Consider the following 65,108-nt stretch of genomic DNA (forward strand, 5'->3'; position numbering starts at 1 on the left):
CCGGAAAGACTGGTTCCCGAACACATTGCCAAACCTGCATACTATTTCGTCCGGAATTCTCAGAGTTCTGGCGAGGGAGAGCCGGAAATAAAGTCTAGCGAGCAGATTATGGGAATGAGACAAAGCTGTAAGCTTGCGGCAACTGTTTTGAATAATGCTTGTTCATTTGCAAAGGTTTGCATCTTTGCATGGTGTTATCATGCGATACCAATAATAATGTCTCGTTCATTTTCAGGTTGGAGTTTCTACTGATGATATCGATGGGTTCGTGCACGAAGAAACGATCAAGGCGAACGCATATCCTTCCCCTTTGCGCTATTTGGGTTTTCCCAAATCTGTATGCACGTCCGTAAACAATGTAGCGTGCCACGGGATACCGGATGACCGAAAATTGCACGATGGGGATATTATCAACATAGACATCACGGTATTTTTCAATGGATACCATGGAGACTGTTCGAAGACCGTACTGATAGGCGATGTGGATGATCGGGGAAGGTATCTAGTGGAAAGCACTGAACGATGCTTAGCCGAAGCAATTCTTTGTTGCGGTCCCGGTCAACCGCTCTGCGTGATAGGAAAATCGATAGAAAAATTTGCCAAGCGCAAGAAACTAACAGTAATGCCAGCGTTTGCTGGCCATGGCATAGGCAGTTACTTCCACGGACCACCAAATATTCTTCATTTCGGTAAGATGGTAGATAAATTTGTCATTTTTCTGATGCTAACGTTAAGTGTTTGGTATTTCAGATAACGATTACCCGGGTGTAATGATTCCTGGCATGACCTTTACCATTGAACCGGTGCTTACATTAGGAACGTGCGAGGCTGAAGTACTTGAGGATGCATGGACAGCTGTGTCCATTGATAATGCTCGTAGTGCTCAATTTGAACATACTGTTCTCATAACTAACGAAGGTTGTGAAGTGTTAACGGTGATCAGTTAATGACAAATAATAAAGTATGGTAGTGTCCAATAGGATAAGAATATTTTTAGAATATAAATTTTGTTTCATAAGATGTACTCACAGTTATTCGTTTATACTAACCTGTTCCTAATACCGTAACTTCGATTTTTGGACAACGATTTTGAAATAAAAATGCCATAAAACTGTAAGTTAATGGAATGTTTAGAATTTTTTTTCGTAGTAATACAATTTTTATATCCACTGTATAAAAAGTCTTCATAACAACAAGAACAATTAAACTAAAATGAACATTTTCATTTTCATGCCAACTACGGAAAATGTTAATTCCCATCGCCTTTATTTTCGCTCGTCTTTTCGCCTCAACATTCGGAGCTCGTTCGCATTTGACAGCTTCGCGAACGTACTCCATCTATCGTAAACAAACTCCCGTGCGGTACAAAAAAAAAACTCACTCCAATCAAAACAAGTGCCCGCCGTTTTCAGTAGTGCAGCCGCTGTTAGCCAAATTTTCGTGTACTTTTGGTGCCGATCGACTGAAAGATGTTTAAAAACACGTTTCAGTCTGGTTTTCTATCGATACTTTACAGTATCGGAAGCAAACCGCTCCAAATTTGGGACAAAAAGGTTCGCAATGGACACATCAAGCGCATCACCGATCAGGACATTCAATCGTTGGTGCTGGAAATCATTGGAACGAACGTTAGCACCACGTACATAACGTGTCCGGCAGATCCAAAAAAGACGCTTGGCATCAAACTGCCCTTCCTGGTGATGATTATTAAAAATCTTAAGAAATACTTTACCTTCGAGGTGCAGGTGAGTGAATGTAGCTTCATGTACCGGTAAAGGTAGTACAATAGCTCAATAGGCGTCTCACACTCAAAGGATTCCTTTTTGGCGACATTTGCCAAGGAAAGGGATAGGCCCATCCTAAGCCCAACCTCCCATCCTGCAGACATGTGAAAGTTCAATGATATTAACATAACAACGGGCAGTGTCGTTGGAATCCTTCAAGCAACGGCCGAAAGTGTCGCGACCGTTGCCAAAACAAACTAATCAGTTGACTGCAGGAGTGAGATTGTCCGTGTTCAGTATAGATAAAGCTGTTATTCATAACATATTTTCTGCATTCAAAGGTTTTAGTGTATATGCAACTAATGTCTTTTTAACCTAACGGTTAGATTATAAAGATTGATGCATAACGTAAAATATGTTGCAGACATTCAAATATCGATGTTTAGCAAGTTTAGCTAGGCAAGTTTAACGAATAGTTAGGTTCAAGAGTAACACTGCCCTCTTTCTGTCTGTTTCAGCACATTGGCAGCTATCAGTAGGGCATTCCAGAGGAGGGAAATTGGGGTTTCTATCCCTCAAGTCATTCATCATCTTTCCTAGTATACTTTCACTGCTTTAATTGATTTTGTTTTCGCTAAGCTTTTCAATTGAAATCTGTTCTATTTCGGTGTGGCATTGAATAGAATGTAACCGCTTTGCTACAGCGAACCGAAACCTAGTTTTTAAAACAGTTGTTGTGCTATTTATTCCTTCTGATGTGTGAACAGGTGTTGGACGATAAAAATGTCCGTCGTCGGTTTCGGGCCAGCAACTACCAGTCGACGACCCGCGTTAAACCCTTCATCTGTACCATGCCGATGAGGCTTGACGAGGGCTGGAATCAGATCCAGTTCAATCTGTCCGACTTCACGCGGCGTGCGTACGGTACCAACTACGTGGAAACGTTGCGCGTACAAATCCATGCCAACTGTCGAATACGGCGCGTATACTTCTCCGATCGACTCTACTCCGAGGACGAGCTGCCGGCAGAGTTCAAACTGTTCCTGCCTATTCAAAAACCGCAGTCGAAAGCTATCGCCCAACAGGCTTGCTAAATTAGTGAAGGGTGGAGTTAGATTTTAGCACAAATTTGGAATGTTTTTTAAAGGCAATATTAATATACAAAAGAACCAAATTTGCATGGTGCAATGTTTGCTGGTAAAATAACATGCCTATGTTTTATCTTGTAATTATTTTTTTGTTTTATTTAAATCAGCACACGAAACATTTTAAATAAAAACAAAATTTCAAAGTGACCTTTCAGAACGTTTGTAACCAAATGATATACTTTTAGAACGAAATTTTGAAGGGAGCTTTTTCTATAATCCTATTTGCGGGAAGCAAAACACGTTTTAAGAAAAAGTGAAGTTTCGCAGGAATTTAAGATTTGCACAAATTTGGAATATTATGATAGTTAATGTTCATTTAACATTAGTCGTGAGTCGTTTCCAAAGTACGGTGCTAATTAAATGGCTGAATACTCCTTAAGCTACGGATTAGTACCATTTATTTGAACCAAAATATTTTTGAAGAACTACTAATTGACGTTTGAAATAATGTGTTAATACTTCATCCTGGCAGTAAATGACTCACAAAATGTAAGTAAATAATAGTCTATTATAACCATTTGTAAACATTCGACTTACTTTAGGAACATCACTGCCATTCATTCTTAATGAGTAAACGAACCAAATAAACGATTGTATAATAAAAATTTAAACTGCGTAAAGTATGCTAATTCGACTTGTTTTTCGCCAACGTTTTAATTACATACAAATATTTCAATTAAACTCGATCTCGTGCATAAAAATACGTTGACTAATCACGAGAGCATGATACACCCAGTTGCACCATTTTCTCTGCTACTCGAGATTGGATTTGCCATCGAAGATTTTCATGAAAGTAGCATGAAACGACACACAGACAAATAATCCCAGAAAAAAAACCTCATCAGATTTGGAGCGTATCGGTGCGGTGTAAAGGGCCAGGCGATAGTTTGGCTAGCCAGGCGCCCCGCCGGTGGTAAAGCCGATGGTGCGAGGAAAATAAATTATCGCCCCCATTAACGGTGGGTGGAAATCCGTTTTGGCATGATTGGGGGATTATTAATGCCGATTGATCTTAATCTTTGGCAGGTTTGCGCTGCGCCGCACTGAAGTCATATTCGCGGGTTCTAGCCTGGGGTCGTAACCGATCGATGCGTACGCGTCGTAGCCCTTTTGGCGGTGAGAGCAAACACGATACGGTTCGGCCATCGTTTTCCCACCACCCCGTTCGACGCTCGTTTGCAGGTGTGAGCGATTAACCGTTTCGCATCAGTTTGGTGCAGTTGGTTGGTACGATTGCGGGCAAAACAGGTGTATTAAGGTTTTGGAGCAGCAAACGGGCGGGAAAATCTAGGCATACGGGGCCGCACGGTGGAACGACTCGTGTGAAAAGTCAAACGAGAGAGAGTGTGCAAGATTACGCGAAATCTGGTTTCTGCGGTGCGTTAGCATAAATTGACGAGAATTTCGGGCCGTCGAGTCAGTTTGACCTGCTTAGCTTATAGGGCGGATGGTAGCGAATGGAATGGGAATTTGAGTTCGAGTTTGGTTATAGCTACTAAACATATTTAAAAACTATCTGTTAAAACTAAAAGGGATACAGATAGTTTTAAATGAAAAATTACACATGTGAATGTTTGATTCTGTGAAAATTTCACATAAAAATTTAAGCGTAAATCAATTGCGATCGAAAATCGTTTCTAATCGTGATTGGCATTTTTCTCTCCATCCATCGACATCCATCAATTCAATGGAACCCTTATTTAAGTAAGCAGGTGGTCCTTTTTTTGAGTGCAGCTAACGGCACGGACCCGTTCGAATTGAGTTATTATTCTCACCTACAGCAAGCGTCATGCATGTTCCCGCTAGTGCCTGTCAATCGGGGCGCAATCGCGCGATGCGCCGTCGATGGACAAAACACTTTTCCCAAACACAATTACTTCCCCGTGCAAAAGGGGTGCACTAGTGGTCCACCCTTGGTTTCATGCACCGGCATAACCGGGCGTTTGCCTAATGAAACCGAACTGTACATAGCGTTACAGTTCTAGCAGAGTGTGGTGGCTTCTTCAAAAATTTATCTAAATTCGATCGGAAGAATGTTTTGCACCGTAGCGGAATCGGTTTCGATCGGTTACAGTTGGCTAGTGATGTTTGAATAGGGGTGTGCTGGAGCACGGCTGGCCGTACATACTTCCGATGGGTTTGTGGTTTCATCATTCATTGCACGCGGATGGTGGAAAATTAAAAATTTTCTGGATCACTTCCGCACACTCGGCCACCGTCCCCGATCTCAATCTCGGCAATCTCGGAAAAACGTTCTGGGAAAAATCTGGCAAAACAGAATGCTAGCAATGAGCAGCGGTGGTGGCAGGTGGCTCGCAAGCTTACGGGAGCATGGATAGCGCCGATTGTTGCCATAATTGCAATCACTGCTTTCATTTGCCATTGCAAAGTAAGAAGAATTTGATGGAAGATCTCTGACAGCAATTTGCGTGCAGCAATTTTAATGGATTAGTAATGAAATGAACACTGCAATATGAGGCAGCATTAAGACTTCTTTTGTCGTTTATGATAGAAAGTTGCTCTTGTAAATATAGAAGATACAGGAATCACTTGAATTCTTAATATTATATTTTAAATAAATCGTCCAAGAGTTGTTTACTTGTTGTATTATTAATTTTTTAGTTTTCCTTGGAATTTAACACACTTTTACTGCTAAAGTTCTGAGCACTTTTGAGAACTGGAATCCATGTCAGGGCAACGGTTATTCTAAAGTTTAGACTTCTGAGCTTCTGTATGCTAAGCAGCTTCGAAACATTAAATGCCTAAAATTCTGGAATGTTTGGGATTTCTCCGAACCTTTCTTCCTTCCTTACCGGCACAACAACTTCATAAGGTCATAAGGTGTCCATTTCTGGCTTCCTCTATTTACCTCTACTCTAATTTACCTCTAGTTGAATAATCAGTCCGGCGTATGGGAGATTGATCCGGATTGGATTTGGTCCCGGTTCTGCCGTGTGAAGAACGGCCCTGCTACTGAATACCAAAGCGTGCCGCACCGAACCTTAAATACAAGAATTCTAGCTATCCAAATTCTCGTTATTAGAGCTCTTTTCAGTCGAAAATCATTTGCTAGGTAGAGGAATTTGTTACTAGGAGATTGATTATCATTTTATTATCATTTTATCAAGGATATGTACAGGAACATCAAGTAACATTTGACTAAGCAAGATGAAAAATATCGTCAATTTTTTATGAACTTCGAAACATTCCTAGATAAAAATGGCACAATTATGCATTATAATAAAAGAAGGGAGAGAGATGGTATCCAGGTTGAATCCTTAAATCCTCTTCGAAGCATGTAATCCCAACAAGAACTTACGTGTATCAATATTCGACTCAGTAAAGGAAGAAACATTATAGTTCCAAACTTATTGCAGAAGAATATCTTTACATGGAAGCAAAATATATTAAACCAAATCATGCAAAATTACTGTAAAATAAGACACCGTTTGATGCTTCCTCAGCTCGGTTACACGATTTTTTTGTAAACATGTTTTCAAACGGTACACCACGCAGCCTGGATCCCAATCGGTTGGTGTAGCTAATTTTTTGATAGTGCGTGCAACTATTTCCTGAACATGGACTCGGCCAGAGGAGAGAAGAAAAAAACATAATTCAAAGTATCATCAACGCTGGAGCTTCATCGATCGGTTGCAGATCTTCTGATTTGAGAGGTCTTTGAGAATCGATCCGCGCTGAGATGATGTGATGATGATCTACCGGAATTTTCCCGCAAACGGTTCGATAGTGCACGGACACAGATTCCGTACGGATCAAACAGCATGTGTAGAAAAAAAAATAAATACATATAACATCACGCCAAAATCACGCCACGTTACCCCTATTTCGTAATTGGCAATTGCGGTCCATACTTGATCCGTTTCGATCTGGCTTAGACGGGACTTGAATCTTGGCTACCTTGGGATTAAGCTCCATGCGCTAGGTGCCTCCGGTATAGATCCATGTGATTTTCACCAGCAATTTTTGCCTTTCGTTCAAGTGTTCGAGTGGGGTTTTTTTTCCTTCTAAAAACCATCCGCGAAAGCTTTCGCATGTTTACTACACATCTTAAGCGATCGAAGCAGGACGCACGGGAAAACTTTTACATCTCTACGGCACTGTCCGCCAAAAGTGGGTATGTTTTTATTTTCATTGGCTATATGTATTGTTTCCTGCACCTTTTGCTTTGGTTTCACGTTGTTCTCACCTACTTTTCGTATCAAGAATCGTGGCTGGAAATTTTAATTAAATTTGTTCGTATGAAGCGAAGAAAAACAACAAACCCCCCAAAATGAACGGTAAATGCGCGCGCCGCACAAGTGCTGCAATGTGGAAGGAACTTACACGGTCGATTTCAGATTCGCCAGTTGACCATGAAAAGAGGAAGAACGCAAGGTAGCTAATTTTGATTACTGCTATTTACTATCGGTACCTTTCATATCGACCGATCGGCGGCTGTATGTTCGATGGATCTTCGCTTGGTACACAATATTGCAGCAATTATTTTTGTATCAAAATGCTGTAAACTACATGTTCTTGCAGTTAGCATAAATTGTTTGGTTGCTCGCATGGCTACAGATTGGATCATGAAAATAATTGTGTTAGCATCTTTAATTGTTCAACTTTGTGTTGTTTATGTTATACTAGCCAGAAGGCAATGTAATGTAACAGTTCATTTATTTTGTATCCTTCTTTATTATCCCATCATACATAACCAAACAACGACGCAGCCTTTTTAATTATTATGCCAAACTTGTAAAATAATCATATTCTGATTGTTACATTACGAAATTCAATTGATAAATTGAAAGGAATTAAAAAACTACTACCTAAATCTAAACTAAAAACTACGTTGCTCCGTTGCGTATTTCGGGGGAGATATACTGTTCAGCGGGTCGGTCCGGTTGTGTCCGCCTTGCTGGTAGCAGCGCCGGCCTTCACACGATAGGACCGATCCAAAATCCCATCCAGAGGGATCTTCCAATCTTCCGTACGCAGAACTACCTATCTCGTTACGGGTGAATAAAGTCAACGAAAGCCAGAAATGGCTGACCTAGACCTCTTGAGGTTGTGGGGCCGATAACGAAGAGACAGTCAAGATTGCATAAATATCTAGTAAATATTTCTAATCAACAAAGCGATATTAATTAAGCAACAGTGCAAAGACTGCCTGTTCTTTTAGCTGAAAATTACAAATGGATTTTCAGAATTCCTCGAAAATCTGAACACCGATCAACTTGACATTTTCGTCACCCGTTCATTCCACAAGCAGCAAGTACTTCAAAAAGGCTTTTTTAAATTAATATCAATGGTGATGTTCTTAAGTGCAAAAACGGAAGTAGTCTTGCAAGGCTTTTTCAGCTTATGTGTGGATATCTCTTCTAATTACTTATCGATTAAGTTACTATTTGATTAATATTTTTACATTATTTATTACTTCTATTACATATCGTTGGAATTGATATCATTGTTTTGATATTCCTTCTAAAACTGTGGGATATTCATTTTGAATTGTGCTGGTCGATCTTATCTCATCTATCGTACTCAAATAAGTAAAGGTACTATCATTCCAAGTTATCAAGTACTAGTCGATCTATGGAGATCGATGTATTATTGTTGCATGCTAAATTTTAAACTTTATTTTCTTGTAATTTTCTAATGTCTTAATGCATTCGTATGGTACTTCATATGGGGGTTTGCATACTTCCTCTAACACGGCATGATAACAGTCTTCAATTCCTTTTGATAAATTAGTTAAATAGTAACAGGAGTGAAAAAAAGATATAAACAATTCTATAACTTATGCTCTTGATTAGCATTTTAGCATTACGCTGTAATGCTAGACAATAAACTTTCGATCTAACACAACTAAGCGCATGGTAGACAACGTGCAATACCCTCTTTGCCAAGCCTCCGTAAGACGGAAGGAAATCGGTTCCCTGGCTCCCGTTTCTGGCATGGCACAGCAAACCAGCGAAAAGCTGCATAGATCCCCCTCCACTGTACCGGCTGCAGCATAAGCGGATCGATTGGAGAGGGCGCTCGCGCGCGCGCGCCGTACTTGTCGGTGTACCGGTGGATGAATGTTCAAAGTCAAGTTCATTCCACGTGAGGCGCGCGGCCAGTACAGACCTATAGCAGAGCGTCGTTCAAGAAACAAACGCGGGGTAAAGACGCTGATACGCACGTGAAGTGTTGTTAACGATCGTGATCGTGTTCGACAGTGGCGCCGTAGTGGTTGTGTTGTGTAAAAACGCTATAAAGTTCAACAGACAAAAATATTACCCAATTCGTCGTCCCCGTTGCGTGTGTGCTAGCGCGCGTGTGTGTGTGTGTATGATTGTGGGGAAGGAAAATTGTCACTAAAAAACTGCCGTTTACCAACGGTCGGAAAATTGTCCCCATTCCTGTGTGCGCTCGACGATTGCGTTCCAGTGCCAGTTTGCGTTCGGGTTGAGCTGCCGCAGTTGATGACTGCTGTTGAAGCTGCTGTGCTACCGTGCAGTGATTACGGTGCGTTGAATATGGAACAGCCGGGCCAGCCCCATTGGCTACAGTGGCGAGGAATTGGCCAGAATGATACCGTATAAATGGTGGTTTGCTGAATTGGAAGTTCTTATCATTTCTGTTTTGAACACATTTCTGGGGTGGTTTAATGTAAAGCTCTGATACGAATTGCGCTTACATTGATTGTCCACCAATCAAACCATGATCAAGATTATGATCAGGTGGTATAAATAAAGAGACACTTTCACATAAGTTCTGTGAGAAGCTGCACGAGGTTGCAAAAGTGCACGATCGTAAAACATTTATTGGACTCACCTCTAATGAGAGGCGTCTGGATGATTTTGTGCTTCTGACTGCTTCCTGCAGGTGTCAAACTTGCTGATGTAATGCTGATTGGCAATATGTTGTCCTCCCCCGACGAGCATCAAAGGGTGAACTGTTTAATGCAGCTCAAGCGTGGTAGTTTGTAGCTTTCAATGCACTTTCAAATGCAATTTTCTTTGTTTCAGGGGCTTATAAAGCTTGCATCTTCCGTTGTGAGAAGTAGGTCAGATATTGAAGACGTCTCCTTACCTACATAATCAAACGAGGCTTTTATTTTGCAAAGCAAACTATATATATTTTTTCAAAGAAAACCGTGTCAGCGACAAAGACCGGATTTCTCTGATTTGTTAATTCGTCCGATTCAAGCCGCAGACCGCCAAGGTTGGTGATGATTTTTCGTATTGAAATTTTCCATGCCGTCTATTTTATTGTACCGCGCTTTCCTTCACACCAACACGCCTTGCTAATGGATGCACACCTCTGTCTCAAACCAGTCTGAGGCTCCGCAATATTTAGGTGATTTGTAAACACGTTTCCACCACATCTATCGATCGCGGTGCAAACTGCGTGCGTTCCGCGATGATGCATTGGTAGCATTCTGTCTTCACCCTTCGCTAGTCACTCACTAGCACACCAGGGATGAGGAACTTGTCAAACTGGTCGGTCAGCATTGGGTTTTTGTCCAAACCGGTGGCGATGGATCGTTAGCCGACTCGATGCGCCCGCTATGGAAGCACGCGCTCAGTAAGCAACAGTAATTAATTAGCTCACCTTTCTCCGTGCTAACCTAAATCGCCGCCGATCGCCATCCGATCCGATGTGCGCCCGCATTGTGCGTCATCATTTTGGATTATGATCGCGCGATCATGCGACGTCTTGAGATCGGTTCACCCGCTCTTCCAGCAGGAGCAGGTTGGTTCCCGGCGAGCGTTTTTGTTTTTTGCTTTAGCCCAAACGAGAGCACTGGTTCGGTTTGGTGGGGCCAATAAAAAGGAAAACATGTCGAAAATGTGTGCCAATTGATTGCGCGATGGTTAATGTGTGAAGCAAAACAGTGCACGGTGGTTAATGTGGGCAATGTAGCAAACGATGAGTTCCTTAAGGTTTGAGGTCGGCATTCAGCATCGCAAACAGTGCCGGGACTATGGTTTACAATCCACGTACGGCATGTACCTTTAGTTTTGCAAAATGTTTTCTTCTGTGTTTTTTTTTCTATGCCTTTCTCGTGATCTATATTGCAGCACGCTTGATTAGTTCGTTAGGTTGGTTCAACACTGAAGCCAAATAACGATTTAATCCTTCTCGGGCGTGACAGATTCGTAATGTGCCGGTTTCGAGATCAAGGAGATCCGGAGTTGGCAATACTGAAAATGGGGCGAGATCAAGGTCGAGATGGAGTTAAAATTTTCACAGTACAATGAAAAATGAGTGAAAATAGCTAGCAAATCGACTCGCATCACTGGCACGGTGATCGCGGTAGCCAAAATTGGCTTCTCGTACCAGCCGGGTGTCGCTCCGTACACAAACAGGTGCCAAACTTTCGTGCCCAACCAAAGGTTCCGCCTAATTTTTCACGGGCGCTTTAAGCGTAATGCTTTGGATCGCATTGCGCTCGGCGTGGAGAGGGCGAGTTAGTTGAAAATATGCCAAATGTGCCCAACCACCAGCATGCAGCTATTCGGGTTGAATTGAGAGTGAAAGGAGTTTTGTCTTTTGCGCCGTTGTACTACGCCGAATTGCTTGGCCGCAGTAGATTGTGTTGCTAATGATGCCGATTGCAATGCTTTCGGGGGGTATTTTCGGGTAATTACAGATGGTGGAAATCGAGACCTTCCCTCCGAAACGGTGTCGCGGTGTCACGCTATGCGATTCGTGAAAACGATAGTACTTCGTCATTCGACAAGTACGGAGCTGTTCACGCCGATTCTGAGCCGAATCGTTGTTATTGTTTGTACCAGTGGCAGCCACACCTGGAAAAATGGGGTTTAAGATGCTGATCGCTATCGGTGGAATGTTTGAGAAACGCAAGGAATGGAAATTTTGGAGCGTGGAGCGTTTGAGACAAGCTTTCTTTTTTGGTAGTTTTTTTTTTGCGATCTGGACAGTGAATTACTTTCGGCGACATAGTACAAGAACATTGTGGGAAAACATGGCAACCCTATTAGCATGATCTCAACTCAAGGCTACGTTGTGCATCGTATTCCGCCAGGTAGCTTATCGGTGGAGGACGAGATTAATAAACTGGTTCTACGGGAAGAAGCTTGATTACTTTCTCCTACCTTCTAAACGAAAAACCAAACCAGCATCACTTTCCCTTCAATCAGGCCCAGAAGAAGTTTAATCACAACTTCCTATCGACGCTGCAGTATGTAAACGCCTGTGCAACACCTGCAAGCCATTTCCATTTTCCAACTTTCACGTGCGCTGCACATCCGCGGCTTGAAATCGAAAATAATTCCTTCCGAGCCTCGAAGGGTAATGAGATCCGCGAAGGGGTTACGATCGATACTTCCGACCGACTGGTGGCTAATGCTGGTGCATTTAACCTTATTTCTTGCTTGTTTGTAGGACAGCACTGAGCGCTCCTCTCGGAGGTTGTCACCGGTTGTTGAGCGTAGCGTTCGTTCGTTCCATCACATCTCGAAACCCCAGAGCCGGTTTCCCTATGCAACCGGGTTGCGTTGGTGCACCGGACCTGCATCAAACCGAGCCCCCATCGGTAGTTTGGATAGTGGGTAGATCGAAGTGAGGTTATAATCGGTGCTCACCTACATACGTATCACGCATCGCGGTGCGAACGGTGGTCTGTAACGAAAGGAAACGGTTCCTGCCCGGTCTGAACGGGAAAAATCCGCGGCGTAAATGAGGACAGAAATCGAAACTAGTTACGCGGATCGTGGTGACTTTCAGTCAGGTTTTTATTACTGTTTCTTCGACTTCGTTGCTGGATGAGACTCGTTTGAGTTTGCGCTCGGAAGGAAGGAAGCAGAATTAAATATTTCTTTTCATTCCAATCTTAAAGGAGTAATGCTGGCTTGTACCGAGGCCGCCATCGGCAGAGATCTTGGAAGTAGTAGCATAAGCTTATGCGCATTACATTCAGGAGAATTCAAGAATTCTTCAAACGATAACAATATATGTTTGATCTGGCGTTTTATGGCAACAAAAAATTAGGTTCAAAATTCAAGGCCTACTTTGGACAATTCTCTTCAATTGCATCGAAGAGTCATTTTATAATGTCAAAATTATAAAATATTACAGACTTTACACTACTATAAGGCTTCAAGTAAATCACGATTCAAGCGTTAAGAACGTCCTCGGAGCGCTATGCTCTACTCTACTACTTTGCTCTTTGGTCATTAGCTTCGGATAAACTATTATGGGATAGACTCTATAAAGACATGACAAACAATCTGTTTTTGGGTAGCTTGTGGTAAAGTGTACTACACCCCTATACCACTTAAATCGATCTAGGATGATGATCCCAATAGCTCCCACCCATTTCTTCAATCGGTCTTCCTTATGCTACACATTAAATACCATAGTTTGAGCCATTTGTGCCACTTTTTGCTATCTATCATTCCCAGCCATTAACATAAATACGCTAATCGCCAACGCGATTCTATCCGTGCTGCAAATTGTAACAGCTGCAAAAACAAACGCGCTGTAATTAATCCCATAAATAGACCTTAAACGCCCGTGATCGTCCGGAGTTTTTGGATTTTTGTTTTTTTGTTCCATCGGCAGCAATACGGTACCGTACGTTCAGTCCGGCCCGGCAGTTCCTTCTATTTTACTTTCCTTACCGAAAACGAAAACCATTAATTATTAGTACTGCATTTACATACTAGCATAAAGCCTTTCTTTGATTTTCTGTTTCGTTCTTCTTTCGTTTCTGCAGCCAATCGTTTGATCGAGTGCAAAGCGGGTGGTAAAATCGGCCTGTCGAATCATCAGCCACATTTACGCATCGGTCGGTGGTGGACGTCCGGTCGCAAGCTTTGAATGACGAAGGGTGTGCGATAAGGCACACGTTGCACGTTTCCTGCAGCATCCCCACGGAACAGCCAATGCTGACAACGAAAGCAAAGATGAAACTGTTGAGGTCAAGCTTGGTCGAGTGTAGCAGCGGTCACCTGGTGGCGGTACTCTTTACGGTGGTAAGTGCTACACAATTAGGAAGATGGTTGGTTGTGGTGTAATGTTTTTATATCGGTAAAGTGAGAGCTTTCTGAAACATTTTTTAAACATAACTAGCTTCCAATTAGACGTGTATAAAACATAAATATATTCTACTTAAAAAAAGCGCTCAAAACAATGTTTTTATTTGTACACAACGGAAAGGTTCGTTGGTACCGCTATCGTTGAAGTCTTTCGTACGCTTAACGAAGCGAAGTGTAGCCAATCGTTGGAAATGTTAACAGTATCATTCGGTGGCATGCAGAATTGTACACACTTCTCACGCTACTGACGTTCGCTGTTCCGCAACACTTCATTGTGTTTGCAAAAAAATAAAAATTACACACACAAAAACAACTGCCAACGGATGGTTATAATGAGAGTAAGAGTGCGCCTCGCATAAAGTATAGCGCGTTCCTTTTTTGATTTTTTTTCATCGTTAGCGTTCTTGCGCCGCTGGTGGATTATGGATAAATTTCTAAGATTTTTTTTCCCGATCATTCGCTTAAGCATCCGGGGTGGAGCTAGCTGCAAGCATTTTTATAATAACTATCATCATTCGCTAGGCACTCGGTATCACAATGTGCAACACACACCGGAAACCTTTCCGGAATAGTTTTTATGCGCATGTAAAGCTTCTTGTTAACGAAGTGCAAAACAAGCCGCAAGAATACACGGTAGAAATGCAAATAGAGCGAACGAAACACGTGCATTTGCATGCCCTTCTGGATGGTGAGTTAAATTAGCTAGTACTTCGACGGAGTGTTTTTTCCCTCCTCCGATCTTCGCTTCCATCAATGTTACGCGCAAAGATAACAAGCGTAAAGAAAGCAAAAGCCCTCGTCTCGATGTGTGTTGTATGCTGCTTTTTGGGATGGATTCGCGGAACCTTCCGTCAGCTACGCACGGTACTAATTTTGCCTAACGGAAGTTAACAAAAGGGAGCGAATTCTCGCGAAGCTCAACTCCGCGGTGAGGGCAGGTTATTATTATTGCGTTTAACGTTAAACTGTCAACCGAGCGGTTATGCTGTTATGCAGCGCATGGGAGCGCATCGCCGTACGCGTATGGTGGCGACATCCGATCCGTGGCGAGGCGAGCATCAATTGCGTTTGAGAATCGAATCGCACAAATTGATAAACTTCCCCTCCCACAACGGAGGGTGAGGTTTTAAAGTACCGCTACATCCATCGTGCAACGAAATTAAAAAACCACCAAGCGAATGATTGGCTGTGACGAAAACAATGATTAGCGAGTTGTTGGTAGCTTTTGCTTGGTTTTTTGTACGGGGTGGAAGCTTACAAGAAGAGGATGAGATGAACGAAAACAGTTTGAGGTAAATGTTTTAATTAATAATTGGCCATGTTTTTATTTCTTGTTTAGTAAAAAAATATCTACACCAGAAGCTCCAGACATGCAAACAAAACCTTCCTTAGAACGCTCGTAGTTCCCCTGGTTCGCTCCCCATTCTAATGCACCCTCTTGCAAAACGTCTGCTGGTGCGTGAAATTATTTAAAGCAATAAATCCACTGAATCGCAAGCAACGATCACGAGCAACGATCCCACCCGGTACAGTTAATCCCGCTTAAGTCGGCAAATCTTTGGCATTGATTTTGAAATAGTTATTTCATGCCTAACCCGCTTTTTCCCGACTGGATGTTTGATGGTGGGGCCGGGGGAAAATGCACTTTGAAAAGCTATCAAAATTCATGCACCAATTTCCCTGAACCGGGATGCACCTGGCAGTGGTGTGCTGAATTATGCTCGCTTCCAACCCAGTTCTGGCTGCGCGCAACTGGAACGGCATCGAGCCATGTGGACACAGCTGCCAGCAGTGTCACAGAACCTTCGCAAGCATATTCAAATCCAAGACACAGCGAAACGCGGTCAGCTGTGCAACGGCAATGTGCGGGGAGGAAGGCAACCCAAAGAAGGGGGAACCTCTTTTTAATGCTGGGATTCAATTTCATAAATTCGTATTTTCACGCTCAGTCACACACACGCTCGTTTCATGCGCAGTTCATGCGGTGTGCGCTGTCATCCCAGGCTCGTCCATTTCATGGCTCAGCTGAAGTACCGTACCAGGAGGTAGTAGACGTGTAGAGGAAAATCTTGGAAGCAGAGAGTACGCTGCAACAACTGGCATGAGCTGTGTTTTGTTTTATGACATAATTGTGTCATGATTAAGCCACCATAGTTAAGCCTTCAAGCCAAAGTTCAGCAATGTATGTGGTGAATTCTGGTGGAGTAAATCAAAAATTTGTCTACCGCCCGTTTTTGCACGCGTGAAGATGAACTGCAACCAGAGCATTAGCACACAATGCGGAACGTGGTGCGGTGGATTCATGGTCAATCTACCGCAGTGGACTTAGGATTTGATGGACAGGGCGTTTACCACGGCGACTCAATGTCGCACAAGCGCGCAGCATGTCGACACCATTTCGGTGCCAATCTTGATGTCCAAGTTCTGCCCTTCTTCGCGCTCGACGCGGGCCCGCGGGGAGGCCTTCGTAATCTCGCTGTCAGCTAGCGATATTATGCTGTCGTACCAGGCAAACACACTAGACAGCGTAAGTAGCGTATGATCTAGTTATGATCTTCTATGCAAATGTAATTCATAATGCAGCAATTTCCCGAAACCGAATGTTCCCGATTTCATTCTGCGCGGCTGGTGTCTTGCAAGCAGCGTCATCAACTTTAGAGCTGTATGCAGCGCCCAACCGACGGGGTTTGCGTTAACGAGCTGGTGCTAAACTTTCTCACAAGCGTTGTGACAAGGTTACTGAGTTCCCATGCACTTTGCCTCCGCCAGGTCGCATTGTGTCTGCATAAAATTAAACGAGAGCTTTTTTCTCGCTGGGTCTCCTGTCGTCAGTCGGTGTTTAGTCATTTATAGTGGAGTTGAGAGTCGCAATTGATAATGAAGCAGTTTGTCCGTATAGCATTACTTTACTTCGGTTTGTTTGGAATAAAGGCAGCTTTATGTCTGTTATTTTCCATCCCAAAGGGATATTGTGACGTCCCAAATGGAATTACCTTTTTAATGTTTTTTTTAATGCGCAGACACTTTTTACCTTTTTCATCGTGCAACAATTGAAATGTAGTTAAAAAAAAACAGTTAACACAGTAACACAATTAATTCTAGAACAACGAGAAAGTGGTGCCAGCGGTTGTTTTTTTGCTGCTTCCTTTTCTAGTCTGCTTCCTTTCTATTGAGCTGCACCGGATAAATATCCGTTAAATCTCACAACAGGTGCAGTTTTGTAGGCCCTTTTCCCTGTATGCCCATTCCGTTTGGAATCATCAATTCCACGAAACCAGCTTTATGCCACAGTTTCCCGCTGACCAAACCCCCCCCCCCCCCTCGCCCTCTGGGAGGTTGGGCTGGAACTTCTACGGTTCGGTTTGTTTTTATGGCTCATCCTGCGTGTTTGTTGTCAGTCATTTTCCCTTCACATTTTTCCCGCTATGATCAGCATGCGATTTCAGCTGGCTCGCCTAAACGCTGGGTAGCATCTTCGCAGGCTACCTTTATTGGATAATTGTACCATCCGTGCATCCATCCGCCCATTCATCCGACATGCCGTAATCGAACAGCACCACCGGGCGAACCATAAAGCCCTCGTGGCCGTTAAATGGCTGTCCGTAGTACAATTTTTCATTCGCACGCTCTTTTCCCTTTGCACACGTGTCGGGTAGCGAGAGTGCTAAAATCTTGCGCAAACAGCAAACTTTAATAGAGTGGAGAAGGAAAAAACAAACGTAACGATACCAATTGAAACTGGTTCGAATAGCTACGGCTGGGAGCAGCCCGGGAGAATACACACACACAGCCCTCGACATATTTGATGAACAACTGTTAACAAGACACTTGAGCGGTTGATCGTAACACATGGGCAACAAAAAAAGAAGCAAACACTGAATTGTGACGATCATCGGTGGGGCAAGATTGCATCGTAGGCTTCAACAGTTTTATTGGGTTTGTAGGGCAACGCACAACCGATCAAATGATTGCCGGTAAGTGGAGAGTTTATTTTATTGGCTCTTTATCTTATTAGTGTCAACATAGAGCTAATTAAAGAAACGAAGAAACACAATGCAATCCATTTATGGATGATTTATGTACGAAGAATATTGCAGGAAGTTTTTTCTATGAAATGCAGAGCTGGGTAGGAATTGAAATACATAAATTTTATATAAATTTAACCCTCCTCATTATCCTGATATAGAACGTTCAGAAATTGCTCTGATCAATTCTACCAGAGAGCCAAACGTTTAAGGTTGGGAAATGAAAATATTAATTTCGAAGAGCCTCTAAATGAGCATGTAGAAGACCCTCGTAAAAAGTGCTCTCCAAAACTTTATGAAGATATCGATGTCAAAGAAACAATTCCTACAGCAGAAGGTTTAACAAATCCTCAATCAACCACAGATATTCTGCGAAGATGTCGCGAAGAGCGATGGGATGTCGAAACTTTAACTGAAAGTTATCCTTTCCGGGGAAAATTCTGTGGTATCTGGGTGATCCTGAAGGATTTTTTGGCTGTTGATGCATTGTAACGATGAAAACCCCAGATTGCTTGGAGAATGTGTGGAGTAGTTTTGTGCTGTTGGGAAATTATATTTAGTATTTAATGTAAGCAAAGTTCTCTCAAGCGACAATATTGCAGTCCTCAATAACTATCCACTATCCACATCCAATTCTATCCACTTGATCTTGATCATTTTATCTTGAAAAACTTGATCATGCGGGATTTTAAGAAGATCTAAGTTGAAATCTTACCTCACTAGAAGAAACGTTCAATTGTAGAGTTGAACCTTAAGTAATTGGAAAATTCCTGAGGAAGACATCTATTTTGAGAAACTCAACACATCGCTAATTTGGAATTTCAAATTTGGGCTGATTTAGGACTTGGGACTTCAAGAGTTTACTTTATTTTAAGAACTCAAAAGATCGTCAGGAAAACATATAAACTTTTCCGTTTTCTTTTTAAGTTACAGGTGGTTTTCAATTGTTTTTGGGAAATAAACAGCATTCGGCACAATAACACCAATGCGAACGATCTGTCTGGGGATCAACACATTCTCAGTAACCCCAAATCGAGCCCCGATTGCCCGCGATAAGTCTCGTGGCTGATCTAGTGGTGTTCGCGATCCTCCAGTATCGACACCTGATCAGCGCGGCGAGATATACGACCCGGTACGCTATCCAAACAATAGCTCGCCCCCGCGGGGTGCGGACGCACCTATTACGGCAATTATGTGTCGGACTGGCAGCATCTTCTAAGCCGAGCGTACGGGTGTTCCGTTCCGGTTTTTGTTCGTGTTCTGCTCGCCGGCCCCGATCCGGGCGAGTTTTAAGCACATAGTTCCGGCAGCGGTTTCGGGCGTTAGTAGCCGAAAAGCTTCCGTTAAAAGCATTTACGCGATTTTTGCGTTTGTTTTCGTTTCTGCTGACGTTGCTTCTCGTGCTTTTCCATCATACTTCGCTGTTGGAGAGGTTACTGAATCGTCTGCGGTGTTCGCCAAAAAGAGCAAGAAGGTCAGTGGCATGCATATGGTGTACGATCGTGATGGCCCGTCGGGCATGATTTGCCCCGCCAGTGCCGCGTGAAGACGGGGGCAGATCATACATATGCTGTTGCCAATTGCAAGTTCTTGCTGCCCAACGATCATACCGTAATTGCATAATTAGGCCATTTTACGCCATATGGATGGGAGGCGTAGCGTGCACACTCGCCACGGGTACCTTTAGTGTTCGTTTTGATTATATTTTTATCATTACAAATCAATTCACTCTATTTTTAATCAATGCTCTCCCCAACTCTTTCCAGTTGCTGCCATTGGTTCGGGCGCAGGACTATGATGGTAAGTAATCGCTGGCGCTGGTGAGCTAGAATCCGGAAAAAAGAGCTTCAACGCTCACTAACATTGTTTCAACGCGCGATCGACGCGTGTGGTTCGGCACCAACCTTTCGGGCGGTAAACTAATTGCAGTGCCTTCCTTAACCTTTACAGTGACGGACATACAGTGTTCGTTTGCCTCGCAAGGCTCCAACCTGGGCGACATTATAACGGCGAAGCTGAAAAAACCGATCGGCTTCAAAGGTGCACCACTGTTCGCGGACGATCGTGGTGTGAATCCGGAAACGGATTTTGCCTGCTCCATCAAGCAAGATCGTAAAGATGTGAGCGAGCTTGCGTACGATTTGAAGATTACCGATTTCTCACGGTGCGGTGTGCTGAAAAGAAATGTAAGTTTTTACGACCGTGCGAAGGTAAGCGGGCAAAGGCAACGGGTGGCAGGCAGTGAGTGGAAAAGTGGATAGATTTTCCATCTAAAAAAAAAAAACAAAATACAAAACAAAATCCCCCACGAAACGAAGCCTTCTTGCCGCCTAAAGATTGGGGAGCAAAAAAAAAACTGAGGTGTGGAAAAAAGTATGAACAATTAACAGCAAAACCGCACCGCCGCACCCGCTCGAAATTCGAAGCGATGTTCCATTAATCCGGAACCGGGAAGAGCTTGAGCGGTGCAGGATCGATATGGGTTAGCGCATGAAAACGAGCTGTGGCCCCCGGCGGTATTTAGTAATAGGGTCACGAAACAGGGGTGTGATGCAATGGCCTAATGAAGAAATTGCTTTTGGTGTACGGGGCTTTATTTATGTTTTTCTTCTCACTCTCGCACATCTCCAGGGGTTCGTCCACGTCCGTATCTGGTTCCCGCAATTCCCGTCGGTGGTAATGCAATCCGATCAGGAACTGATCATCATGTGTAAGCCGCCGGAACCAACCGTTATCCAGAACAAGGCTGCAGGGTTCGCGGGAAGTTTGTGAGTATGCGGGGCGACCTTAATGCCGAACCCACCGAAAGACCCAACCCCCGGGCGGACAGGTTGATTTGATTTTGGGTATTGTTTTTTTTTGTGTGTGATCTTGATCCTAGCCCACACGGAGCACGTGTGTCCGGTGTGGTCGAAGAAACGCCCGGTAGGTTGGAGTACGAGGTGGCCCTCTACAAGGAAGCGCCCCCGATCGCGCGCATCAGCGGTAATCTGGCTGGGTTGAAAAACCACTCATCGTCGTCACTGCCGGCCTTAACGAACAACGAAGTTCCGGTCGATCAGGCGGTGCCGATCGGTACCAAGCTACAGCTGCGGGCCCGCATCAGCTCGCAAAGCGTGTGGAAGTACGTGAAGCTGATGGAGGTAACGGTTTCACCCGATCCGGACGATCCCCATGCGCAAGGATCGGTTTCGCTGGTGCGCGACGGTTGTCGGAACCGTGACTTTGCGTCGATCATACCGCACCAGCCGGCCCGGTATCGCGACAAGCCGAACGAAGTGTTTCTCGACTTTGAAGCGTTTCTGCTCAGCTCGATGAAGGAACGGAGCACGCTGTGGATTCACTCGCAAATTAAGGCGTGCATGGATGCGATGGACTGTCAGCCCGACTTCTGTCTGGATATGTATGAACCCTCCAAGCGTAAGCATCCGATTGTCAGATATCCAATTTTGATGTAAAATGATTCAATATTGTTATTTTCCTTGGGTATCTTTTTAGGGTTGGGAAGAAGACGGCGCGACGAACACTCCCGGAACCGTACGGAGTATACGAAGTTTAAGGAAAACATCGAATATACGGTCATTATGCCGGGCGAGTACGATGATGCAATGCGCTACCAGCAGAACCCGGAGCAGTGTAAGAACTTTGTCGTCATATCCGGTCTGCTCGCGGCACTGCTCGCCCTTTCCACGGTGATAGTAAGTATAGTACGCACGGGCACGTCCATCAACTGAACTGTTATTAAAACATGATTCTCGGTGTTCTCCACCACTCTTGACAGACATGTGGGTTAGCGTCGCGCATGCAGGGCAGCGGCAAAAAGAGCATCGATGAGCTCAATGCGAAGGGATACTCGGGGCGTGCGATCGTGCAGTAACGTTGCAACGCACCATTCACCACAGACGAATGCTTCTATTGCGCACCTGTAGGGTTGTAAACCTGTTACGCTCGGTAACAAGACGTCACCAAAACGAAAGCTTAATCAAAGATACGCATGGAACACGAGTTGCAATATTTAGTATCACTATTTTTGTTTCTTTTTTTTTTGTTTTGTTTTGCTTCCACTAACGAGCTAGTTACTTTCGCTGGTAGGTGTACTTAGTACTAAGATGAACGAAGGTTTTTTTTTTTGCTGTAATAATTAGCGTTAGCTGATAGGGAACGATGGAATGATTAAGCCTGATTTTTAAACCTACTACACCGGTTCCGGATAGGTAGCTGGTGACTTTTTTTTAAAGGTTAGGCTTACCATTCGTCGCAACAAAGTAGTATTACGACAATTTAGACTGCATTTCACGAATAGTATTAGAACCGTTTTACTGCTGACAGACCTGGTGGGGAGATATTTATTGTGCATTTAAGCGCGAAGCGGGTGGTTTAGTTCTATTGAACCATCTTGATAGGTATGATCGTCTCGATAACAAACAATTGTCGTTATTTGATAATAGTTCCGAACAATGTCGGTACAGTACGTACCGTTTTATGCTAAAAATAAAAGGAAACTCTATCTTGACTGGAAATGGTTGTTTTGAGTATAATTTTAATATAATTTTATTATATTTCTTCATTACTTATGTTTAATATTCGTATATTTTTCAATTTATTGTTCAATTGAAAACATTATTTACTTTTTTCATGAGTTTGAATTTGAATTTTGAATTTGTTTGAATTGAAAACTGAAGTGAATCGAATTGATTTATAAATTTTATCAAAGAAAAATCGTCGGAATGTTATTATTTTATGAGAGACAAGAGTCCCAAAGTAAGTGTTTATATGAAATTTTGAAGGAATAAAGTTATTAAACGCAGTTTTTCCCTCATTTGATTGTAAATCCGAAGATACCAAACGACAAATATTAGAACGGAAACAGCTTTCAAATGCCACAAGTAATGCAAATTGCATACCTTTTGGCGCGTTAATTTTACCACAGTTGAAATTTCGCAGCGTTGCGTTGTTTACGTTCATTGCATGATAATCCATGTTTTCTAATTTATACAGCTAACCACATTTTTATGTTTTGGCGAAACCAACAAATGATTTTTTTTACGTTTTTACAACAAAATTTAACCTACTTTTAATTTATGTTGTATTTGTGAATAAATGAAGATGACATTCCGTTTCAAGATGGCTGCCTCAATGTGTCAGTTCTCCAGCCTTGCTGTTTGTCATAATAGCGTTCGGTGAAGAATCAACAATAAACAAACGCTGTTGTTTTTGAGGCTGCTTGATAGCGATTGGTTAAATGCAGGATAATTTAATTGGAAGTTATTGCAACCTAGTTCAGAATCTAAGTAAGAATTATCAGAAGTGAATAAAGGTCTATCCTCATCTAAATGAGTGCCGTCAACCCAAACCATCTACGATTGTGTTAGATACCAGCATCGTTTGATTGTTCACAGCATAAAAAATATAGTGCAAAATAGACAAACGCTACAAAAATGTTAACCAGTTGGAAAACTTGGTGCCGCCTGTGCGCGAAAGAAAAAGCAGTACTAAAGCTAGAATCGGTTCACGATATAAATATGATAATATCAAGCTTGCTGGACGTGTCGGTAAGAATTTGTGTAGTCCGTTTTTGTAGAGCAATCATGGTTCCCAAATCCCGGCTACTGAACAATGTCTTTTGTTTTGCAGATTTTGGAAATTAAAGATGTGCCCTCGAACATATGCGAAGAATGTCTCAGTTTCGTCAACAAGCTCGAACATTTCAAAAACAAATGCAATCAAACGAATCGTTTGTTTGCATACCTGACGAAGTACTCCCGGATGGGAGTACAAAAATTCGACCTAAAGCAAATACGATCTACTTTTCTCGGGAAGCAGGATTTAGAAGACGAAACGAGTCAGTTATGTGAGGATTTGGATTCCGATACGAAACAGTTTTTGAGCATTGATCCCGAGCACGTTACTGAACACATTGAAGGTAAATACATTCGAATGAGTTTAAAATGATACAACATTTAATCACTGTTATCGCTTTGTAGGGCTCGATAAAGTTCAGGATGGAAATTCGGAGATTTTCTATCAAGTCGATTCACTGGCCATTTCCTCTTCCCAACATGAGTTTGATAACAATGCTGCCGACACGGAGCAATGGGAAATGCTAGAAGTGGAAATGGAAGACTACGGCAATCAAATGGAGGCTAACGATGAAAATATTGAAGATAAAATAGAAAAATATTCCGATTCCGAACAGTCCGAGGTCGTAAATCGCACAGCAATAAGAGCAAAAAGACGAAAACTCAGTAATCCACTGGACAACAATCCTTCGAACGACGAAAGCTTATCGCACAGCACACGCCATAACACACGCCTTTCCACTAACCAGAGTGCGTCTTTTCGGGAAGTGTTTCAATGTAAAATCTGCTTCAAAATCTGCAGCTCCAGCGCGAATCTGAAAAGGCACGAAATTAACCATTTGCCGGAAGATGAGCGGCATCGTTTTGCGTGTACAATGTGTGACAAAAAGTAAGAAGAGCGTGGTCGTTCATCGATGAATTACGCGTGTTATAACTTTATTATTTGTTTTTTTTTTGTCTGCCTTAGGTTCAACACGACTTTTAACCTGAAAGCTCATATGCAAATAGTACACGAAGGGGTGAAACCGTTCATTTGTGAAGAATGCGGCAAACCGTTCAATTCAAAGGGTGCTTTGAAGGAGCATTATATCGTACATACCGAGGAACGGCCTTTCCAGTGTGCGTACTGTACAAAACAGTTTAAAAATGCTGCCCATCTCAAGGTACCATATCTAATTGAAATATTTTCCTTAAAACGGGTTTGCGTAAATTTGCTTCATAATGCTTCCAGACTCACGAAGATACACATAATGACACCCTATACGTTTGTCCGCACTGTGGCCTGAAACTGAACACAAAGCGTACACTCAACATGCATATGGTTGTTCACTCGGATCAGAAGAAATTCAAATGCCAGGAGTGTGGTAACGAGTACAAGCGCTCGAAAGCACTCAAAGCACACCTAATCCTGCACACCGGCCTACGACCGTATCAATGCCCTTTTTGTGATAAAACGTTTGCCAATGGTTCTAATTGTCGCAGCCATAAGAAGAAATTTCATCCACGCGAGCTGGAGGCGCTGGAAGCATCGGGTGAACAAAAACCCACCTCCAATATTCCCAAGCTGGAGCATCTACAGCGCAAGTATGGTTTTTTTATGCACAACCTGTTCTAACCCGTATATACAATGTTTCATTTTATTTCGTTTAAAAAGCCTAAGCGATGGTAAAACCGTTGATTATACCAGGAAGCAGATGCGTTCGTCCATCAAGGCACCAAACAGTAACAAAACAAAACCAAGACTACAAGAAACGCTAACCGACGAGGATGATCAGATGCAGGAGGGCAATCAACTAAGGAGTTGAAAAACGAATGTGCCTATCACCCGACAGGATTGAAGCTTGTAAACATATGTGTAGTGCACCAGGAATAGCTGGCATACTATCTAGTTGGTCGTTACATCCATAAGAAGACGATCTGCTGGTGTGTTAAAAATAATAAAAATAATTTAAAAGAAAATAATTTCTAATGTAGCCAAGATATCATAATTAATTGTTAAGGATATATTTAAAAAATAAAAAAAGAAACAAATAAAATAAAACTGAAACTGTAAAAGATGATGTGGCAGTGACTTTATCCCTAGCGCCTAGCAATAGAATTCAAGATCGCGTGCGGTGCTACAGCCGCGATTAAATTACACGATGCAACTCTGTTAGTACTTCGATATAATTTACCAATCTTTAGGAAATGTGGGAGGATATCGGCACATTCTTACGGAAGATGGCCAGAACAATCCCAGAGCACTTTGCTACAGTATATTCCTAGTTGAAGAATTCATCCATTTCCTCTTCAATACCGCAGCCAAATAAATCCGCAGGGCTCTTCTAGTCATTAGAACAACTCCGAACGCTCAGCCCTTACAGAATGTTTAGATTGTCCAAAACGGATAAGAGAGAGGTAATGGTTGAATACCGAGATAGGAGGGTCTTTGACTCGTGATTAACAGTCGCTGAATTACAGGCTTATCGCCTTAGGTAATGACACAATACGGTTGTTACACCGAGAATACGTATATGAAGATGCCCAATGAAGAGCGTTAGTCATCAGGGAACAATAAGACGATAAACCCCTCTTGAACGCCATTTTGTAATGAATAGGTTTATCTTCAATCTTTGAGAATTACATATTATCCATTGATCAATAAACATTCCCTCCCTGATCGGTACGGTGAGCATGTTTAGCGTCCAATAGCTCCAAACATTGTCCCTGGCTACGCTACATAAGTTACAAGTACTTTTCTCTAAAATCTTCAATCTGTTTCATCGCAAACGTTGCCATCATGGTTGCCTTTTGCTGCGTTTCCTTATCACTCAGATCACGTATGCTGCCAAACGATCGCGTATTACCGACCCATTGGTTCGGAAGGTTTACCTGTAATATAGGGGAAAGGACAAAATGATGCATAATCGTGCATTGTTTATAGCACTACGGGAACAGTGCGTGCCCGTTCGCCCGTTGGTATACCTTATGTCGAGCGATGGAGCGTATGATCAGAATTGCTACGTAGAACGTAAAGTACAGCGTGAAGTACAGTGGCACATACCAGAGCGTACGACTCAGGTAGTAGTAGCTGTAATTTTTGAGCCTAGGCGTTTCCGGTGCCGGAGGTGGTGGCGGCGGTGGGGCAGGTGTAGTCATCGGTTCATCATGATGGTGGTGGTCGTGGTCGTGATCGAAAATTATATCCGGATAGTGATCATGGTCAAACCCGGATAAGTACGGAAAATCATGATCATGGTGATGATCCTGATGCTGATGATCGTAATCTGCACCCATTCCGGACGGTCCTGTAGGTGGCCCGGCCATCGCTTGCATCATCGCCATCGACATTGGAGGCATTTTGTTTGGCATCATTGCCATCGGTGCAGGAGGTGGCGGTGTTTGCATTGGTGGTCCATTATCTAAAGTGCGGTGTACAAAGGGTACCATGAGTCGAAGTCTTTGGGGGAATCACAGCAACAGATATTCACATCTGCAAGCCTCTGTACTCACCAGCATAGGGGGGCAAATACTGTGGCTTGCCGGGACCAACCGATATGGTGCCGATGGCATCGTCACCTGGAATGCCGGAAGCAGGAGGAAGATAGCTGGTCACAGCGTTGTTCTGTCTTGGGGGATTATTCATGGGAGGCAGGTATTGGGAATGCACATTCGGTGGAAAGTTATACAAATCCACCGGCGGCACGTACATATTGAGGGGAGTCATGGGGGGGCTCAAGTTGGCTGGTGAGTTCGGATTGCCCGAAGGTGGAGGTAGGTAACTGGTACCGGTTGCTTGGGGAGATTCCTTCCCCACCGGTGGAAGATAGTCAGAATGTATATTGGGTGGAAATTTGAAAGTACCGCCTGTAGTAGGACTGGTTGGTGGCAGGTTGGCCATTTGCAAAGGCTTCATATTGGTAGGTGCCTGTGGATCACCGGACGGTGGCGGAATATAGCTGGTGCCCGTGTACGTGGGCAACGTTTTGCCATCCGGAGGCAAATAGCTAGACAGCGTGTTGGGAGGAAATCTGTGAAGTATGTTCGGTTCAAGGGAGGTTGTCGGATTGAGTCCGTCGTTGGTAGCGACCGGTTTCAAATTCGAAGGTGCACTAGGATCGCCTGAAGGAGGCGCCCCGTAGCTCGTACCCGTGTGCTCGTCCGGGGATTCTTCGTCCACCGGCGGAAGATAGCCCGAATTTACATTGGGTGGAAATTTAAATAGCTCCGCAGAACCTTTATAATCCGTATGGTCGGGATTGGAATTCACCACGCGCCCGGTGATATCACCCGAAGGTGGTGGCAAATAGCTCGTTACCGGGTTTTTCGACCGTTCGGGTGAGGGAGGCGGAGAACTTGCGTTGCTGTTGGGTGGAAATTTGAACAAATCATTCGGCGGTTTGTAGACCGCTGGTTTGGAAGCACTTTCAACAGATGAGCTCTGAGCGGGACGTTTCATATCTTTTGCGCTGTTTGCCGGCGGTGGTAAATAGCCCGAGTGGGAGTTTGGTGGGAATAGGATAAGTTCGGAGGAATCCATCGTCGAATTCGTGTTCGGCGGGTCGGTAGAATCGGATGACGACGAATCCTCACCAGTGTCGGGTACGGGCGTAGGCATAAAGATTGGCGCACCTTGCATTCCAGGCGACGCTGGTGGTGACGGACCGCTGGCTGATGGGCTCGGTGGTGCCGGGACACTGACCGGGCTGTTATCGGAGGCGGCAGGCCGTAGGGCACCCGGTGAAGGAACACTAACCGGACTGTTAAATGACGCTGCCGCAATCGGTGAAAACGGTGCTGTTGGTGTAGGAACGATGAAGATTATAAGGTAAGCAGGGCAGCTAGGCAAGGTAGTAGTGTGGTTTCAAATGTTACCGGATTGGACGTTTTGTTTTTGCTTTTTTAGTTTGTAGATCGTACCACCGTACGCTTCTCCGGGCGCAAATCGGTCCATTGCTGTATAAATGGATTGGAAAACGGAAGCTATAAAAAGTTGTCTACACACAGCCGCACATGCTTCCCACAGACCGGAAACGGTTTCCAAGAAGCGAGCGTAAGAAAATTCCCACAGTGTTTATCTTACCTACTGGAGCGTTGTAGTATGGTACGCTGTTCGGGCTGTTTTGGGAATAGCTCGGATACACAATGTACTTGGGCGATTTGTAGCCGACATTGGGTCTTGGAACCTGCACCGGTTTCGACAGGAAATCGGGATGGATGGCGTATGGGAAGCTTGCACCTCCGCCGCCCGCACTGGAAAACCCTCTCCCGGTGCTATCGGAACGCCAGAGTGAACGAGACCACATGGAGAAACAAAGAAGAATGGGCATTGATGTAAGTATCAGAATAATTCCAGAGAATTGTCCCGAGTTTTAGACTATCTTACGATTCACTAGCATCCTGCTGGGTATCACTAGCAAATGGGTACTGGTGTGCGGCACCACGTTGCCGGCTTTCCGATGCGGAAGGATCGCTCGTGTATGAACTGTAAACGATCGTTTTCGGTTCGGAATGTCCGAACAGCTGTATAAACAGCACTAAAACCACGGACCGTCTGATGTATCCCATGGTGGTGGTCGGCAGGAATTGTCCTGTCTGCCGAACAGTAGCAGCTGGCTGTAATTTTCACTATTCTCTTAAGCACAGTACCGGCCCACAGCACAGGCCCACAGCTACGATCCACTACGATTGTCTTGAATTGTGTCTGTTAGCGCAACCGATGCACACCGTACAATGATTCTACGCACTCATTACATCCACCGTAACAAGGAACGTCTTATCGCGCAGTCATCTTGAGATGAAATGAACATGCACCGTCTGGTGTAAACACAGTAATCGTTCCTTGTACCGATCGAGGTTCGAATTATTCGTGAGCGTTTCCCTGGGACCCCAACACGCCCAGCCGCGTCCCACCGCTCCGATCGGAAACGTGACAAATATTTTCCGGCTCGTTGAATGTGGGCCATATCGCGCAGGATAGCTACTTTTCGTTCGCGGAGTGTGCGGAGATGTGGGCTGACCCGATTTTGAAGGTGAGAGGCGCTAATCGATGCTAAAGCAGCTACGTTCTTCTTCTAACCTGCTGTCGACGGGTGGGTTTGCATGCTCCAGTTCTTGTGCTCGACTCGCGACAGCACGTCTTGCCGTTAGCGAAAAAAGTGTGACCATCGGGATAATGGCGGTTTGGGTGGAAACGCTGAAGCCAATAGAAAGTTTGACTGGACACTGGTGATGGGCAAACGGAACCGTTCTTCATCTCCATCGCTAGGGAAGGAAGAAGAGGTATCTGACCCATATGGGTTCTGAGTCTGACCCACATGACTTCCGGCGGCGTAAGCGAAAGTGCACCCGTTTCTAATGCGATCCAATACGCTGACCAATGTACTGCTGCGTATGATGGAAATCACGAACATGATTTGGCTGGAAAGGAAGCGTAGTTTAGTTAGAAACTTATCACCATTCGTTTGTCAATCAGCTGCGCAAACATGGACGGTTAAAGAATCTAGCGTGAAATGAAGATGTAGTCATTGAATGAAAGTGTACTTGCGAGAAATATTGTAATGCAATAATGTAATTTATATAAATATGACTAAGTTGATTAAATTACAATGCTTGATAGTTTATTAAGCTATTAGACTCAGTACTATTCTACGGAGCACGGGGCATTTTTTATTTTTTGTTAATCAATTGTCTGGGAATTTTGTCCGAGAACTTTACAGAATTTGCCAACTCTACCCTATTAGCGACTGGCCTGCTCAGCCACATGCCAATGTTCAACTCCCTAAGCATACTTCAATCTTCGCTGTTGAAACTACTCTTCGGCGACAAAAGACACAAATCCCTCAAACTCAGCGAAAAATGTCATCTTCACCGACGGGCAAAGCGTACTGAAAGCACTGGAAAATCCACGAAAGCCAGATATTCAAAGGCTTGAAAGACTAGAAACTCCTGCAAATGCTGAGTGCCAAAGCCATACAGAAATCAATTGGATATTACCAATGGAATCAATCATAACACCCACTTATCAAAAAAGATCTGATAACTTGGGTTAAAGAAACAGTTAACAATATTTGGTACTAGTGCTGGCAACTCCATCGTAAGAGTTTTCCGAACCGCATCAAACCAATCACGAACGCTTGGGAAGATGTAAAATCGAGCTAGGACCAAAGTGTCCTCTTCCACCCACTGTTGAGTAACAATCCCAATAACCTACATATAAACAGACTGCTACGGTTCTGCAATGCAATAATCCAAATAAAATATTTCACCCAACATAGATTGTATCCTACCTGATGATCCTACTTCCTACTTCTTTTCTTATCTCATCTCAGATTTGAGTATTTTTTTTTTTTAGTTAATGAAAGAAAAGTACAACAGTTCAACATAATAATTATTGAAAAAATATATTTCATGTCAGATCGAATGACCAGGTCGTATATCTGGTACAAACAACGATTAAATTGTAAAATGACCCAGGAAAAAACCAACAGCACCGTTTCTAGCTGTCCGGATTAGTCGTTAAAGCACGGCAACCCCGTAACAGATCAATAGCGCATACATTAATTACAGTCTTGCAGTAAATAATTCTCTGAACGTTTATAAAAATTACAAGCTGTATTCATCACCATTTAATCAACAATCGTAATGACGCCATTAAAAGTTCGTTCAATGTCCGCTTTGCGATGGCTGTGCAAATACGTTCGTTAGAAATTGAATACTAGAGCGCGATTGCGAAACCGTTTGCTATGAATAAATTTGATCATATATCGATGCTATGACAAAAAAAGAAAGCACACAAAAGAGCGATATATACGAACATTTCCATTTAAATCAAACCGTACGCTTTCGATAACCCTTCTGGTTGTCTTCATTTACGTGCAGGGCGTATAAAAAAAAACCCCCAACAAACTATCGACAGCACGCGATTGATCTTTTGCAGTATTGCCTGTCAGCAAAGTGGTGATCACGAATTCGTGGAAAATGTGCACCCCACGCGTGTGCACGAGCTCGGGATGAAAATTATATCAATCAATGATTTTCTGTTTTTACATGACATTCGGCTTTATTTGCACCGATTTGTTTGCCTGGTGTCCGGTTTTTTTTGCCTGCTGCCCTTGCCTACGAGTTCATGATGGAAGTGATGTTTTGTGTGTCCATTTTTTTCGGGCCCAGGACTTTTCAACAAGGATAAGGGGCAGCCTGTGAGTCTGTGTCACACGCATATGTTTCACATCGTTGAATGATGCTGCTGTAGCTGGTTACAGTTGCGTGCGGTTTAGGACATGGAAGGAAAACGAATCTGAGTGTGACTGTTGGCGTATGTGGCGGGTTGTATCATTTTTCGATCTGTGCTATACCGTGATTTACCGCAAATTAGTGGCCAATGATTCCGTCGCACCGTTGAAAGAAGTATCCCAAAATGATGGACGGCGGCGGCTATGGTTTGATGCTTGTGTAACGTGCCTGAAAGCGTTTGATCAATAAAAGTTTTGAGAATTTGCCCGTGCCAATCTGGACCGTACTTAATGAATGCGAAAGGTTATCTGCTCACTGAATCGTTCCGGGCTAGTGTTGGGCACGTACGCTAGGTGCCAAAATTTGACAGCAACATGAATATATCGGTCAGGTTAGTTTGTTTTTCCTTTCACTCCCGGATCGGCGCCCTTTCGGCTCCGTTCTGGTACCAACACGAGCACGAACGTGATATTAGGCTGGCCGCGTGATTACACCGCTTCCGGCGTTAGAATTAGAATCGAAGGGCTTGATTTATGCCCGCATACCCGGCCGCACGCAGATGGACAAGGACAGTCAGGCGTGTACAATTGGATTAACAAATGTTACGTGCTTCCCATCACTGCGATGATGCGTGATTTTACTACCGACAAAACGTGACCCCTGGGTGTGCGTGTGACGGGTGGTCGAAGGGAAAAATTATCAATCTTTTCGGCTACTGTTACAATGTGCCAGTTGTACAGTGTAGTGCATTGATTATTTTGTTGCTTAATTTAAAAAAAAAATGGAATTATTCAATGAACTCAACACTGGAATTCACAAACCGAGGGTATCGAACGCGTTCCAGTGAAATTAATTCCAAAATGTTTAAAAAGCATGGAATTTTCCTGCTTTTGTCTGGCTTTGTGTGGTGAAGTTCGATCTAGACTACCTGTTCAAACCATTTCAATTGCTGGAAGATCCGGTCGGCGGAATAGAAATCAGTTTACGCCGGAAGCTGACACGTTTGGCACATCTGTTAGATTGGTTCTCGTAGCCAAACTCTGAACCATCCCAATCCAACTCCGATGCTCCCTATTCCGTTCGGACAGTTTTTCGGTTGTTCGGATGTATTGAGTGGTTTTGGTTGATGGGAGTCCATTCCGTCTGTCTGTCTGTGTGTCCCGTCCGGTCACACTACTCCGGTGCTTGTGGCGTACAGCAATGTTCCAAGAAAAACATGTTTCATTTTCTCTCCGATGACCAAATCGATTTACGAATCGTTTCGTGAAAATTGAGGAATCTTTCCTAATTGAACATCCTGGACGAGATCGTTCTGGTTGTCTGCTTTGTGTGTGTGTGTGTGTGTGTGTGTGTGTTTGAAATTGTTTGGGTGGTTTTGCATTCCATGGCACGAATGTGATTCGTCGAGACTGATTGAGAGGAGCATAATGTATGCATCGACGTTAGGGGTTGATAGGCACGGACCCTTACCTGGCAACGTTTCCTGGGCCAAACTCCACCTCCCTAGTAATGGGTTGCTGATTGAAGATTGAAGGGTTTCGGACCTCAAAATCACCAGTCTAGTCTTACGATCAGCATCGATTCGCCATCGTTGGTATGTTTCCCGTTCGCCATTTCGGTTGCGAACGTTTAGACCACGGCAAAAGTCGAAGCCGGAGAGGGAGCAAACACGTTGGCAATAAGCCAGAGGGTGGAGTTGGAATTATTTTATTAGCTCAGTGACGTTCATCAATCTAACGGTGAAGGATTGATACAAATAGCGAGATTGTCTGGGGACTGCGGACTAAAACTTCAATTTCGTACGTGTGTAAGAATCGATGGTGGGATGCCGGTAGCACCCAAGACAAGCTATAATAAACGAGCGGAAATCAACCCACAGTTGGCTGAAAGGCAGGAAATTGCACTGGCTCTGTCTAGACTGTAGTCGCGATAGAAGATAAATTAAGTTATCAAGAAATGTCTAGCTGTGCTGTGATTGAGAGCGCCCTTCAGACGTTACGTGTAGTTCCTTTTCTACCAACCACGGCACATTTCAACCATTGTTGGTGAAATTATTTCTCTATCAACGCATGGTTTAATCCTGTAATTCCGCTAATAGAAGTTGGGAGTTAGTTAAAAAATCATGAAATCATGATAAAAGAAAAACCATGTTCACGCAAACTTTCACGGCTCATCAGCACCCCTGACTGAAAGCCACGGACTGTGACGAAACGAAACGAGGAACGAACCTTGCTAACGTGTAACAAGTGACCACCGGTAAACTGGGTTAGGTGATCGCACTTCTTCTAAAACGGTGCCACAAACGCGGAACGCTTTCTGGTTCCCAGGTGTTAATTAGAACAGCATATTCTTGGTCTGCTTTCGTTGGTCTGTAAATTGCTACCCCGAATGCAGGACGATAACTTAGCGACGAGAGACTTTCAGATGGTGTAGTTACAATCAGACACTGCACGGACGTAGAACGCTCGGTACGGTGTGGCCTAGTGGCGAACTTGGGACATTGAGAACCTTACAGACAGTGAACAGTGCGTGTTGAAACGTAGAAAGGCACTCAGGTTTTAAGGACACGTTGTGTAGATTTATAATTTAATTTGGCGTTTTTAGTTTACATTTCTGCACAACTCAAAGCATTGCCAGTGCAGCAACTTTACAAACAGCAACATATAAATCATGGTAACTTTCCCACAACTTCAGCGTGCCATTCTTAGTCGATTAAATAAGATGAGGTACTCGATAACAGTGTGCTGAAACACGCAATCAAACTCGTTGCAATCTTTTCGCGAGTGACACTTTAAAGTGTTTTTCAAAATTATTGACGGCGGAAGCAGGCAATTCTCACAACGGCAAATCCTGAGAATACGTCGAGTGCACAAATTGTAAGATACTCCCTCAAAAACCGCAAACACTACCTGCCGGATCGGCTCCGAACCATCGGCCTTAAGAATACTTCAAGAACGCACTTGAAGCACCGGGCACCGTAAGGAGAGGCGGAAAAGTTGTATCTACTCGCACCTTCCACCGGTACGGCAAAAGAGCGGACATTTGAAAATCTGCATCGGTTCGGTGTAGCAAAAGCGAAGAGATTAAGCGTAATGATGGCCAGAAGTGGTAGCGCCGGACTTTGCTCAATGATGCAGCTGCTGCTCGTTCGGTTCCTGCTGATGGCGGTAGTTGCGCTGGCCATTCTCGGCGCGGAAGCGGCAGCCGGAAGCGTTCGCTTGCCAGTGAGACAAACGAGCGCCAGTGTAGCGGAAGATGAAGATAGCAGCAGTGCAGCAGCAGTGGGCTCTTCGGACGAGATGCTGGAAGATGAAAGTTTCGAACAAGACGTCAGTGGACGCAGTGGTGAAAAAAACGACAGCTGGCAGGAGAGTGAATCAACAACGGAACCGGGCGGGACGGATGCGATGGAAACTGTAACGGGGACGACGTTGGGATATAGTGCCGTTGCCACCACACCGAAGATAGTGGCCGGGCCCGTGAAGCAGCTAAGCCGGTAAGTAATGAGCCGCCTAGCAAACGACCGTTTGCGTCTTGGTTCGCTTGAGTGATCCTAGTTGCCGATAATTTACGATTGTCCTCAAAATCAACAAACGCTGCTGGAACGAGGAGGAAAATACAGAAACATTTGATGCGCTTCTTTTATAGCAAATCATTATTTGTTTTACGTTTTATACCGCGCCAGCAGGCTCACTGCACTACTAATGATGAAATGTTTATTTATGAAACAGTTGTCTTTCGAATGCTTTTAATTTGTTGACTCATACGTTACGGTAAACCATGCACGTATCGCAGGTCGTATAGATCACATGATGCTCTCTCTCGCTCTGTTGAGCCCGGGCTGCGTAGTGCTGCAGTTAAACACCATGTTCGTGCATGAACGGCGAACAAAGTTTTGTAAATTGGTTGTACACTTTTCCCTCAAAGCGGGGAGCCAGCTATCCGTCGGTCACAATGGTGCAAAACACGACACCCGACACCTAGCTGGTGCTGTTTGAGTTTCGGAAGCAACCAAACGATCATGCACTAAAATCACACCAATTCGTTTTAACTTCATCTCGGGAAAGCGGGAAAAGTTATTCCCCCGGTTTTAACTCTCCAACAGCTTCAGTAGTGACAACACACACACACAGAACAAACAAACAAAAAAAAAATAGGGGACAAAAATCCACAAAGCCAGGGCAATCGTTAAAATGAGTTTCTACCGCCATCCAGATGGCATCATCGGCGAACACTACGAATATGGATGCAAAACTGCATTAGGCACAGGGGGCAAAAACGGCACCGGAATGTGCACGGAGGATTGCATATGGAATGTGCATGCGTGTATGTTTTTGTAGCTATCTCTCAAATAAAGTTGCCTAATTACTGCGGAAACTATTCATCAACTCCCTTTCACTGGTTGTGCGGGTGTTAATGAACTTCGGCGCTGTCGCGGCAGCACATAGTTCTGGTCGACAAATGTTAGTTTTCGGTGCGAATAATCATTTCGGTGTGTTGAACCATCCCGAGAGCGCACATGCAGAAGGTGGGTTGGTCGGGGAAACTCTCCAGGATCCATGTGATCGTCATGCAATAGCCGTGTGTGTATCAGTTCACAGTGCATGTATGCATAAGGTGTTGAATGGGAAGTTTTATTAATTTCTCGATAACCCGTACAGCACATTCACGCACGGTGCAGCTATTTGCACAATTATGCATTTTGCTAGTTTATATGGTGTACGTAAAGTATTTATTTACCCAGCACAGTGGTTGTGCGAATTATGTAGGAATGGTAATTAAATGTGCAAATGTTTCCACCACCGGAAAAGTCGGTTCTTCGGTAGCAGCGATTAATGGACGATCGGTTTCAATGAGTTCCCTACCCTCGCTCGGGATTACCGTGTTCGAGAGTAAGCAAAGCAAGGAAGTGTTAGTAATACGAGATCTGCCATAATCATCACTAATCCCTTCGATATTACATCAATTCATGGAACTATTCGTTCCCGTGCTAGCAGGAGAAAATCTATTTTATTCCGGATATTTCACCAACTCTTAGGTTTTCTGCAATACATTACATTTTATCCTTCATATTCCGCGCTTTAGGCGTTTCTGATAGGTATGATGATATGAGGATAGCATAAGCTGGATTTAAAACACGAAAGCAAATAAAATAGAGCAGGTATTTAGGAATGTAGGGTTTGCTTTTAGTTGGTGAAGTAGCAAATTAATACTGCTGCAAATGCACTGCATAAAACAGTTTTAGGTTGAGAAAAAAGGAATCCATTACATTACATGGAATTGAACTCGAACTTAAGCTGAACTGAAATGAACTGCGGATCTTTCCAAACTTCTCTTGTTCCCAAGCTGTTACCATGCGAGGAAAAGATGGTAATGCCTATGCAGCCAGGTTGGGACTCTCAGGAAGTATCCTGAGTTTGTGGCGAGTTACCATAGACATATGGACGCTAAACGTTGTTCTGATGTCCAAGACTTTTTTCATTAAGCCAATTCTGTTCGTTTTTGATCTAGTATCAATCGGTTAACTAGCTGACAGCCGAGATCCAAATATAGTTTTCGGCCTTACGAAAGTAACTCATAATATCAGATCCCATTCTAGTCCCACCAAATACCCAGTAATATCTTTCTCACTGTCTGTTTTGTATTGGAGCTTTGACCATGATTGTTTTCGCATTATATTGTAGTATTTAACTGTATTGTCGTTTAAAATTACCATGTGTTACCATTTGTTTGCAGATGGAAATTTGATCCATCAATTTTTTTTTGTTAATTGGAGTGGAGCTCAAACCTCAATTTTTTAAATCCTCTTTTAAGCACTTAACAATGTTTTTGGCTAATCTTTAGCTCCCGAATTCTGCTACAATTAGTAACATGCAATGCAATTTCAATATGTTTTGTCATTTTTTTCGACATTCTCGTTAAAAGTAAAAAGGTTTTCTTTTTCCTCCCAAGCTAATGCAGTTTCACATGTGCGTGTTTTGTCGTATTAAACCACCGGATGATCCATCTCAATTCGAAGCCCTAATTTGATGGACGTGAAAAACTAAACTACTATTTGTGCTAATGGAAAACACTTTTTCCATTCCAGTGGAAAAACACATTTTGAAACTCAAAACACACGATTCGGTTGAGCTCCTGGCATCTTTCCTAATGCTTGTTGCATGTCACTGATCATAAAATTGTACCGGAAAAAGTCTAATTAACGAACAGACTAATGCATATCCGTTCTGGGATGTTCCATGTTGCTTGTTTTACCCCATTTGGACTAACCGCTGTTGTGTTCGCCCGTAAGGATGCAAGTTTCAGCGAGCGATTGCCTACATTGTGTGGTCGAGTCGAATAGCTCGCAGCCTTACCAAACATTAAGGGAAACATGTTGACCCCATATTAACAATCGATCACGCTGCTGGGTGCAGAAAAAAGTGTACAAAACTGTGCTTATTGTAATTACAGTACTTGCCATTCGGTACGACCAGGAAGGTCTCACCTGGATGACGAGCATCATCGAGCATCATCATCGTAAAAGCGGCGTAGTTTAAATACGTGCAGCCCTCCCTAGTTTAGCACCCCGGTCTAGGATCAGGAAACTCCACCAATCAAGAGTAGTTGCTCGCAAATGTGACGGTGGGAACCAATACGGGATCGGCGGTGGGATTTATTGTAGTAACATACCAATTTGCCATTTAGTCGATTGTAGTCTGGTCGATTTTTTGCGCGTGTGTGCTGTGTTTGGAATTTGTGTTCATGCATTTGGGTGGGGCGGTAGGCCCTAAAAAAACAACAAAGTCCCTCGCCCAAACGCTTGTACGTAGATTGAATTTAAATTTATGATCACTGGGAATTTAATGTGTACCGGATACCCTGCAATAACAAACATTAAACCATCAGGCCGCGGTGGAACCGGGTGGCAATGGTAGCGCGAGAGTGTTCTAATAGTGCAGAGCGTTTCACTTTGACCGCTTCTTGCCGTTTAGGGGTGGTTCGTCGCCCAGTTTGGCTAAGGTTCGCCTGCGGATCCTGCGGATGTCTGCCCGGTATTTGGATTTTTTACGGACTCCAAATGGCGGTACCGTGATTGTGCACCATAACATGCAATTGGCGCGTGGTTTTCCGATACCATTCCACAGCGCACCATCCCGAGAGCGTTGGTGTTGGCTTCTGAATTATTTCACCCTGCATAATTTTCAGCGGATATTCAATTGCACGTGTCCTCGCGTACTGGGGCGGTCCCACGGCTTATTCAAAGTCCTTGACGGGGTTTAATTTGTGGCACGAAACTTACCCACCACTACCACCAAGGCTTTTAGCAACGACGCGGATGGTGTGCCGCCGCACATCCTTTGGCGAGGGGGTTGAGATTTAAATTAAACCGCTTAATTTGACAATTACAATCACTAGCCCGCGGGTGGTCCCAGTGTGTCCAATGTCCGGGGCCGGAATCCCATACCGGCGGGAGTGTAAAAGTTTCGCCAAAAGGATCTATTCACCCGTAGCATAATTTGCACGCACGATCGGTCAAACCAATCGCGCTGGTAGGTTGTGTTTAATCCCTTTTCCCCAATTTGCCATTACTCGCGCTACGCCCGATTTGCTCATTTTTGCCTACAACTAAAGTGTGCACGTAAAAAAAAAAACGGGAGAATGGAAAAAAAGGACTCAACCGGGTGAGCTTTTAATTTTAATTATGCCGTACATTCATTTATTACAGCGTTCAAAAGAATTGAGTGCTCATGCTGTTGAGCGTAATGGTGCTGCGAAGAGTGCAGCATCCGGTAAAGGGACATCGGGATAACTTTGAAACATTCGCTCCGTCCCTTTTTCTTTCCCCGTTTGTCTCCTCTTCTCTGCCAGGTTGTGATCGACAGGGTGACGAAATGCGTCGGAAGCATGTGGGCTGGATGGGCAGGAATTAATTTTTATCCGATAGCAATTGAAAATTGATATTCAATCGTTGTCTTCACGTTGGACCCTTTCCCCCACCCAAATGCATCCCAAAAGCCAAATCGATTGCAAATAATATATGAAAGTACGGGTTCATAGTTCATTAATTCAAAATTGTGTCCGAAATTTCAAGCAGGCAAAAAAATGGCTAGCATCCAATCGAGTGCGCTCGATTGCTCGCATCAATCGAAAAGAAAACAAACATGAGCACAGTTGTGTGCGAAAGTACTGCAGCAGTTACAGGTATGCGAGGATGCTGAGATATTCAAGCATGGCGAAGCTAACATTAAATTGATAACTGCGATAATCGCTAACTGCATCTTCTTGGCTAAACGATGTAATAGGAATTTTGCCACTCAGTTTTTGTATTTTTTTAAATAATCTGTTTTGAGCTGCGCTGTTAGCATTACACCAACGGGTTGATTTGTATATTGATCTGACTCCCATTGACGGACATAATTAATATTTTAATGTTTCTTGTATCACATTGTACCTTGAACGGTATTGGAGGGATTATTGCTCATTGGTTATATTGGCTGGAGTATTGATCGGTTGCTATCCCTCGGCTGAAATGCCTCGAAGCAGCGAAAACAAAGATATATTCTATGGTATACTGGTAAATTGTTTTGCTCTCCATGTCAAAAAAGTTTGAAAGATCATTTAAACAACGGAACTAACTATAACCTCGCCGTGGAAAGGTTCCTATGAATAGTTATAACGCAGGAAATAGCAAGCCCAAGAATTTTGATCCTCCACTGCCTTGGAATTAATATTATTGCTAAAGTATTGGTAGGTGACTTGATCTATCTCAGTACTCATGAGCCAATGAGTGTCTTATATATTAGTGGTCCAAAATCTCAAAAAAATGTACAAACAAACAAACCTCCAATGAGTGTAGAGATCTTTTATCAGGTAAGTCTTGGTACCTTGGGAAATTGTTTTGAGGATATCGGTCCTCAAATGCGGATTTTATGCAATTGTCCTTGATCGCTACACCTATTCTCGATCATATAGACTCACCTACACTGCTCGCGTATATTTCTTACACTTATCGCTCCTGGTAAACTAAATTCGAGAAATGAATCAGAGTAAAAAGAAACTTCAACATTTTTACTCCACAATTGATCGATTTCAAGCTTCAATTAAATGGACTATTTCATGTATTCCATTACAATCTGTCGTGTTCGATAGAATTTGCAGCGTACTGTAAATGTGTGCCCACTGCCATGCGAAATATTGCTAAGATGCATCTGCCTGAAGGACACACAATAATTAATCCATTTGCTTAATGCTGTCTGATCTGGGCGGTACAGCTGAAACCCATTTCGGTGCAGGCCCCCTCGAACAGCATGGTAAACCATTTTGCACCTTTGTGCCCCGGTACTTCGGTCTGCGTTATGATATGGTTCATACAACTTTTGTGTTGCTTTTTATCTGCGTTGTTTGAATTTTTCATACGAAATTTATACATGCATCGCGTGATCTCTGTGGAATGGCCTTTTTTCCGTCCGACCCAAGGTCAGATAAATATAAATTGAATATCATTTGAATGCATTCATCTCATATATGGGTCGTAATTTCATTCGTGTAGCCGTGCTAGTAAAAGGTTTGCGCTTCCGGGCGTGTGCGAAAAAAGACAAAATCTTTTTCCACGGAAATGCATATCCAGCGATGGTTATGTTTCACAGTTAAAATCAACCCCGCACCAAACCTGGTCAAGGGAAGTGTCCTTTCGGTTGAAGAGTACGCGTGCTGGTTGAAGTGTATGGTGCCGAAGCGCATCGTAAATAAACAGGTGAAATATTTATTGAATATGCAACGAATCACCTCCCACACACACACGGAAACAGTGACAACCCTGGTTGCATCTGGTTATTGATCCATTCTGATTGTACGGGGTGTTCCCGCGGTCATGGACGGGGATACACTGCACGCTGTAATGGAAAGACGAAAAATTGAACATGATATGATGCTGCTCATCGTAACCGATCGTCCTCGAACGCATCGTTCCTTTTTAAACCGCTCGTGTACCATTTCATGGCGGGAAGATGTGCATGCAAGATATTAATTATCATTTTGGTTTTCCAATTTACCTGCTGTAACGGTAATCACGAACGCACCACTCGGCAACAAAGTGGCGCGCGGTTAAACAGCTCAAACAGAATCGTGGACGGGATGCGGCGACCGGGCTGCAATCCATCTAGCTGTGCATAATTCATTGCCCGTGCACCCAGTGGCAATGACATGCGCGCATCGGCGACAAAAAATGCGCTAATTCAAAAAGCGTCCTTGTTTGCGTCAATACCATTTCAGTCATCGCTCTAAATAAACATGCACTAAACTCATAAAGCCAGTGTATGGTAAAGTGTAATCATAATCACGCTTTTGATGAAATTAACGTGCAGGGCCAGACAAGCCTACGATATGCTAGGGCCGTGCTGGGGATGCGGTGATTGGACTTTGAGGCAAAGTTTAGCCAAATTAATTACTTTTATGGTGTTATTTAGGGCCCGGGTCGTTGTACGCACACGTTACACACGTATTCGAAATTGCATCCGTGTGCCTTCATGCAAAAGCATTGCAGATTATCCAGTCGATTTAATTTCCGTGCGGCCGTTTGCCGACCTTTCGAAAGCATGAAAAGCGGCGGCAGGAAAGTTTGGCAGTTTGTACGATGCTGTTTGTTATTCTGCAGGCAGTGATATGTATTATTATTCACAATAAGAACGCTTCCTTCTCAATGTGCTATGCTATCGGTTTTCTTATCTTCCCAGGGGTGGAGAATGTTTCCGTAATTGGCCAAGGATGCTACGAATTCATTTGTTTCAATTTGTGCGGGGTTTCGTGATCGGTATGGCTCGATTTCGGGCACGGTAGAACGTATGGGTCTTATAATAAGATAATCCCCAGCAGAAAGGATGTGAGACCAAAAATCGATCGGAAAGTTCTGTGGTTGGTGCTGTACTGGTAGTGTGTATTTTTTTTTTTCGCCCTTCGCTTTGCTTGTTGCTGATCACTGTTCCGTATTTTTGGAGCACGTATCCCAATCCCAAAGACCCATGCAAACATTCCGACGCAACATTATCAATTAACATAACCACAACATGCACTACGCATCGTACATACATGTGTTCGGTGAAATGGAAAAACCTAGCACAGCCCACCTCCACCGGGCGTCCACATGCTGACCTCGCCTCATAATGGCTTGGCAGTGGCGCCTCATTGGGACCGACCGGTGTGATCCTTTGAACTCAAATCAGGATCATAATCTAGACCGTTAGTCTCACCCCATAAAATGATGATTTTCGCGGGGACGTGAATAGATGGCAACGGGTGAGGCGATACGGGCTGGCATGCGAGTACGCCATGTGCGTGTGTGTGTATGTGTTATGTCCATCCTAATGTCCCAATCCCAATTTGGTATTCGGTTACGGTTCGGTTGCAAACAGGGAGAAAGAGAGAGAGGTTTTTCTTTCATTAGCCTCATTAACTCCTGCCAACATTTTCCGCACACGACCGCAGTGAACCATAATGAAGCTCTTTGGCACGACCCGGAAGTACCTTCAGGAGATTTAGCCCCCGTTTTTGCACGCTGCTACTACCACTACCGCTCGGACACTGTCTCCACGAAGCACTCGCAAGAAGCAGCACCGACAAATGTGGCACTTGGGAAATAGAGGGGAAGGATGGGTTTTGTTTCGGGTCATTGCCATCGCGGTCGGGCACTTTCTGTGTACATTCATTATTTCTAATAAAACAATTTGAGAAACTGAATTAAATTTTATTTATTGTTATTATCGCTTAATTCTGTTTGCGCTTTATCTTATCTGCTCATTGGCCAAAAATTGTCGGCAGTCTTACGCTCATGGCCTGTGCCCGATGGCAATGGTAGCAAAAGGATTTGCCCACCCCGCTCGTGTGAGCAGTTTTGTAGACAAAAGTTGTGCTGTTGGATTAGGGCCAGCCATGTTGTCTATGCGAGTGTCAACCGTACGACTGAAGCGGAGCACTGGTTTCAGCTCAACGGGTTTTCGTGTGTATTGTTAAGCGGCGTTAATACGGGGGCATGACAATCATAGGAATATGATAACGCTTGCCTTATTGCACAGTGGCTTACACTGGTGCGGTTGCTTATAAAAGGTTGATGTTGAAGTGAATTTGGTGTTACGCAAATATTTTTAAGCTTGAGCTCAAGTTTAAGCATAGTTTAAGCAAACACTGTTTTAATAGTTGTTGTTGATGAGTTGACTAGTGGTTTGAAGCAAATATTTTGAAGTTTTTAGCTAAAGTTTATAACAACAAACGATATTTTAATCTGAAACTTTTAAAACTGTTTGAGCTTAAACTATTTCTGCACTTTAACTAAAACTCAAGAGTTTGTTTCAAATCAAATACTTTAAGGCTTAAGCTCAAGTTTAAGCCATCAAAACAGTTTCAGCTTAAACTAGAGCTTAATGTTAGGAGTTTATTATAAGGCTAATTTATTAAAAAATCGTTTCGTTTGCGGAAATGTCCCAGTTGTTGTATGCAAACATTGATATCGGTTTCATCCGATGCCAGTATCATTCCATCTTAGACTATCTCTCCATCCTTACATAGACACAAAACATGTCATCGGTCTGTATGCAGCAGACAGGCATTTTTCTCCAAATTTCGAACCATGTTCCATCGTTCTAGCTAGAATATCCTTCTTTCCTTAACACGTGTACCGAATGGAGTATGTCTTTCTGTCGAGCTAACTCGTTTCTTCCCGTTTTTCTTTTCCTTCTCGCTTTTCTCGACATGCCCTTACGGAATGTGTTCGTTTTTTGTTCTGCGTTGTTCGTGCTGTTCGCGAATATTCGAACCGGCCTCGCAGCTATGAACAGGGTTTGGAAGACTACGACGAGGCGGCCGACCGTGCCGAGCGCGAGCAGCAACAGCAGCAAAAGGAGCAGAGCGTGGAGCAGCAGTACAACAATATGGTGAAACCGATGCTGACATTATTTAATGTGATAAGCACAGTTTTATCGTCCGGAAGATCAATGCGCACGATGACATCGGGCGGGGAACGGCCGGAGCAAACGCTGGCCACCGATGACGGCAATCCCGACCGACGAGATGGCAATAAAACCGAGATCATCACTTTTGGCGAAAAATCAACAAGCGGCGCCAATGGCACCGGTGGAGGTAATGAAAATGGTAATGAATATTTTGAATGCCTAGCATATTTCCCGAATGCAGCATACGGGTCCACGGTGGCTTTTGCATGCTGAATGGGAACGGGATTTTGTCTAATGTTGTGGCCCCGGCATTTGGGCATATAACGTACGTGCGTGCTTTGTGCACGGTTTGCAAACGAAGACACTTTCAGAATTCAATGAGACGCTCTATAGCAGCAATCCTGGGACTACGAGTTATCCTTAAGCACAAACACTGCTTTACCGTAGCGTTGTCATTCCATGGCTTTGGGAGTAAAAGAAAACCTTCGAGCACATAAAATATGGCTTTTGCATAGGAAGAGAAAAAAATGGGTTTGGGAAAATAATGGTTTTTTATTAGATGCTTTTATGACCGTGGGCAAATATTTTTCGCCAAAAGACATTAAGTTATTTGGGTGCTCGGTATTGATGTGGTTGTTTGATCCTGGACGCCATAAATATGCATGCTCCATGTTCACAGGGAAACGGATTTCAAGGACTTGTTCGTGTACCAAATGTTGAGAGTGGCAGTAACTTGAAACAAAAACAAGGTCTCACGAGCGGTCTAATTAAAATGTGACTATAAAAAGTAATTCTTGGTATGCAGCTATAATATTCAAGCATAACATGTTCAAAAATTCAAACCACGGGTAACAACAAAGAAAGGAAAACAATTTTCAATCCCCTAGTTGGTTGTTGGACTTTGAAGGGCTTATTACATACCCTTTTTAGTGGTTGAAAATCTCCGAACATACGCTTACACGTGAGAGTCACAGACACATAGAGAGTTGGTTATTAAATGCACATTTCAGCAACCCAATTCATCATTTCGAAACCAAAATACCTCCCTGCGATGGCGGAGGCAGTAGAAATAAATTGAAAAACTTTAACACATTCCTTTCATTCCTGTCCACTTGCGATCGGCGTAAGGTAAAAATCCCTCAACATTCACAAACGTTCCGGCACATTTGAATGATTCTATATTTATACAACGTAACCTTACCCACAAAAGAACCCAACCACCAAGCACAAATTCCTCACCAGTTGACGATGAGAGAAAAATAATCGTCTTTGCTCGCATATGTGCTTTTACCACAAAAGTGAAAAAAACACTACCGGGAAAAAAGGGAAAAAACAAACGAAATAAAAAATTTAAGCTTCCCATCTCGCTTTCCATCGAGCGTTAGTTTTCGCCAGAGCTTGATCTCGAAATGAGATAAAGTTACAAATTAAAAACTTTCCACCAAACCATCACGAATGCATTCACGGTGTCATGCTTTATGCTATTACTTACCATCAGTCCACAGCCGTCATGGATTTTGTCGTGCAAAAAAGGTTGGTCCCCCGGGTGGGGTTGGGCAAACGGGTGTGGCAATGGAGTGGCAAAAATAAAAGTAAATTTTGAAGCATGATTTCTGAAGAGGAAGGTGTGAAGAGGAAGCTTATACCGCTAGATTCGCACACGTGCTTCAGGGAATGGCATCAAGCAAAGAATATATAGTTTAAAACTATGCCATGGGGTTTGAACTGTTTGGTTTAGCTGCATACAATTGGATCCTTAGCGGGAAAACGGAAAACGGTCCGGCAATACAGTGAATATTACTCACGGAATGCAGAAATGCATGATAAAGTATTTCGTTGTGAATTTTACAATTTTCTTGTAATTGACCTGTTTTCCCAATAAAAACCGTCTTTTGGTCGATGGTAAGGTTTCAGGAATATTTAGCAAAAATTCAAATCAAAATATGGAATCTAAGAAATTCGAGACTTCAACTCATTTGCTCAATGTTCGAATGCGTTATTCCGAAATTCCAAATTCCAAATAGTCCAAATTCCAAAATTTCATGAAAATTTGTCTATCTTGGAATTGAACAACATACTAACAGTTTAGCTTATATTTTTAAATTGGCTGCACATTGTTATAAGTGAAATATGATTTAATTTTCTGCCAGAAATCTCTTTGAAATTTTGAGAGGTTCGCCATTTTGTCATGGACTGAGAATTTCATAATGGAGCTTTTGATGTACTAATGGATGATGGAAAACCCGACCTCATGTAGGAACCGAAATCTAGACAAATTTTGTATTTGTTGAAGACTTTCGTTTGAATCTTGTATAATCTGGAACCCAATCCAGGATTTCAATTATGCAAGGTAAATACCCTTCAGGATTCGCATGGGTTATTATTTTGGATTTCTATCCCGGATTTCGATCTTAACAAATGCGAATCCTGAAGGATCATATTCTAGACTCTTGTCGAGATCCTAAAACTCGGGATCTAGATTATCCTAGGTTTCATATTGAATACTGGTAAATCCGATTTAGTATTCAATTCCGAAATCCGAATAAGTGCGAATCCATCCAACGTGTTTTACTCAATATTTCTTTATTTTTTTATAATATTTTTAGGAACTAGAAATTGAATTTTATAAATGCGCTTTCAAAAACCGTAGTAAAAGATGGAAAATTTTGAGATACTTTTTGATTTTCTTCACGTACTCTTACATTTGAAATGAAACACTTCCAATATGGGGATATATGTGAAATTCGTTTCATATTTGATTAAAATGTCATTATGACCCACAAACTCCTTTTTGTAATGATTGAGGATTGATCTTTGAATCATTGATTATACTAGTAATGTAATCCCTCTCTAGCCCTCGTGAAGTCAATCCCAACTTCCACTATCTTGTACTCCATTGCCGGCTCTTTACTATTACCCTACACAAATCAATACTTCTAGATTGTATTTTCCGCTTTTTAAAAATCTGCACAGCTTATTAAAACCGTGCTAAAACGTGCGATTTGTGTTTCATTCCAGAAACAGTAACCGCGGTGACAGGTGGACGATACATTAAAGGCGATCCCCTGAATGGCTACTACGATTTCGTGATCAGCGAAGGATCGTACAAGTTTTGGGTGGTGATGCAGGTAGCTATTGCACTGAACTTAACTAAAGTATTCATCGCCAACCAGCTAGATGCACCCGGTCGCAAAACTTCCAATAAGCGATCTGGTGTATGCTGGTGTGGTGAACTGAAGTAATTGCATGCCGGCCACTCGCAAACAATTCCAACGTACCAACGCCATTTCTATTTATTTTTCTCTCGTTTTTTTTGCCCGCTTTTGTGATGCCAAAATGCAACACCATTCCGAAATTTCCCATCACCTACACGCAGCTGTTCACCGCCGGGCTTATATTGTACGCCACATTTGCGGCCATTTACTACTCGAAAGTGAGCCCACTCACGTCGGATTACGATTATATCGATTACCTGAACGGTGCCCGTTCGTTCGCCGGTGGACGTTCGATGGTGGGGGTACCGGGAAGTGGAAGCACACTGTGGGATACGGTGGCCAACAGTCGGTGGTTTGGACCGGCGGCCCAGACGTTCGAGATCGTTCTGCAGGCAATAGAGAATGCACCGAAATAGCAGCCGGACCGTGGGGAAAGCGCATTGATATGAAACATTTAATGTGTTGCATCGTGTTGGAGGTCCTTGAATGTTTTATCTGAATGTTTGTCTTGGTTTTAAGTTTAAGGAACAATTTTCTCGTGAACTTTATACTTAACAGTAAGTGTAATCGTCTAAAGAGAGAATAAACACAACACAGGGTGACAGAACGGAAATAACCGCTCACATTAAATAGATGACGAATATAATACCATATCTCAAAATCATTCCACAGCTACCGTTGAGGGTCGCTACATAAAAGGAGATCCACTGAACGGGTACTACGATTTCGTCATCAGCGAAGGTTCGTACAAATTTTGGGCAGTGTTCCAGGTGAGTGCAGGCTGGTTGGTTGATGATGCGATTCGATTGATCGATTTAACGAAACGGTGGAATACTGATGAGAATAAATTGCACATTGCAGCTCGTGACGGCCGCCGTGGTCATTTACTCTACGTTAACCGCCATTTACTACTCGAAAGTGGCACCGCTTACTTCGGATTACGATTACATCGATTACCTGAACGGTGGCCGTGCGTTTGCCGGTGCCCGACCGTTAGATGGTGCGACACGGACGGGTCCGGCGACCGGTAGGCGAACGTCCGGCTGGAACTGGGATGCGCTGTCCACCAGCAGCTGGTTCGGTCCAGCTGCCCAAGCGTTCACGATTGTGATGGATGCGATCGAACGGCAGCCTAACTGATGCAGCTTAGAACGACGCAAGAAGAGCAACGCCGGGGGTTTTTAAAATAGTGCTTCAAATTGCTATGAAATATCCGAACACGGTTTGGTAAGTGACAGCCGAGCAAAAGCTTGGATATTTCATTGCAATTCCGAGAGCGACGGTGTACGTGTTTTTCATATATTCGCTCGAACTGTTTTCATACTCAGACGGTGCTAGACTGTGTAAAACAAATAGTATAGAAACGGGTTGTTTTGTGTTTCTGGGAACTAACTGAAGAAACATCCGTATGACGCAGTGCTCATATTAAGATATAGATGTAAAAGAAACCCAATACGAAATCTATGAATGCAGAATGCATGTTACAATTTTTTATCCAGCTATGAATAGGTTCACTTGGAAGCGTTGACAGTTCCCAGATTTTCGTTCATTAACAGGAAGGATTTTCCTAACCCACGAGTAGTTAAGCGAATAGCCGAAAAAAATATTAATACAAGTAAAAGCTTTTCCCGTATCGATAGATAAAGGATAAAAATTGGCAACTGTCAGCAGAGCTGAATGTTCACTCTCTGCATGGTGGTGTGTAGATTGTAAATTTACATTTTTGTATAGAACGCTATCCTGTCCGTGCTCGTACATCAGTGCCAATTACAGCAGTTCGGAAAGCTTCAAACGTACCAAACCGAGCAAACAAAAGTCAACGAAGAAGTGGATGGAACAAAAAATTAGAACATTGTTTGTCAAGAACGTGTACGTTTGGTGGGGAGGAAAAAAAACATCCAGTGCATGCGGAAAGAATGAGGAAAAACGACCGAGAGTGGTAGATTTTTTTTCTCTCCTTTCTAAAGGTACCCAGATTCTAGCGACGAAATGGGCTAGGGCCGGTGTAGGACAAGAAATTAATTTGATTTTTAATTGGTTTTATAATCGAACCGAACACAAACAATCGAAAACGCGATGTGCAAAACCCGCGGTGTGCGGCTAGGGCCGATCGTTTCATCGTTGGTGTGCGTTGTTTGGTACCGTGTCGGGGTGAGCGCAAGAACGAACCGAGCCGGCACCGAGTGTTCGTCGCGGTGAACCGGGCGGTGAAAGTAATGAAGTAATAACGATTCGTCCGCAGTAAACGAAAGCCGCCGGTCCAGGGTGGTGCGATTGGAATTTGACGAAAGAGTTTTAATTATTCTCGTGCGTTCAAAGCGGGTTTTCCACGTGGGTAGTTTTCTACCGAGGTGGCTCGGTATGAAACGGTCGACAAAAACCCTCCCCACCCTCCTCATCGTACCATGTCTGTCGTAAGCGCAATCACGACGTTTGTAGTACTTATGTGTTTCTTTCTCGCATTCGCTTCCATTTCGTCGTGGATGGTTAAAGGGAAAGGGAACGTGTGGATCAAAGATCTGATAAATTTGCACCAATGATCAGGCACTCGGCAGGTCCCGACACCTAGACCACTTCATCCTGCACGCGCGTAGTGGCGTGGTGTAAGACGCAGGATACGGGTGAGTTCGTACAAGTGTTCGCCGGAAGAAAATAGATTGCTGTAAACAATTATCCCGATTTCTGCCCCACTGCACACTGGGTGCGGTGGAGTTGGACGAGAAACGAGGGTGCTAATTGAATTGGAGCTAGATTGAAATTGCGGTAAATGAGTACGACACGTGTTTACCGCGACCCTCGGTACTGGGTGACAGGTTTTTAGGTTAAAAACGGTTAGGTAACAGTGTCAGATTGGAAATGCAAAATGGCTACGATTGTTTGATGAAACAACACTATTATTTGCAGGAAAATGGACGAAAGATCACTCGTTTTACATAATAGATAAGAGAGACAATATCCTGCTGAACTAAGATTGATTGTAATAAAAATACTGCAACGAAATATAAATATATTTAACTAGAACTCATTTGTATGTTCACTAATTATAATTTCAAACTGCCTGTTCTACTGTTGTGACCGGCAGCCCCATCCATCGACGAGTTGTTTGTGCACGGACAGATAGAAATCTTCGCCAAAGAATACCGCACGACCGCACGACCTCAAAGCATTTTCCACCCGATACGTCCTTGTACGCTTCAAGCCCCGCGCACGGAGACAGCGAAATCCTGGGCAGAAAGGGATGTTTTTGCAATCAGCTTGACTTTTCAATTAATCAAAACCTTGTTAAGTCAGGCGACGCGCGCTCGGTAACCGGAACGTCTTCATGCGCGTAATGAGAGAATTGGATTAAAAATTCGCACCCTCGTCAGGATTTCAGGCGGCCATGGTAATGTTTCGGGGTGGGTAGGGGCTTTGGTGGTATTTTTGTGCCCGCGCCTTACAAACTTTTAACCAACAGCAGCGCCAAAATTAAGCCGAGCAAGGATATTTTTTTGGTGTTGGTTGATGCTTTGCATCCCTTCCCCATGCAAGGAACTGCTTCTGACAGTGTGCCACCTTCGGGGTCGATCCGAAGGAGGGATTTGCCGATGAAGACGCCGATGATAACGACACCGACGATAATGATGCGAGAGTGTCATCGCCGTTGAGTGTTTGCCGGAATAAATTGAATCACTCTCCCCGGCAGATGCGCTTTTGGGCGAGGCCGTCGTGGTGATATCTAATTTGTTATTTAAATCATTTCCGCCTGAATGGGGTTGTTTTTTTTTCGAGTGCCCTTTACCTCCTACCACCACCCCCTCTCCCAAAACGGTCCTGGCAAATACTATAAATTAAAGGCTTTTTAAACATTCAGACTATTTCGGAGCTTTCGGTTTCGTTGCTGATCCGTTTTCGATTGTTGTAAGCGGACGTTTTGGGGATCCGCTGGAATGGACGGAAATTTTGACAATACTTCAAAGCACGAGTGAAAATATTTGCTTTGTTCCGTTCTCACCCGGGGTCCAGTCCATCCTAGCCACAACGACAAACAAATCTATCATTCAAGGCAACGAAGCAAAGTCACCGGGATAACGCAAGGTGGGTAAATGAAATGCATAAGCCATCGTAGTTGTCCAGCTGGCATGGTCAATGCTCGGTTGCTCTAGCGATCCTTAAAATATTTACACTGTCAACATCCGGTCCGATGGGATCGGGCAAAGTTATCCGGCAGGTCTCGTAAAATTTATGACCATACCAAACGGATGATGACCTGCGGCTAGATTTTGTGCACAGGCCCCGGCCGAAAGGTAAGGTTATCATCGGCCCGGGATAAAATCTACATTAAGGGATATTTTGTCGTCGACTTCGGTGGTCCATTCGAAATGTACCGTACGGTCACGGCCAGTGGCATCCCGTTTCCTGTACCTGTCCCTTCTCCTCGTTGGTGATTTATGCTTGAACGCTAAATAGTAGCTTCTTTCGTTTCGGGAAATCATCATATTTTAATGAATCACGTGGAAAATGAAGTTCCATACCCGGTAAGCATATTTGAAGCCAAACGTATAGCGCTTACCTACCGTCATACGCACTAAGGTTTGATCGGACAGGAAACACCTGACTGGCACACGGTGACACTAATTACTCAAGCATGTACATTTATTTACTTGCAAAAACAGAACCATGCAGTTTACGGGCCGTGGGTTTTCGGGCAAAAGCAACCCCACAGCGACCAGATGTCACTGGGCATTGCCGATGGAATCCGAGGAAATTTAGTGCAAAAGTATGTTAATTGTTCCGGTTCGATTGTAGCTGGAATTAGAATGAAAATTTGATTGCAGCCCTGCTTCGGATGGCTCGAGGCCAGGGCATGTTGCCTCCCCCCCCGGTAGGCATCGGTTCGGTTCGTTGTTGTTGGAGGCGATGGAATTGTGGCTGCCATTGCCGGCATCGAATTATTTTAGTGCTGTACGAAGTCGAGCTAAAACCACAGCCTCCAGTCCGCGTGTTCGAACGAAGGGCAGCAGGCGAATGCATTCTCGCAGTACCAGAAAACTAATTTCATAAATTTCGGAGCCCTTCGAAACGAGTGGATGGTCGTTTGGTTTTGGCCAACATGGGCCGAGTTCGGTGCAGAGGGACATAATACTATTTTAAGTATGTGCAGATTGAGGTTTTGCTGAAGTGAGCACAGCACGGTGGATTTGAAAGCGGGCATGCTGTTGCGATTGGTAGCTGCAAGCTGTTTGAAGCAACGTCAGGTAAATGGTGTTGTCAAATTATAATTTAAAATATTAGCGGGTACTATGGTTGGTTGAGTGTGAAACACCGTAAGGCATCTATAATGTCGTGCTGGTCTCGATATAATTACAATTACTCACACTAAATATGTAAATGAAATTCGGCTGGAAAATATACTTCCATATCGAAAAGTTACTTCACCTGACAGAATAAAATAATATTTTTCAACCGAATCCAGGTGATGTGCCATCTAAGAAGCGGCCTATGGTAACTATTGCAATATTGGATATGACTTTGAACTTGTTAAAAACATAATAAATAACGTTTTCACAGGGCTAATTGTAAATTATGAAGTTTGTTTAGTATCGTTTCATCGAATATTGGAAATCATAAAATAAAAATAATGTCATAAAATCATAATCATTTTATGATAATCATAAAACCATCATAAAATAAAAAAAAAAATTGGGAACAAATTAAGCTCGTCTAACTTGTGTTTTTAGTGAAAACTTGTCAAGACATTGCTCTTTTTTAAGCAACAGGAACGATCGAAAAATTATATCAAATTTTGAAAAATAGCTGATAAAAAACTCAATTCAATTGCAAATATTCGAGAAATTCTGAGCAAATTTTCACGATTTTGAGAAAATTTGCGTTTTTAACCAAGATGAGTCCGTTCGACTTCGTAATGTGTCGATATAGTAATATAATTTTAATCATCTATTCCTAAAATCATACACTTCTATTGAATGCAATTACATTCATATGAGAATGTATATGGCATATTTACCCTCAACAAAAAACTGCATACATTTACTCATCATCGAGAGAAGTACTCGATCTGCTCCCGAGCATAATACATGATCACCGCTATAATTTTCAACAAACAATATTCTCATATTTTGTACTGCAACAAACGTCCCACTTAAAATTTCGATGCAGGTATCATACGCCCTTGATTCGATACAACTCAATCCGGAAGCACTACACTCACTGAATTCAGGGAGCACTGGTTCCGATAATGATTAGCAAGTGGAATGCGTAACTGTACGTATGAATGTAACGTAGCGGACACCAGGTAACGAAGGAGCGATGCCTGTAACCAGATCATGACGGAACCCTAACCTATGTTTGTGGTTGTTTTTCCTTTTTTTTGGTGTGGGAAACTACACTGCAACTGTTATTTTGAATCTCCGCAATGATTTTATGTTGCAAGTGCCTAATCATACCAGCTACCCGATAAGTGATCATTTCGTCAAAGAGGTCAGAAATACAGGGCTCTTATTATACTATTTTTCGTTGTTGAAATGGTTACAGCCAATATTTATCTTTTTATTTCAATGAAATAAATCGGTAGTTAGAGATAAGCAGGTTCAATAAGCAAGCTCAGTATATAGTCTTGTGTCAATGTGTAAACTTAATTTCCCGTTAAAAAAGCTCTCAGTTATGCACAGTGGGGAATGTGTGCAAAACCACAAATCACTCAGTTTAAAGTGGACCATGTTTCCTCGTGAAAAAAACCATCTCTTCCTCGTAAAATTCCGTTATTGACACGTGACGCCCAGGAATTCCATGCAAAGTGTTTGTTCTAGATTACCGCATCGCTATGAATGATAATCTACCCTTCAACCGAGTGTTGCTTCTCTTCCGCGTACCATCACAAAAGGTACCGTTCTGGGACAGTTCTTCAAGAGGAGAACCATGCAAAAAAAAAACAACAAACGGAAGCATAAATCAAGACAGCATCGAAATCAAGCGAAGGCAACCAGTCCCACGCAATCGCCATCCCTGATCTTATTGTGTACCGAGGAACCGTTTTTATTCAGTCAGCTCCCGCCGGACGAGAACCGGAGCTAACGCGTAGCCTACCCAAAAACTTCCCCTTTCGAAGCTCGCTGAAAGGCGAAACCAGAACGATCTCGGCCGCAACAGCAACATCAAAACGGGTGGAATGAGAAATGGTGCCATAGTGTATGCGTGTGTGTGTGGTTGGTGGTGTGCAATCATTCTGCATCAGATAACAGTTTACAACAATGGAATATTGTAAGAATTATGGGAATAAATTAACTCGTGCTCGGACATTACGGGCCCGCTAACGGGTGGCGCTCGTTGAGTACCGTCGGTCAGCAGAATTACGTACCGGTCTCACCCCCATCGGGAGCCACCGTAGATGAACGATCGAGGGCATTCGAATTCGAACGGTGAGAGGACAGTTTTCGGATGAAACTGAGATGATGAATTTTTCGCGATAACGATAAAGCGCCGCCGCGCAGTAGCAGAACCCGGCCTGATCTATCAACCATCAGACGTAGGGGCGAATAACGCTAGCGAGTCGTTCCTGGGGACGAATCTGGGGACGTCATCAGTCTGGTGCGGAAACTAACGGAAGATGAATGATTTCTTAGCTGAGAAACGGGGTCACTATTGTTGCCAGAGGGTTAGTTTGTCGAAGTGAACCGATGATAGGTTTGATATGGAGTACGGGTGGATAATATCGTAGATCACGCTTTTGGGCGACGCAGCAACAGCAACTACAGACTCCGTTCGCCATGAACAGTGGGACAGGATGTAAAATGTCATCATTTCCCAACTGGATGCTGTTGGGAAAGAGCGTACAAATAAAAACAACTTTATTGCCAGAGTAAAGTAAAAGTGTGTTAGGAAATATGCCATTTAGAAATAGCTACCTCATGCAAAATTAAATTCCAAACATTTCTCGGGCTTTTTCTTCATCAGAACTGTTGGCTGAATCGTGCTCTTTGGGTATTATATTTCCAAGAAACTGTTTCTTCTCCTGCCTGAAAGATGTATTTTCATTTTCATTTCCCTACAAGAATAGTTTTCTTTGGAACGTTGTACTGCGATGCGTTTGATGTCGTTGCATTTGTGGATGCAACTGCCCAACGCTTGACATAATCGTAGTGGCAGTGTTTGCAGTCGAGCAAATAGTATAAATGTGAATCGCTATGCCTTCATTCGCTTCGCATTATTATTACATCATCACCATCGTGCTGGTCGATATCATCATCACCATCAAAGTCATCACCACTGTTGTCATGTTCGTATCTGATTAATACAACCATCTGTATATCGTGCATATGTTCTATCAGACGGTAAGAAATTGTGGCATAAAATGCGTTTACAACATTCCAGACATGGGGCCAATCTGTACGGTAAGAGCAGTTGCGTGCTCAGCTAAATAAGAGTTCCTTCTCAGACGTTTCCGTCCTCGTCACAGCGCACACATCCTTGCCGAAGTTCCATGAGTGTCAATGATGTAGACTCTTGAAAGTGAACGCACTCTAAACGAACACAGATTTTTTGCTGTTGCTTTTCTCCAGCCTGATAGCGCTAGAAGTTGAATCATTGAAGTTTTATGCCCGTGAATGCATCCGCTCGGTTTGACTTCACCGCCCTCAGATGGTCCAATCCACCTGCTCCCGGGTGCCACCTGAACGGTACATAGCTTCTAGAAACGCGTAGACACGGTTTAAAGCGTGCAGTAAACCCCTTAACCGAGCTCTGGGCGAGCTTTTGTTCTACCAATCCCTTTGTGACGGCTATTCACAGTTATGTGAGTTGTGAGCGGCGCGTAAGAAAGTGTGACTGTCTGGTGCGCGAGTCCGCGCTAGGCACGGTGTACGATAGAAACCATCGCCACGTTCGTGCTCGGTTGATTCTTTGCGTTCTGCACGATACACAGTGGGGCACGTGTGCACAGACAAGCAGACCGCTGAACGCGACGGATGATGAAATCGGAGACGATACGGAGCTTAATCACTTACGTACCATCGCGCCTGCCGGAGGTGCCGGAAACGGTGTGCAGAATAGAACCGCGCGTAGGAGACGTGATCTATCGCTAGTTGCTTCCGGTAAGTTGTCGGTCGATTTCTTCGCCTTACCGTGACGTTGAACTCGGTGCAAACGGTGGCAAGTAGCATCTTTAGGGAAGGAGAGTTTTTTTTTGTTGAAGTTTCCACCGTTTCCTTTTACACGTTTGCAATTCATCTGTATGGCAACGTGTGACGATAGCGAGTGTTGCCGATAAGCAGGAAGCGGTTGGGAATGCGACTTATTGATGCGTGGTCGATTAAACAACGCTTTGGTCGCTTGGGAAACGGTTGCAAAGAAGTGATGGTTTGAGGTGAAAATGAAGTAGAACACAGCTACATATCGTTTTATGTGCCGGGTATTTACATTAACATACATTGCTCATTTCAGAAACGTTATACCACAGTGGCTACATAGTTTTCAGCAGCTGTACGCCCTGATTAACTAAAATCTGTCTAAGAGCGCACTGAAAATAAAATTGATTTTGGACGCCAATTTATCTGGATGCTTAAGAGGAACAAATAATAAGCAAAACTGCTAACTAACGGCTTATCTATGCAATGTAAATGGAAAAAACTCTATTGTGTAAAGACAGATTTGTTTATTTGGCAAGTAAATTTCTACCAAGCATTTCAAGGCAGGTCAAGACCAAAAATTAAGACATTGCGAAACAATTTCTGTTCTGCTGACAATGCCATTTACTCTACATTCTCTTTTCTATACAATAATCAGAGCATTGAGAAGAGCTTCGTCCTAGTCCCCTGCTATCAACGAGGAAGTAAAATAGAACAAAAGCTAAAGACGAGAGCTAACTGAATATGTTCTTCCCAAAAAAATGAAACAACCAGCAAAACTGTTTCCAAAAGTATCTGGACAAGATGGACAACGTTATTTCAACGTGACAGTCCAGTTACAGCTGAGCCACAAGCAAATAACCAGGTCCTGGCAAAACATGTCGTCGTTTCGTCGTCATCCACAACGAGATCTACTTAAAACTGGAAGGCAGACATTGGCGTGAGGATCTTGACCTTGAAACTAGCTTTGACAACTTTGAAGACAGCCACAAATATTTGAATTTGAGATGTGATCGGACATAATGAGGAAGTAGAATCATAAAAATTAATCGTTTTTACCATTGAGTACCATATAGGCCTTATTTCACCAATTTAAAACATAAATGTAATGAACAAAACAGCTTTATTGAGAGCTACTATTAAGTTACAGGTGCTTTCGCACTAAAATGCGTATGCCTTTTTGATTTTTCACAGTGAAAAAGTATTTTTCTGAAGAACAAAAAGTCTTTTGAATCCGCATAGGGCTGTGCTAAGATGCTTAATGAAAATAATGTGCTTTTTTCTATTACGAATCTCTATTATGTTTAACGTGTTTACCAACTGTGCAGTGAATCATGGTGATACTTTCTGTAAAATTAGGAATCCTTTAACAGTCCAATCATCATCTAAACAGTAATAACGCCACTATCAATTACTGCACTAGGCATTGCAAAGTATTCCATTTAGATACAACTCATAATTCCGTTCATTAGTTGGGCAGCACATGATTATTAAAAATTACTACAAATTACAGCGCTTCCAAACGCACGCTGTTAATGGGAAATTGATCCGACCGATTTGCACCTGCACTCGCGCTCGTGCACTCATGTCATTTCCGCTGTTGCACTTTTACCGCCGCCACGAGTGTTTGTGGTGATAATATCGATATACACATACATATTGTGCATTCTCTTCAACCATTTTGCATTAGCGTTGCTCCCTGAAGGGGTTTTTACCGCACGATGAAAATAGCTCGCACCGGATGGGGATGGGGGCGTGGGTATATGTATGTGTGCGCTATGTTTCTACCGCGCGTTAGTAGTGGATAGTTACCGCATAATAAAGTTCTCCCAAATCAGTGTTGGCGGACCAGAAGGGTAAGAGTGTGATCCGCGGATGGGAGGAAAAATTACGCCAACACTGATTGCATTGGGCCGGGTGGACAAGGAACAGACAGGGGAAGACCACGAGCGAGGGCAAACCACTACGTTGCAACGCTTTTATCCCGAGCAACAGGAACAGCATGGCACCGTTCACGAGGTAGATGGAACACAAAGGTGGATGATACTCGCCGGGACATAGAAAGACCGCGACAAAACCGTGCGGTTCACGTATACATCTCGATGACGGTTGTGAATGCAGCGAACCGCAACGCAACGCGAAGCCAGTCGTCGGCTAGGCACGGTTGAGTTGCCTCGTTCTCCATGACAACCAAGATCGGTGAACGGGGCTGCAGCGTACGGGCGACGGCCACAGCTCCAACGGTACTCATAATTTGTTCCCTGTTCATTATGTTATTTATTTTCGCTTCGGCTTTTCGCTGCTGCCACGAGCAGCTAGTCACCGTGGCAAGCTGTCCCGAGGAGCTCGTTCCTGGCGTTCGATTGGATATGTACTACTCGAACTCGATCGCTGGTTGTGGTCACCGAGGCCAAACAAGCGTCCCGAGATCGACAAAACATCATCCATCGGTATCGTTGAGGGACAAACTTTTACCAACCGAATGAATCCATGCCAGCTGCGGATAGCGAGTTCTTGGGTATTCTTGTGCGATGCAAAGGAGATTTATGGCCTGTTCTGATATCGCTGGTATCGTATGTACAAGTTTTGAAAAGCGCCATTGAAAATGTTGTCAACGATAACATGAAAACTATGTAGAATATTGCTGATATCGCTGAAAAGTGTGTCTATTCTAAATTAATTGAAAGTGGTCTTTCACCATAAAAAAACCGTTTAAGATAGATTAATGATACAATATTATTGTTTTGCAATAAGTACGTATAAAGTTATCATATCATTTAATCGTTATGGTCGTTATCTTTTATAATATGTTAAATGAGAAAAAAAATTATTTGTTTATTAGATCGCACATGACGGTTTTTCCGTATTATCGGATGAAGTAAATTATTAATAATAAATATTTAACTAACAATGATGGGTTACGTCGTATTATAAACGTCGCCATTGAGTTTTGTACTATTTATACAAGACATTTCCTCCTTGAAATGTGCCTTATCACAGGCATACTCGGATAAATTTGAAACAAAAAAAATACATTTACTAACTATCTTCATTGTTTTCGATGTTACGTTCTGTTTAGTTAAGTGTAAGATTAGACTTAAAAACGGAGCAAAATCTTCGACTCTGATAATTCTGTTTTTAATCGTTAGAACGAACTCTGACAAGTATTCAATATGGACAAAACTTATTTAGCTTTAAATAGTATATTACAACCAGTAATAGAAGAAAATAAAAAAAATACTCACTTATCCTTCGGGGTATATAGAAACCCCCTTAGAAGCACGTTGAACAGTAAGAAGTCATTTGTAGGACCCTCATTCGATTATTTCAATAGCTGGAAGTAATTTTGCAACGCGAAAAATGACTAGCTGCAGCATTCCTAGTTTGTTTCTGTGTTCAGAAGGGTTAGTAGCAGTACATCTACAATAAATACATCTTCATGTGGCTTTCTGATATGCCTTTATCAATATCCAGTATTGCTTAACCTTCCTAGAGACTTTTGTCGTAATATTTACTCAGCTTCGGACAATCCTTTCACGTCCGCCTACATGGCGCATTGTATTTTTTTTATCGTGCGTAAAACACGTGCTGGAGTTGTGAGACCGCGTGAAGCATTCCTGGTGAATATTTTGCACACCGCAGCTACAGTAAAAACCGATGCACCATCCGAAAGCTGTATACTATCGAACGACAATAATGGTTAATGTGCACCGACAGCAAACCAACCAACACGGGTCAGTTATTCATCGGGAGTAAATAGGGAGGTGGGGGTTCTGGCAACACACTAATGGGCACCCGTTGTTGCGGTCGAGTCCTGCATCCTGTACACCGACCGATGTTGATAATGATGTCAGGAATGCTGCCACCGCTGGTCATGTGAACCATGACCTACCGAGCACGGTGCGACGGTATGACCTCACCTGCACAGTTCAGGCTTTAGCAGAATAAGAAGCCTTTCGAGGGAGGGCAAGTTGGCAACAACAAAAAATGGCATCCTTCCCGCTCGGTAGCGGACCGGTGCTCTCTGTAACAGAGCCGTAGCTTCTCCGGTATTTATGATGATGGCTTACCCGTCGGTCGCCTTTTTTATTGCCTTACTTCAGAGGAGCTACGGGCCATTAGTGAGCAAACTGCAACATTATTCAAGTATTTTTTACCCCGGTCCGTTTGTACCGAGGATCGCCATCCGAGTAGCGTGTAGCACACAAACACACCGGTAAAGCCGCCCTATCTCTCCACCCATGCGGCAGGCTCCAATCCCTTCCTGCTATCGGCGATGGTCCTTTCGGGGTAACTTTATAGAATCCATTTCGTCGTGTGTCCATTTCGCTTCCGACCGTAGCGGATAAACCGAGGGTTGACGGGTGACCGCATCCACCTGATCGTGGGTTCGGTGGTTTACAGCGCGAAAATCACCCGTGTGTTCGTGTTTTGCTGCACTCGTCGCTGCTTCAGCGCAGTGTAGAAAAGAAAAACCGGGATAGCTTGTCATTGGGATTGCTGTCCGGACCGAACCCGTGGTTAGCTTCCACGCTATCGGGACCAGACCCAGCACCGACCAGATGTCGGAATGATTTCTTTTTAGATCGGATTACGAGCTTCATAAAATTTGCAAAATTGTCAACCTGTCTCCGGTTGCCAGTGATGTGTTCCGTTTCCGCTGTGCATGTAATTGTGTGTCGGGAAATTTTACGAAACCATACCAGGGACGAACGGCGTACGGTGGATGGCAGTGCAGCTTGGGCACCTTTGGTAAAAATGGAGAATTTTTCCAGTACCATTTTTACGCCCTACCTAGCGCATCTGTTCTACTATCGCCACTGTACATACGCCACTCCATCAGTTCAGCTTTGGCAATGGTTCCACGTGACCTAGGCAACGTTGGAGGCGGTAATGGACTGCTCTGTCTGTCCCCGGTACGCCTCGGTACGGCACCTGATGCATCATTCAACCACAGCGGCGGCACCAAAGACAGCTGCGGCCAGAAATCTGTCGTGGTGACCATAATTGCTGGCAAAAAGTTTCTCCCACCGGTTGGCCGAGCACTGGAGCTGAGCTTCGGTAGACTTCACTCGCCTGTTTGCGTTGTGTGCGATAATAGTTTGCAATAGAAATTTATAATTTCCACCATTTTGTATGGCTGCACACAAAGGAGATTGTTTTAAAAAGGATTTTTTGAGGGGTCTTGCATGCACCCTTGAACCGTGTTTTAATATGCTGTTTGATTTATCAGGAACGATGATTTGAAGCTTTTGAAATAGAATTTTTTACTGGCGATGAAACATTAACGATTGTTCCAAAGAGATTTAAAACATTGTCATCATCAGTGTCATTTTCGTGTTTGTCTTATGATTGCATACAAGGATTTCATGATCACGGTGATTTCTTTGTGTGAAATGCGATAGAAGATTGTGTTGATTTTGTGTGTATCTTTTATTGGGAGCTGGCTGAGCAAATAATTGCTTAACAACTTCATTAATGGACGTCATTATTATTCTCATCCCAGGAGACCTAATTCGTTCGTTGCAAAATTTACAATTGACACAAAGATACCTGAGTACCTGAGTAAATAGTACCTAACCGGGGAATTGAACAATGCCATGTAACTATTATAACAACATTACTTATTAATTTATTTGGTTTGAGTTAGCGTACTTAGCGTTGCTTCAATGTTTTTTGAAAAAAAAAATCGCAAAGGAAAGAAAGATCAGTGAGGCAACAACCAAATTGATGGTGGCATCACCAGCGATAGACCTTAAGCAGAGGTGACATGCAGATTGGTGAACGCACTTTCGAAATCGACGATAATTTTACACAACTTGAGTCATAGGTCAGTGACAACAACATTGATGCTGAAATACGAGAAAATGTTCTGACTACCGGTCATTCTACAATCCGAGAAAAAATCTCTGGTAGCTAGTGCTATATAGAACTCACATAGCTCTAGCTTACATACGCCTCTCAGACATGGATTTTGTCCAAAACTAACGAAGAGACTAACCTAAAACCAACCAGAAGGGAGAGAAGATCCGGTGGGTTGGTCATGTGAATGACACCGGGCTACCCAGCCCGCAAAGTCCATTAAAGGTCGTTCACATGGACAGTGTTATGGTAGGTTCAAATTGCCACAGTCCAGTTACACTATATGCGCCTTAATTTATAACCTATCTTCTTATTTATTTTGTCTTATTTTTACTAAAGAATAATATGTTTTCAGATTTATTTTAAAAATTTAATTGCCTATTTCTTTTATCATGAGATTCTTTTCACAGTATTCATATTTTAATTGATCGTTTATATTTATATTATTTTAGACTGCCTTTATTATTTTCCAAACAATTTCCATGTAATCAAAGATCATTTGGCTTGTAGTATCATAAATTTATGAGTATTTTTAATAACTTTGTATTTTATAACGTTATAAATACATATGCTATGCCATAATTTTTATTTATATTATCTACGGAGCTTGACAACTAGAATCTAATTTGTATTGATTGTATTCTCATTTTTATTGCGTCTGCTACAATTACATTACGGAGATTGGCATGATCAATACCAAACCTTGTTTTTAACGCTTTTTCCAATAAATATTAAACCATATTTACAACAGTGTTCATGTCATTTTATTATTGATTGTATACTTCTTTGTAACATTCAGCGAAGAGGTATATGCCAAAAAACATATGCTATGCGAACTATTTGACATTTAACGCGCTGGACCTTTAAATCTTAGCAGATTAAGTGTTTGATCTGATACTAAACTTAATGAACTGCGTTAAAAACCACCACGTGCTACGTCCACTAGAACGAAGCGACAAAATCAGAGTTCAAAGCACCCGGTCAAATTATTCCGTATTATCTGTCCGTATTTCGTCGTTCGTCGACACGGTTCGCTAGCCACACGGTATCCACACTCGGTGTGCCTGGCATGCGGAAGGAATATCAAATCGAAGATTAATGCTAATTGTAGCGAGTGCTAAAAGCGGGACCACTCGTTCTCCAGAGTTTACCCACCCCCAAAACCTCCGGTGCCACCGTTAAGCTTTTCTGCAAAAGGTTCATTTCTAATTACCTTTCCGGGGCTCCACGGAATCCACGAGATCTCTCCATGCGGCGGTGGTCGGTTGCACCACTCCGTAGAATCTTTTCGTTTCGTTGACCGGGTAAGTGGTATAATGAGATTTGTCCGCCAAAGTGGAAGAACGCAACAGCAGCAGCAGCAGCAGTAGCGACGGTCCAGCGTCGAGTATCAGTTACGTTCCCAGGAAGATTTACGCTCTTATCATTATGGTTCTCGTTAACATATGTTTCCCAGCGAGGTGAGCCAGGACGCAAGAGGAGAAATGCTTACGGAATCGTACGGTTCCTCGTTGAAATGGATACTTGTGTAACTAGCGGCAACAGCAGCAGCAATGTTCGGGATGCCTCGAATCTGATTAGTTGTTAACTTCACCAGGAAATGCTGTTTGTACACAAACACGCACGCACTGATGTTGTTGTCTGCAAACAACAGCTGGACTGCGCCAGTTGAACGTTCGCGGTGCTTCAAGTTCAAGATCACTGCCAACAACCGCTCTCGAACAGGCGTTACTGAAGCCCGGTTTTACACCGTGATCCGATGCTTCGGTTCGTTGCTGGTTGGGCTTCGGCAACTCTCAGCGGCCTCATGCCAGGCAATGATTTAATTGGCGCAGAAGAAATTCTTATGGCACGTGTTGACGTTCAGTGCTCGATGCTTGGTGGTGCGTGAATTGTGGCAAAATGTCGCTACAGTTAGATGTGGATGTACGGGAAAACACCCCATTGATTCTATTCTTGGATAGAACATTCTTGTTTGGGGAGCATCGACAAGCTTAGGAGATAAGGCAATATCTGCGAAACACGATTCCACGGATCGATTATTGTCCTCTCCTTTGTACGCTTTGCTCAATCATTCTCATACGCTCAGAACGTGTTGTGGAATAATCATGCCCGATTTATTATGGCAGGCAAGCAAACTGAATGCGGTACATGCGAGTCAACGAACGGGGAGAGCTCTATGCTCGATGATCGCTGAAGAAAATGAAAGAATAGAAATAGAAATTTGATTTGCATTTTATAA

At 43.3% G+C, this 65,108-nt stretch overlaps 6 protein-coding genes across 6 annotated transcripts in view; 5 read left to right on the forward strand and 1 right to left on the reverse strand.

Annotated features, from left to right (window-relative positions):
- LOC128713825 (methionine aminopeptidase 1D, mitochondrial) overlaps positions 1-947 on the forward strand; it is a 1,148-nt gene extending 201 nt beyond the window's left edge. The window contains exons 2-4 of the mRNA XM_053808694.1: positions 1-174; positions 236-689; positions 751-947. The exon at positions 1-174 is cut by the window's left edge and continues 49 nt beyond it. Coding sequence (XP_053664669.1) covers positions 1-174; positions 236-689; positions 751-947 — 825 coding nt within the window. The remainder of the gene's footprint in view (positions 175-235; positions 690-750) is intronic.
- A 522-nt stretch (positions 948-1,469) lies between these two features.
- On the forward strand, positions 1,470-2,818 carry LOC128715954 (cilia- and flagella-associated protein 20). Its single transcript, XM_053810877.1, has 2 exons — positions 1,470-1,745; positions 2,492-2,818. Exons 1-2 carry the CDS (start codon positions 1,470-1,472, stop codon positions 2,816-2,818), a joined length of 603 nt encoding a protein of 200 aa, XP_053666852.1.
- Positions 2,819-13,773: 10,955 nt separating this feature from the next.
- Positions 13,774-21,828, forward strand: LOC128714780 (uncharacterized). The gene is made up of 7 exons (XM_053809661.1): positions 13,774-13,863; positions 19,718-19,751; positions 19,902-20,137; positions 20,583-20,719; positions 20,833-21,371; positions 21,450-21,649; positions 21,733-21,828. Exons 1-7 carry the CDS (start codon positions 13,774-13,776, stop codon positions 21,826-21,828), a joined length of 1,332 nt encoding a protein of 443 aa, XP_053665636.1.
- Positions 21,829-23,389: 1,561 nt separating this feature from the next.
- LOC128712045 (zinc finger protein weckle-like) lies at positions 23,390-25,335 on the forward strand. The gene is made up of 6 exons (XM_053806940.1): positions 23,390-23,503; positions 23,586-23,874; positions 23,936-24,419; positions 24,498-24,693; positions 24,762-25,114; positions 25,185-25,335. The coding sequence occupies exons 1-6, from the start codon at positions 23,390-23,392 to the stop codon at positions 25,333-25,335; spliced, it is 1,587 nt and encodes a 528-aa protein (XP_053662915.1).
- A 919-nt stretch (positions 25,336-26,254) lies between these two features.
- On the reverse strand, positions 26,255-29,077 carry LOC128712407 (uncharacterized). The gene is made up of 6 exons (XM_053807300.1): positions 28,896-29,077; positions 28,593-28,783; positions 28,385-28,465; positions 27,023-28,306; positions 26,495-26,931; positions 26,255-26,401 (listed from the first exon to the last, which is right to left on the reverse strand). The coding sequence occupies exons 1-6, from the start codon at positions 29,075-29,077 to the stop codon at positions 26,255-26,257; spliced, it is 2,322 nt and encodes a 773-aa protein (XP_053663275.1).
- Positions 29,078-34,836: 5,759 nt separating this feature from the next.
- On the forward strand, positions 34,837-49,022 carry LOC128712408 (uncharacterized). The gene is made up of 4 exons (XM_053807301.1): positions 34,837-35,240; positions 44,544-44,866; positions 48,555-48,652; positions 48,744-49,022. The coding sequence occupies exons 1-4, from the start codon at positions 34,837-34,839 to the stop codon at positions 49,020-49,022; spliced, it is 1,104 nt and encodes a 367-aa protein (XP_053663276.1).
- The last annotated feature ends 16,086 nt before the right edge of the window (positions 49,023-65,108 follow it).

This window comes from Anopheles marshallii, chromosome 3, assembly GCF_943734725.1.
Source record: "Anopheles marshallii chromosome 3, idAnoMarsDA_429_01, whole genome shotgun sequence".
In the NCBI taxonomy this organism is placed as follows: Eukaryota; Metazoa; Arthropoda; class Insecta; order Diptera; family Culicidae; genus Anopheles; species Anopheles marshallii.

Coding starts and splice junctions, on each gene's coding strand:
- LOC128715954 (XM_053810877.1), top strand. CDS start 1,470: ATGTTTAAAAACACGTTTCAGTCTGGTTTTCTATCGATACTTTACAGT. Junction 1,746..2,491: donor ACTTTACCTTCGAGGTGCAG/GTGAGTGAATGT, acceptor ATGTGTGAACAG/GTGTTGGACGATAAAAATGT.
- LOC128714780 (XM_053809661.1), top strand. CDS start 13,774: ATGCTGACAACGAAAGCAAAGATGAAACTGTTGAGGTCAAGCTTGGTC. Junction 13,864..19,717: donor TGGCGGTACTCTTTACGGTG/GTAAGTGCTACA, acceptor AACTCTTTCCAG/TTGCTGCCATTGGTTCGGGC. Junction 21,372..21,449: donor TATGTATGAACCCTCCAAGC/GTAAGCATCCGA, acceptor GTATCTTTTTAG/GGTTGGGAAGAAGACGGCGC.
- LOC128712045 (XM_053806940.1), top strand. CDS start 23,390: ATGTTAACCAGTTGGAAAACTTGGTGCCGCCTGTGCGCGAAAGAAAAA. Junction 23,875..23,935: donor CGTTACTGAACACATTGAAG/GTAAATACATTC, acceptor ATCGCTTTGTAG/GGCTCGATAAAGTTCAGGAT. Junction 24,420..24,497: donor TGTACAATGTGTGACAAAAA/GTAAGAAGAGCG, acceptor TGTCTGCCTTAG/GTTCAACACGACTTTTAACC.
- LOC128712407 (XM_053807300.1), bottom strand. CDS start 29,077: ATGGGATACATCAGACGGTCCGTGGTTTTAGTGCTGTTTATACAGCTG. Junction 26,932..27,022: donor GTATTTGCCCCCCTATGCTG/GTGAGTACAGAG, acceptor ACCGCACTTTAG/ATAATGGACCACCAATGCAA. Junction 26,402..26,494: donor GCTCCATCGCTCGACATAAG/GTATACCAACGG, acceptor CCTATATTACAG/GTAAACCTTCCGAACCAATG.
- LOC128712408 (XM_053807301.1), top strand. CDS start 34,837: ATGATGGCCAGAAGTGGTAGCGCCGGACTTTGCTCAATGATGCAGCTG. Junction 35,241..44,543: donor CCCGTGAAGCAGCTAAGCCG/GTAAGTAATGAG, acceptor CCGGCCTCGCAG/CTATGAACAGGGTTTGGAAG. Junction 48,653..48,743: donor AATTTTGGGCAGTGTTCCAG/GTGAGTGCAGGC, acceptor TGCACATTGCAG/CTCGTGACGGCCGCCGTGGT.